This window comes from Lithobates pipiens, unplaced genomic scaffold, assembly GCF_037356315.1.
Source record: "Lithobates pipiens isolate NorthernLeopardFrog02 unplaced genomic scaffold, aLitPip1_a1.2 Scaffold_16, whole genome shotgun sequence".
In the NCBI taxonomy this organism is placed as follows: Eukaryota; Metazoa; Chordata; class Amphibia; order Anura; family Ranidae; genus Lithobates; species Lithobates pipiens.
This window is the reverse complement of record NW_027507748.1, coordinates 215,264,448-215,336,536: the sequence shown is the minus strand read 5'-3', so window position 1 is coordinate 215,336,536 and position 72,089 is coordinate 215,264,448. Positions and strand designations below refer to the sequence as shown.

Sequence of the window (72,089 nt, the reverse complement as noted above, 5' to 3'; positions counted from 1 at the left end):
CGGTTGTTGCTGCCTCCTCTTCCTGATCCAATACCAAGAGTGGCTGCGCATCAGAAATGTCTTGATATGGATCTGAAAATAATTCCTGTGACTCAAGCGGAAGGTATGTGGTGGTGGTGGTGTTGGTGGTAGTGTCTTTGGGGGTGCACATAGCAGAGAGTGAAGAAGAGGGTGCAGATCGAGAGGATGAGGAGGGTGCAGAAGAGTAAGGCTGAGCAAGCCACTCAACCAAGTCTGGTGCGTCCTTTAAAGTATTTGAACGCACCTTCTGCAACTTCCCACTTTGGCTCAAGCCTGTTGCTCCTGCCCTACCCCTACCACCCCTGCGGAAGGGCCTGCCTCTTCCTCTGCCTGTCATTTTTTTAAATGACCCTGTGACAAAACTCTCAGTCCCTATACCGATGAAGGACTGCTGCAGTATAGGGCAGCGGTCAGCAGTAGTGCACCTCAACCCTATGTATTGTGGACCGATACCAGTCCTTTTAGAATGGCAGACTGTACCTCCCTCAACCCTATGTACTGTAGTACCCTATACCTTACCAGTCCTTATAAGGACCTTTGTGGACCAAGTAGGTTGTGTGTGAGTGATTAGCAGACTGTACGTCAGTCCCTATACCGATGAAGGACTGCTGCAGTATAGGGCAGCGGTCAGCAGTAGTGCACCTCAACCCTATGTTCTGTGGACCTATACCAGTCCTTATAGAATGGCAGACTGTACCTCACTCAACCCTATGTACTGTAGCACCCTAGACAGACCAAGTTACCAGTCCTTATAAGGAGCTTTGTGGAACAAGTGGGTTGTGAATGATTAGCAGACTGCAGCAGAAGGGCAGCAGTCAAGTATAATATTCTTTCTATATTTGGAAGAAAGAATATTATACGTGTACATGCCTATTACCATACCACTGATACCAGTCCTGAAAAGAACCTTTGTGGAACTAATAGTAACAGCTACTGATTAAACTGACCCTCACTGCCTCACGCACTGCTTCCTGCCTGTCCCTATATAAACTGACAAAACAGAGGCTACTGGAACAATAATTGAAATAGCACTTTTGTGGACCTGATAGTAACAGCTAATGACTAAACTGGCTGTCCTTGCAGCACACACCGTCCTGTCCCTTTCTCTAAACTGACAAAAGACACTCAGGCTGCTGCAACAATCACTAGCACAGCAAACCTATATACACCTAACACCTATACCAGTCCTGAAAATAACTTTTGTGTACCAAATAGCTAGCGATTTGGGTCACTGCAATCTCTCCCTGCTCCACACAGCAACCTCTCCCTATAGTGACAGAAGAAAGAATGTAAAATGGCCGCCGGATCGGGTGTATTTATAAGTTAGGGGGAATGTCAAAGTGTCCATGTGCTGTAATGTCTCAATTGGCTGTCCTGTACCCCATGATGGATGTGTCATCATAAGTCAAAGTTCTTTTACACAGTAAACACGGAAGTCCGCCGGGCAAACGGCGCCAATAGTCCGCCGAACGGGCGGACCGCGAACAGCCGAAATTCGCCGCAAAACGACCGCCGGGCGAACCGTTCGGCCATCACTATTTCTCAAGTGTCAACCACGCTTCTCTGCTGGGTCCTTAACTTGACACCACTGGCCTGCTCAGTCCCTGGCTTGGCACACAAGGCTGCCCTGCAAGCGTCAACTCCACTGTCTGGGTCCCTGGCTTGACATCTGCTGAAGTTTCCCAATTCCCAACTTGCTTCAGCTACGCAATGTGGTCCCTGGTAATAAGGAGGTTGGTCCCTTAGTGGCGACAGCTTCCCCTCTCCCTCCGACCACGACAGGTTCTCCAGCCGGCAGAACCGTCACTTCTGGTTGGACTACAGGCCGCAGTCCCAACCCTACGATGCTCTACTCCTTCTGGATAGGCCCTCAGACAGCCTAGAAGCAAGATGTGCCCGGGATAGGCCCAAACTCCAGCCTAGCAGCCCGGGCAGTACAACATACGTCCACCCAGACAGCCATCCAGGTGGCACAGAACAATGATCACCTGACTACACCAAAATATATAGGTTCCCAGCAGGCAAAGAGATTTAAGAAAACCCCTGCCCACTGACTGAGGTACCCCATATACTCCTTATCTGTCCTTGCTTTGCCCTTGTTTTATCTAATGTCACCAGGTATCCGGCAACCTAGTGGCAGAAGAGAGAAGTGCAGCAATTCCAGACTTAGGGTGAACTCAATTGATCCATAACAATGAGCCAAGGTAACTACACCTGGCAGGTAAATTTAGGAGCAATCCTGTCTAAACATCAGGGTACTACATCGAGTAAAAATGTTTTTATTCTTTTATTTACGTACAGTATATTGTGGTACTTTAGTGAAGCACTGCCAAATATCAATGCAGATGCATGCACAGAACAGTTGGCTGTTCACATTGCTGCTTGAATTCCTATATCTCTGTGTTATTTAAATGTTTCATCATATAATTGTGTGCTTCCAAATATATGTAGGCTATAATCTGCAATATACTTTTGTGTTTTTCAACAGCTATATATTGATTTGCGTCCCTACAGAAGACCTTCCTAAACTTTGTCCCATGCCCTCATCGCTGGAACAAAACGGATTCTTATAATGTAAGGCTGAAAACCAGCAGTTTTCCATTCATTTCTCTAGGCAGTGCACAAAGGATAGGGTACTGTTTGCAGAATAAACCCTTATGGTATATTGTGCAAACTGATCCCCTTGTTTCTACAAATGAACTAGTGTCGTATGTTTCAGGTTAATGGCAAAGCATTCTGGATGAAAGCAGAGTGCATAACAGAGACACAAGGGCACCTTTTTAGTAGCTATGGCAACCTGGCAAACAGGATTTGTCTGTCCGTAGGTGACAAACTACAGTTATAACCTAAAAGAGAACCTGTTGTTTTTTGTGACTTGTTCATGTGCGTATTTTAAAAAGCAGATAATCTATCCATGCTTCCTGTGTTTAAAAAAAAGCATTATATATGTCCTTGTGCTATATACAAATGTCATCTTCTCATGCTTCTATCTCTCCAGTGTTACCATTTCTGTGCAGGGAAGGGGAGCTGAAGCAAAAAGTTGGGAGACAGAGAAATCACCTGATCCATTTCCTGCCAGATCAAAAGGCAATTTCATACTTCTGGATGTCGGGAAAAAGTTAAATTGAACAATTAGAAAATATATCCCAACTACTGTTGTAGCCTGACCGCTCTCCAAAAGCTGTGGATATGTAGTCACTACAATCAGATACAATGCCCTATTTTCTAGTTAGATCTTGTTTAGAAATACTGAAGGATCCACATTTCATAATCCTTAAAAACTTTGAATAGTCAGAAACAAGTTTTTTAATTATTTTTAATCAACTCACCCACTCCAAAAAAAAAAAAGATTTATTACCTAGGGATCTGCTACCTTCTACTGCATGACTTTGTAAATGCCTGTAAATATATTCTGTATACACTTCCTGTCCCTGGGCTGTTGGCTTTAAAACCCTGGAAAGAGGAAGTGGAGAGAGAGAAACTCTAATGCCTGGTACACACTACTAGTTATTTTTCGTTCAACCCAGCAGGTTGAATAAAAAAAACCTGACAGCTCTGGTAGGAGCCTCTGTACTAGCAATCCGATGTTAGTACAGCAATCTTCCCTGCTGAGCTGTTGTGTTCTGACTGAGGGACGTCCCCCTGCCAGAACATTCTGATCAACGCTCTCAGTCATTGGCTAAGAGTGCTGATCGGCAGACCTTCGGCTGCTGGTTTTCCAGCATGCTCGCCGGACAGAAGCCAAATGGCCAGCTTCTGTCAGACAGAGTGCCATACACACCGACGGGGTCCTGACATTCCACCCATGTGTACAGGGTTTAAGCCACATGTCCTATCCATGCTGCTAAAGGCCAAGGCAAATTATGTAAGCATTCATATGGTAAATAATAGTTTAGCCAAAGCTGTTGAGTGTATATCTGAATGATTGTGATAGACAGAGTATCTCTGCTAACCTTGTTATTATTTCACCTACACAGTGCCAGGCATAGCTAAGGGAGTGATCCTGTTCAGTAGAAGGCAGTATGTCCTTGAAAGTTTGCCGTCTCTAGCTGCAGAATTAATCTACCTGTATCAAGACACTCTTGAAGAAGTAAGTGCATTGGGTTACATACAGGTACTGTCTGAGCACTCTGCTCACACTGCTATACCTCCTTCTGCAGTGGACTCTATAAGGACTAGTCAGTTAGCAAGAGTCTTACTACCTCATCATTCTCAAACACAGCTCCTCAAAATTATGTTATCTGACAGATTCCCTCTCTGCATGCCTTATGCCGTGTACACACGGCTGGACTTTTCGACGGACTAGGTCCGACGGTCTTCCCGACGGACTTTCGGCAGAGTTCCGACTGACTTTTCTGAATGAACGGACTTGGCCACCCACAATCACACCAAAGTCAGACGAATTCAAACATGATGACGTACGACCGGACTAGAATAAGGAAGTTCATAGCCAGTAGCCAATAGCTGCCCTAGCGTTGGTTTTCATCCGTCGGACTAGCATACACACGAGCGGATTTCTCTATAGGAACTGGGTTCGGCGGAGTTCTGGCAAAAAAAATTGAAACATGTTCTATTTCTAAAGTCCGTCAGATTTTTGGACAGCAAATGTCCGATGGAGCCCACACGCGATCGAATTGTCTGACAGATTCGCTCTCTCAGACCTTTGCTGTCGAAATGTCCGGGCGTGTGTATGTGGCATTAGTATACCGAAATAATGGATTTGTGGAGCCTGAGTCATATCCTGTCTATGAAAGCTTGCAAGTAATTGTGGCTTTTCCAGATTGAAAAAAAGGATATTCTTCCTATGGAGATCATGTTGTTTGTTTGTTCTGACACAGGTGATTCACACATAGCTCCAGTAATACTGGACACTAATTATATAGCAGTATATAGTGCCTTCCAGAAGTTGAAGGAGGTTGGGCTGTTTCTTCTGAGCAAGTCAATATCCAATCTGAACTTCAAGAGGTCTGCGATGTCGTCTTTGTTAGCTATCAGCATAGAGTAGTGCATCACATTGGTGAGTGGCCAGTAGAAATTCCACCAGGGGGAGAGAGAGTGCTGGTAGTAGCTTCCAATATTGCCCTTGAGCTGCTTGAGCATGGAAGTTATCTGCTTAATGAAATTCCTGAATAGATGATGAACAAAGAAGGGTGGATAGTTATTCCAGAGAGAAAGAACTGAAGAGCCAGAGTGGAATTAACTACAGTTGTTATTGTGAACAATTGTTTCCCCTATCCTGTCATAGTTTGTCATCACCAAGTTGTACAGCTTTTACCCTCAATATTGATTGAGTAACCTGCAGTTGCCAGAGTTCTGGAACAAGAAATTGACCTAGCAATTGTCAAATTTGCCAGAGGTGTTATCTACAGATGATATGGATGTAGGCTGTGCTACTCTCTTCAAAGAGAGACCCCAGAGGATATGGATGAGTTACTACAGACATTACATCAGATGAAAGAGCAGGGGATCTTTGTGTATAGTAAGAGTCTCAATGCCTCCTCCATTGTGGTAGCAAGAAAAAAATTCAGATGTATCTGCCTGTGCGTAGATTACAGAACTTTGAATTGGAGGACAATACCTGATCAGTATACACTGCCCAGAATTGAAGAAGCTCTGGAGGCTTTATAAAAGAAACTGCTGGTTCACCATGCTAGACCTACAGTCCAGATACTAGCAAGTTCCAATGGCCCCCAAAGACCAAGAGAAAACAGCCTTTATGTATCCTTTGGGCTTCTATCCATTTACTTGCATGCCATAAGGCATAAGAGGTCACCTGCAACATTACAAAATTATAAATTAATGGACAGAGTTTTGGGTGATCTAGTACACAGAGACTGCTTTGTATATCTTGATGTTATTATAGTCTTTGGGGCTACACTAGAAGAGCATGAAGAACGACTCATGAGAGTATTACTTTGCTTAAAAGAGGAGGGACTGAAGGTGTCAGCAGAGGAAGTTCTGCAGGTAATAAGTGACATATATGGTTCATTATTGTCTCTGGTGAAGGAGAGGCCACTGATTCAGCCAAAGGTGAAGCAATGGAGAACTGGCCTCAGCCTCAGAATATTACACAGTTATGTTTTTTGATGAATTTTGTGGATACTACTGCAAATTTATAGAAGGATGATCAAAAGTGGCCAAAGTTCTTCCTGACCTCTTGAAGACTAATGTGTGCAGTCAAAGGAATCAAAAGAGGTCTTCCAAAAATTGTTTTGGGGACCACTGGACTTCTGCATGTGAAGAGGCCTTCACTCAGTTGAAGAATAAACTGACAGAAGCACCCATTTTAGCATATGCTGATGCCCATAAACTGTATGTGCTCCATGTGGATGCTAGCTTTGAAGGATTGGGTGGAGTGTTGCATTAAGAGTATCCGGATAGGCTACGACCAATAGACTTTGTCAAAGCCACACTCCTAGTGATTACTGAGTTTGCAAGTTGGAGTTCCTGGCACTTAAATGTGTCAATGTTGATAAGTTACATTATTATCTGTCTGGAGTGAAGTTTGAAGTAAAAAAATATATTAATCATTGATGTATATCCTAACCACAGCCAGACTGGATGTTACAGGACATCACTGAGTAACTGCCTTATCCAGTTATCAATTCACTCTGAAGTGTAAACCTGGCCCAAAGAACATTGGAGCTGATGCTCTAGCTAAATGTCCAGGATTTGCTTCTGTTACTAAAAGAAGGAATGGGAAGATCACCCTGGTCCCAGCATTGAGGTTCTCTGAACATAATTGGGATGCCACTATTGGAACTCTGATTCCTATGTAGCAGATGAAAGAGGAGCAGGTCTGGAAAGAAAAGTTTGTTGAGAGTTGCCTCATAGCTGCTTGTGGTAAGGATATATTGAGAAGTTCATATTTAGTATAGTTAACCTTGAAGTTGCTGACTTTATCGAATCTCTGAAATTTCTATGAGGATAGAAGGAAGGGACATATATGGTTGCCTTACAAATAAGAGCAGATCCTCTGCGATTAAGGCAAATTTTGCACGAAGAGTACCCACAAAAACACCCGTAATGTTTGGGTTCTGTCTCAAAGCTACTGTCAGGTGTTCCATCTTGAGAACGTACAGGAGGGGAGACAGTTGGCATCCCTGGTGAGTACCATTATCGATAGGAAAACCAGGAGACAGGGAACTATTCACCCTAATCCTTGCTGAGAGTGAAGAGTAGAGGGACATGATCTGCGATATCATGTGGGGGCTTAGATGGATCTGCTGAAGAGATAAATCGGAGGAACGTCCAATTAACTCAGTCAGCGCCTTTCTGGCGTCTACCGCTAAGATGCATAGAGCAATATGTTGAGTGTGGTCATAGTTCATCATCAGGAAGTTTTTCAACGCGTTGTCCCTGGTATCTCATTCGCTTACAAAACCTGGTCTAGGTGTAACAGTTGGGGTAGTAATGATTATAGTCTATTTGCTAATTTCTTGGCAAAAAATTTAAGATCAACCCCAATTAAAGATATGGGTCTGTAGTTTGAGCAGAGGGAATGGTCCTTGTCTGATTTAGATATAATTGAGATGTGTCCCTCGAGAGTTGTGGAGGGAATGTAGAGCCATCTGCCAGTGAGTTCAATGCTCTGGTCAGAAATAGAGTAAGGGAAGGAACAAAGAGTTTATAAAATTTGGGTGTGAAGCCATCGGGGCCTGGACTTTTTCCCAGCTGGAGTGAATTCCTCCTTAGTGAGGATGGTTTTCAGGGCATTAACAGTGTCTTTCTCCAATGTAAGTATTGGTGTTTCTGTGATCTAGGATGCCATCTCAGCAGTAGATTTTACAGTGGTTGAGAAGGTATATCATAAAGGGTGCAATAGAAATTGCAGAATGCATTCGTTATGAAGGAGGGTGTAGATATTGTTTCTCCATTCAGTCCCCGGATATCTGACAAAAGTAGAAGTCTGTTTTGGGTGGAGGGATGTCAGGACTGGCTTAGCCCTTCCTTCTCTGGGCTGGCTGCTCAGCTGTCGGCTAATTGCCAGCTCTTATCTCTCTCCACAGTTACCAGCTGTTCCTGATCATGCTCGTCTGACCTGCCTACTTAAAGCTGTCCAGCTTACTTCACCTCTGCCTTCGCCTTGGTCACATCACAAGAAACCATCTCCTGCGGTACTGTTTAAAGACTGGCTTGCTGACATACCTTCTGGCTCCTTATCCTGCTTGCTGTTGCTCTACTTGGATCCCTGACTTCTGGCCTGGCTGATTACCCAATCTGGTTATTGAACTCTGCCCTGGCTGACTACTTTATCCAGTTACTGGACTCTGGCTATGCTTTGACTATGCTTTTTCTATTTACCTTTTTATTTTTATTTAATAAACAAGTGTGATTTAATTGTACTTCTGTCTCGGATTCATGGTTTCTGACAACGGAGCAAGCTAGTGACCTACCATACTTATCACTGAATTTGTATTGGCACAGGTCAAGTTTATCCACAAATGTACGGACAGAAGGGTCGTATAGTTCACAGAGTGACGGAGACACACCTGAGCGGATACTACCTCTGAAAGTGTCTCGTCTATAGGAGAATGTGCTCGCTTTCAAGGGTTCGAAGCCTGTAAACCACGGATGCAATGTATGACCATTCTTTTTTTTTAAGCGAGTGCCCTGTTGGATAAATTTCCCCCTTAGGGATGCCTTCAGAGCTTCCCATTGAGTTGGTAGCAGAGTGGAATCTGATGCGTGGGCAGCTAGAAAGTTGGAAGCGGTCTCCGAAATACATGTGGAACATTCTGAGTTTGCCAGAAGAGTGTTATTCAAACGCCACATTCTTTCAATGGAGCTGAGAGAATCGTGAAGGTCAAATATACAGGGGAATGGTCTGGCCAAACCATGGCATCTATGTCACATTCAGGTGACCGATATATAAACAGCTATATTCAGCGAAAAAAAACATTAATTTGACTATAAGATTGGTGAACCAGGAAAAAAATAGGTATAGTTTCTGGTTTTAGGGTGCAGTACCCTCCAAACATTGATCAAATGGTAATCGTATAAGGCTCGCTTCAGTACCTTCAGTTTAGAAAAGGACACAGAGGATCTAGATCAGCCTTTCTCAACCTTTTCAACACAGAGGAACCCTTGAAATAGTTCTCTGGTCTCAGGGAACCCCTGCTTAAAATTAGAAATCTACAACTCATGATACATTAGTGTAATGGTCAGTGGGAAATATGGTCCTTACACTTGTGGTCATTGGGAATAATTACCTCCTTACAGATAGTTAAAAAGATCAATGGTGTCAGTGGGAACTTATCTGAAAGGCAGAATTTCCCAGTGATGAAGGGACCCTTAGCAACCACTGGAGGAACCCTAGGGTTCCACGGAACCCTGGTTGAGAATCACTGATCTAGATGTAGAGGAATCTAGTAGTAGTTCCAGTGGGGTATTGAAAGTTAATTCCTTTTTCTAAGAAACTGCTTGGGTTTAGGTAAAGAATTAAGGAAATGCAACCGTTGACAGGTGCATCAGAGGTTTAATTTTGGAACTACATACAAAGCTGTGAAGTAAAAGAGGTTATTCCATTTAGCTCCATTTATTAGTTGTAACAATCTCTTGAGGCCTCCCTCCCACCAGGGTCTGAAAATGTGATCAGTCTGTCCCAGATGGAACTCAAGGGGGTCCTATGATAGGAGTCATAAGGGACGGAAAACTTTGAACACCTAAGAGGGAGAGGCCCCTATCCATTTCTACAAAAGTTGGGCTGATTAGTGAGTGCCTGAGTATAGAGGTAGGAATTAATTGACTATCCCATGGTAAACCCTCCAGTGGTAACAGCGTATGGCTTTGCTTTATTGATACCCATAGCTTGATGGCATTATGCCTGAACCAATCAATAACACATCATGTGTACAGCAGTATAATTGTAAGCTGGGTTGGGGAGTCCTATGCCCCCCCTCTGACCTTTGTTAGGATCAGAATGTCCTTGCTGAAACTTGGGGCTTTGCCTTGCCAAATTAAATGGATAAATTCTGATCTAACCAATCGTTCAGAAGAAAGAACTGGGTAAATGAACGGGCAAAGTCTAGAGCAGGTAGAGAAGTCGGGGCATTGCATTAATTTTCAGGACATTGCAATTCCCGAACCAGGAAAAAGCCACTGTATTCCACTGAGCCAGATCCTTCTTTATTGAGAACAGGAAGGGAAGAAAGTTCATTTTAAAGACCATATTTGGGTCTAATGGAATATATGTGCCTAAGTGTCTGATAGATTGGGAAGCCTAAATGAGAATCTGGGACAAAGCCTTCATAGTGTGTGAATTCAGAGAGATATAAAATGCCTTTGACTTTGATAAAAAAAAAACTTGAATTTAGGCAAAGACACAGGGTTTGTGACATAAAAAAGGAGGTCATCTGCAAACGCTGTTTATGATATTATGCTGGTAACCATGGGCATCCGCAGCAGGGGGCAAGGGGGGTCAAGTGCCCCCCCCTGGAATCCCCAAGGTGTTGCAGCCGCCGCCATGCTGCATTTTTTTTACTGAGTCCGCCGGCGGCTGCATCCTCCGCTCTCTCCTCTGGATCACAGAGCGGGCTGCCTCTGTGTTCGGCGGCAGCTCTGTAACATGACCCCCCCCCAGACCTGCTTGTGTGATAGTAGAGAGAATCAACGTTCCGCCTATCACACGAGTCGGTCGGGGGGGCGGGGCCATGTTACAGAACGGCCGCCGTACACAGCCAGCGCTTTTATCCATAGGAGGAGATGCTGCAGGTACAGCCTGCCCTGTGTGCCACAGTGCCTGGATAGGAGGATTGGGGGGGCTGCAGGGGGCCCCCCTGCCAATTCTCCTATCCAACTTATTTTACTGTCCCCAGTTCACCTTGTGCTCCCTGCTCCCCCCCCCCCAGTGCTCTCCTCCACCACACTCTCCTGCCTCCCCCCCTCAGTGCTCTCCTCCACCACCACACTCTCCTGCCCCCCCCCCCAGTGCTCTCTCCTCCACCACCACACTCTCCTGCCCCCCCCCCCCAGTGCTCTCCTCCACCACCACACTCTCCTGCCCCCTCCAGTGCTCTCCTCCACCACCACACTCTCCTGCCCCCCCAGTGCTCTCCTCCACCACCACACTCTCCTGCCCCCCCAGTGCTCATTTCCACCACCACACTCTCCTGCCCCCCCCCCAGTGCTCTCCTCCACCACCACACTCTCCTGCCCTCCCCTCAGTGCTTTCCTCTACCACCACACTCTCCTGCCCCCCCAGTGCTCTCCTCCACCACCACACTCTCCTGCCCCCCCCAGTGCTCTCCTCCACCACCACACTCTCCTGCCCCCCCAGTGCTCTCCTCCACCACAACACTCTCCTGCCCCCCCAGTGCTCTCCTCCACCACCACACTCTCCTGCCCCCCCGTGCTCTCCTCCACCACCACACTCTCCTGCCCCCCCCCCCGTGCTCTCCTCCACCACAACACTCTCCTGCCCCCCCCAGTGCTCATCTCCACCACCACACTCTCCTGCCCCCCCCCCCCAGTGCTCTCTTCCACCACCACACTCTCCTCCCCCCCACAGTGCTCTCCACTCCCCCCAGTGCTCTCCCCCTTGCCCCCCCAGTGCTCTCCTCCACCACACTCTCCTGCCCCCCCCACACTTTTCTCCTCCCCTGTTCTTGCTGCTCTCCAGCTCTCCCCATCCTTCTCTAGCCACAATCCCAGTGCTCTCCCCTCCTGTCCCCCCTCAGTGCTCCCCCGCCCTGTCCCCCCCCAATGCTCACCCCCCTGTCCCCCCCAGTGCTCCCCCCCCCCGTTCCCCCCAGTGCTCTCCACTCCGCCCAGTGCTCCCCCCATCCCCCCCCACAGTGCTGTCCTCTCCCCTCCGTGCTCTCCCCCTGTTCTCCTCCCCAGTGCTCTCCCCCCTGTTCTTTCCCCCCCAGGGCTCTCCACTTCCTCCAGTGCTCTCCCCCCCTCCAGTGCTCTCCCCCCTGTTCCCCCCCAGTGCCCTCCACTTCCCCCACTGCTCTCCCCCCCCAGTGCTCTCCTCTACCCTCCAGTGCTCTCCCCCTGTTCTTCCCCCCCCCCCAGTGCTCTCCACCCAGTGCTCTCCACTCCCCCCAGTGCTCTCCCCCCTGTTCTTCAGCTCTCCCCATCACTCTCCAGCCCCCACCCCAGTGCTCTCCAGCCCCCCATTCTCCCCACCCCTGTTCTTTCTGCCCCCTGGTGTTCTCCAGCCCCCCCCCCAGTACTCTCTACCCTTCGTGCTCTCCACCCCTGTTCTTTTTGGCTCCCTCCAGCACTCTCCACTCCCCACCCCTGTACTCTCCACTCCCCCTGCATTTTGCCCCCACCCATGTGCTCTCCAACCCTACCAGTGCTCTCCACCCCACATAGTGCTCTCCAGTCCCCCGTGCTTTCCACCCCTGTTCTTTCCGGCCCCCACTGGTGCTCTCAAGCTCCCCCCCATTGCTGTCCACTCCCCCCTGCTCTTTGTACCCCCCCAGTCCTCTCCAGCCCCCGTGCTCTCCACCCCTGTTTTTCTGCCCCCCCAGTGCTCTTCACCACCCTACACTCTTAGCCCCCCCAGTGCTCTCAGCCTACCGTGCTCTCTACCCCTGTTCTTATTGGTCACCCCAGTGCTCTCAAGTTCCCCCCCAGCGCTCTCCGCTCCCCACCCCTGTGATCTCCAATCCCCCTCGCTCTTTGCCCCCACCCATGTGTTCTCCAACCCCGCCAGTACTCTTTGCTCCCCCTTCTCTCCAACTCCCACCCAGTGCTCTTCACTTCCCCAAAACCAGAGGACAGGCTGACTGGGGCTGGAAAATGAGGACAGCTGAAGGTCCAGGTGGCCAGGGACCACGCCATCTCACAGCAGACAGATCCTCTGGAAGGAGCACCATCCCCATCCAAAACTAGAACAGACCCTGCCTGCTGCTGGCCATCATGGATATCCTGCTGGCATGCAAGGTACCGTACCAAGCATCAACAACCCACCTTCCCACAGACAGGGACTGCAGACTGGGACATGGGGCACAGGAGGGGCTGCAATGATGGACACAGTGAGGCTGCATTCACGGCACAGTAAAGCTGCATTTGATGGACACAGTGAGGCTGCATTTGATGGACACAGTAAAGCTGCATTTGATGGACACAGTGAGGCTGCATTTGATGGACACAGTAAGGCTGCATTTGATGGACACAGTGAGGCTGCATTTGATGGACACAGTGAGGCTGCATTTGATGGACACAGTGAGGCTGCATTTGATGGGCACAGTGAGGCTGCATTTGATGGGCACAGTGAGGTTCATTTGATGGGCACAGTGAGGCTGCATTTGATGGGCGCTGGTGAGGCTGCATTTGAGGGGCACTGGTGAGGCTGCATTGAGCTCTTGCATCAAGTTTGCAGTCTCTGACCATCTCCTGTAGAGAGTCTGGAGAGGAGTCAAGAGTGGGAGCACCGCCAGGATGGGGGTCATGGGAGAAGTCAGACTTGTGTGGACTGTGGACAGGAGACTATAGGATAAAACCAGAGCCACCAAGCTGGTGCCGACTGACTGAGCCCTGCACAGTGCACCTGAGAGGAGGTCAGTGAAAGCGCCGCCAGGCCAGTCGGGGGGGGGGGGGTCACTGATGTAAGGGGGGGAGTGAATATGATAATGTAAGGGGCACTGATATAAGGGGTTTCCTCCTTATATTAGTAACCCACCCCCCTTACCTTCGAGTATTCTTTCTGCAGAAGGTGGTCCCCCCCATGTTCTGAGTTCCTGGGGTCCCCCTTGATGATTGATCACTTACCATTATTAACTGGTAAAATGTATGGTTTTCCCTTTCATGAACAAGAAAATAATGACGTTATGCTGTTGGGCTGGTATAATAATACTGTGAGGCTGGTATGAAATTTTTTCCAGGGCTGGTTTTTGAAAGCATGGGCGTCCGCAAGGTTACTCAGGTGGCTGCGTACCATGCCCATATAGCCTAGAGAATGTACATCTTTTTACATTGCAATACATCTGTTGTTGCCATATTTTTATCTTTATAAAAACAGCCTATACAGTGACAGTATGGGATCAAAATATGGCCACAACAGATGTATTGCAATGTAAAAAGATGTACATTCTCTAGGCTATATGGGCATGGTACGCAGCCACCAGAGTAACTTCCAATACAAAGTGAAGATGAATTATCTGTTATATAACACATATGTATTACCAGTGGAAAGATTTTCATGAGATTGCCGAAAAGGGGCGGAGCATGAGCGGCCTTAAAATGATGCCCCCCCTTGGAAAAAGTTCTGCGAACGCCCATGCTGGTAACGCCATTTTGAATATGGAATGGCTATGATTCCACACTATTGCTGTGTACCATTGCCGGAAGCATAGAATATAAGACCATAAACCAAAAAAGAGTTTGGGATCTCTACATGGATCACAGTCAAAAGCATGAAAGTCATGAAAGCAACCCTATCAAAGGCTTTCTCTGTATCCACAGACAGCAGAAGTAGGAAAAGAGGGGCATTTTTGGCCTTAGAGATAATGGTCATTTTCCAGAGGGTATAATCCCTTGCTTCCCTGGAGGGAATAAAATCCACTTGGTCTGATGAGATGGTCAGTTATAAGATTGGGCTCAGTCTATTGACCAAAATTTTAGTTAACAACTTTAAAACGCAACTCAACAGCAAAAGAGGTATATAACTGGCACAAGGAAAGGGGAACTTATCTGGCTTTGGCATTACAAAAATTTGTGCCCTAGACAGGTCAAGTGATAAAGCATGGCCTTCCAAGATAGTGTTGTAGGCTTATAAAAAGCATGGAGTCAGTTGGGGAAGAAAGTTTAACAGTACATAACAGGAAGGCCATCCAGTCCTGGGGCTTTGCCATTTGGGGAGGATGAGGTGGCCGTCAAGAGTTCATATGGTTTAATAGGTTCAGCCAAGGAACTAGGTTCCTCAGTTGTAAGGGTAGGTAAATTAGGTAAAGTCTCATTGAGGTGGCAGAATCTCAATTTAGGCAGCAACAAGGATGGTTGTATGTCTACAGAATTTGGGGCATGGTCCAAGAGAGCAATGTGACCAATCTCTGTGTTAATCACCATGGGCAAAGAAACGTGCCTCAGCAGAAAAAAAGTCAGTTCTAGTATTGGCATCGTGTACAGAAGAATAGAACAAGTAATCCCTGCCCTGGCCTGGGGTTGTAATATCTGCCATACGTCCATGAAATGGCGGGTCTAGCATAAAGTTAAAATCCCCACCCAAGATGAAGGTTCCTTTCTGCAAACTTCTAACGTCTAGATAGGAGGCAGTCAAGAAAGAAGATCTGATCAGATTTCAGGAAATATACATTTGCCAGGGTAAAAGTGTTTTGTATAATTCAACACTTGAGAAAAAAGAATCTGCCATTTGTGTCACAATCCATGGCAAGGAACTGCTAGGGAACAGATTAGGAAAATAATATGCTCATACCTTTTGATTTAGAGAGGTGAATTGCACTAAGGTATACCGTGAGGAAACAGTTATTATACAATTTGGGAATTTTATCAGATCTTAAATGTGTTTCTTATAAAAATACGATGTGAACTTTTTGTCTGTGGAGATCATTTAAACACATTGTACAGTTTTCGGAGATGTTTAAACCCTTCATATTCCAGGAGACCACTCTAAATGACATATTAGTTGAGAGAGGCCTGTGGGTCTGTAGAAAGGCAAGCGAGGAGGAAGGGGAGAGGAAAGGAAGGAGAAAGAAGAGGGAAGAATAAAAAAAGGGGGGTTGGGAAGACTGGGAGGGGGGAAAAAAGGGGGAGCGGTAAGGGGTTTTTGAAGGAGAAGTCGGGAGAGGGCTCTTGAGAGGCTAGTAAGGAAAGAGGGAAGGAAAAGAATGAAGAAAACTCTTACCACTAGAGTGACAGAAAAAAGTATTCAATCTCATGCTGGTTTTGTACATAGCAAAAAATTGATCAGTCTAAAATTTCAATGGTAAGTTTATTTTAACAATGAGAGACAGCTGTACAGTGGCTCGCTGTGGGAGCATGCCCATGGGTTGGGCGGAGTCGATCTCCGCCGGTGACCCGCGATTGCTTTGTACACAGGCAGACAGGGGAACTGCCTATCTAAACAAGGCATTTCCCGGTTCTGCCTAGTTACATGTCGGAGATCTATTGTTTCCAGTGATTGGGAACAGTGATCTCTGTCATGTCACTGGTAGCCCATCCCCTTAGAGTTAGAACACAACCAGGGAACACACTTAACTCCTTGATCGCCCCGTAGTGTTAACCCCTTCCCTGCCAGTGTCATTTCTACATTGATCAGTGCATTTTTTTTAGCACTGATCAATGTAATAATGCCACTGGTCCCCAAAAAGTGTAATTTGGGGTTATATTTGTCTGCCGCAATGTCGCAGTCCTGCTAAAAATCACAGATCGCCACCATTAGTAGTAAAAACAATAAAAAAAGTCCCTAAATCTGTCCCCTATTTCACAAACGCAATAACTTTTCAATCAATCAATATATGCCTATTGTGAATTTTTTGACCAAAAATATGTAGAAGAATATATATTAGCCTAAACTGATGAATACATTTTTTTTAAAATATTTTTTGGGATATGTTTTATAGCAAAAATGAAAAAAACGTTTGTTTTTTTTCAAAATGATCGCTCTTTGTTTATAGCGCAAAAATAAAAACCACAGAGGTGATCAAATACTACCAAAAGAAAGCTCTATTTGTGGGAAAAAAAGGACATTAATCTTGTTTGGGTACAACGTCGCATGACCACGCCATTGTCAGTTAAAGCGATGCAGTGCTATATTGCAAAGAATTGCCTGTCATTAAGGGGGAAAATTCTTCCGGGGATAAAGTGGTTAATGAGTGAAAGTATTTGACTCCTTTGAAAAACATGACATAGTACTTGGTGGCCGAACCCTTATTGGCAATCACAGAGGTCACAAGTTTCATGTAGTTGGCCACCAGGTTTAACACATCTCAGGAGGGATTTTGTCCTACTCCTCTTTGTAGATCCTTTCCAAGTCATCAAGGTTTCAAGGCTGACATTTATTAACTCGAACCTTCAGCTCCCTCCACATATTTTCTATGGGATTAAGGTCTGGAGACTGACTAGGCAACTACAGGACCTTAATGTGCTTCTTCTTGAGCCACACCTTTGTTGCCTTGGATGTGTGTTTTGGGTCATTGTCATTCTGGAATACTCATCTACGACTCATTTTCAATGCCCTTGTTGAGGGGATTAGGTTCTCATCCAAGATTTGACGGAACATGGCCCCCTCCATCATCCCTTTGATGACATTGTCCTGTCCCCTTAGCAGAAAAACACCCCCAAAGCATAATGTTTCCACCTCAATGTTTGAGATCTGTTTCTGGTTGTGTCTGGGTGGACATGTGTTGTACTGCCCGGGCTGCTAGATTGCAGTTTTGGCATATTCCAGGTACATTTGGCTGCTAGGCTGTCTGAGGACCTATCCAGAAGCAAGAGAGAAGCACAGGGTTGGTATTGCGGCTTGCAATCCAACCAGAATTGACGGTTCTGCCGGCCGGAGAACCTGTCATGGTTGGCGATAGAGGGGAAGCTGTCGCCACTAAGTGAACAACTACCTTATTACCAGAGACCACAGTGAATAGCTGAATCAAGTACCAGAGTAGAATTCTCACCAACTGGGGAAGGTGAAGAATTGGGGGAAATTCAGCAGTTATCAAGCCAGGGACCCAGCCAGGGGACGCTTGCAGGGCAGCCTTGTGTGTCAAGCCAGAGACAGAGCAAGCCAGTTGGGTGAAGTTGAGAAGTATCTGGAGTGCCAAGCTAGGGACCCAGCAGAGAAGCGGGGGTGATGCTTGAGGAAGATACTACAGTGAAGATTGGAGGAGCTCAAGGAATTCAGTGACAGGGAATCATCTGGTCTACTGAGAGAGACTGGGAGCTCAGTGGGTTGAAGAACTACAAGAAGTGATTGTAGTGGAAGTGACGGAACTGGTACACTTTCTGTTAGAAACTGTTAAAGACTGTTGCCATAGGAGACAACATTCTTACACATGCACATGTGGCATCTTACTGGGTGCCTTTCCCTGCATGGCTGTTCTCCTGTAGAAGTCTTGGAGTCTGCCAGTTAACATTGCAACTGCCTAAGGGTTTCCTGGCCCTAACCCTCTCTCCCAAAGTTCTGTTCAAGAGAAATAAAATATCTTTCAATTCAAGAAGTGTCTGGTGCACAATGAATTTAACTTGCACCCACCATGCCTCACAACCCACCGTATACAGAAGGATGTCAGGTATCCCTGGCCCTGGAGGTTCCCATTAGACTAAAGGAGGCCTTGGACCTTGCTACATTTGCAAAGAAAGTAGATCTGGAGTCATGCAATGCAGACTTGCTGCAATTGTGCAACAAACTTGTTAAGCTTGGCAAGTCAAGTTACCAAGTCATTTTCAAACTTGCAGTACAATTGCTTGCTATCTGTGTATGTTTAATCCACAGAGTATAAGTGATTATTTTGTCAACTATGTGTAACAGTTTGTGTTTGTGTGTGGTGGGGGGACATCCAACTCAGTTTTGGGGGGCTGTCAGTTGCTGACCTAAGGTGAAAACAATGTACTGTAAAGCCAGCCCTGCATATAATTCCAGTCTATTTGTTTAGGCAGCTAACATTTCTGTATGGTTATTTGAAATACAAAGAAGAAAAGCAGTGATCCCTAGCAGGCAAATTAATTTCTCCACTAGTGGTTAAAATCTTTAGACTTGCCAGCCTGCTATGACCTAATGTTATAAAATGTCAAAAAAAGCAGTTTATACACTAAGACAACGATCTGAAATGTCCACTTCCCTTAGATATCGCTTATCCAACGCCTACTCTACAGAGCTGCAACCTCAAGACCAAAAAGTGTTTTTTCAACTTTTATAACTTTAGGTAAAAAGTGAGAGCAGTGGTGGAGAAGATCTTTTGTGAGCATGCATAATAATCGCTGGATTTAATTAAAAATGTTCATATGATAACATCATGTGCCTTGTTACCCTGACCAACTACAATGCTATACAATGCTATAAAACACTTGCAGGAAATGGGTACAATTTTAGATTGCCCAGCAAGTGCAATGAAGTGGGCACTACAGAAGGTACAATCTGACGAGAAGAACCACTGTGTGCAGCGTGGGGGGCAGGTATCGGACCCACTCCCTTAAAGTGGTTGTAAACCTCAGACATGTAACACGAACAAAGCATATCCCTCTATAGTGTGTACTTGTCTCAATTAAGTGCACTAAGTGGCATTTCTGTCTGCTGTTCCATTCCTCTGTTGAGGATGAGTCACTTCTGACAACTTTTCCTGACACCAAGAGAAAAAAAGGTGACACGGGAGGGAGTTCCAGCTGATTGACAGCCTCGGATCTGTTGCTGTGTGAAGAGAAGTGTGTCACTTCCCTCCAATTAGCTCTCAGTCGTCTTCTCACTGAGCCTGCAGAGTGTAACTTGAGCTCTCTGCCCTCTTTTTCTGACAGCTCAGACAAGCCTTATACATTCTTTACTTTTGAAGGGCTGTAGAGAAGGGAGGACTGCAGATAAAAAAGGTACTTTGTAGGAAGCTTTGTTTCACCACCTGAGGATAGTCACTTCACTGGGTATATGGAAGGGTTTACAACCACTTTAATGGGGCGCATGAATGCTATTTTGTCATATAGCAGTCATCCTGATTGATTAAGTTCTCCAATTTGGTGAAGGGACCAGAAGAAGCCCTTTTACACACGGTCAGACATCCTGCCAACCAAATCCGTCGGATTTTGTCAGACGGATTGTGTCCGAAACTGTTGCATACACACAGTCGGACCCAGTTGTCGGATTTTGCGGTTGCCAAGAACGCGGTGACGTAAGCCGTGTACTGCGGGACTAGAAAAGGGAAGTTCAGCACTACATCCGGCACCCTTTGGGTTCCTTCTGCTGATCTCGTGTCTATCGCGTGTTAGTAGAAGTTTGGTGAGAGACGATTCGCGCTTTTCAGATTTGTGATTCAGATCGCTACTGCTCTTTGGTTTGTGCTTGTCTTTGCGTATCTGATAATCAGTGCGTGCAGTCAGTAAGTATTTGTTGATCATTGTGGACTATATCTTGGTATAGTACGCTTTGAAAGGCATTTTTTATTGTCTGCTTGCTTCTGCTATTCAGGTCCGTTCTTTCAGGCCTTGCTGTTTATCGGTGCTTTCTGGTGTCCGTTCTGACGAGCCGACCGTTTTCAAACCATGTTTCCTCTACGTACTCATCGTAGAGTTTGTGCTGTGCAGGGGCTTCATGTTGGGGTTATTACTTTGACACAAGCCCGGTCCATGAACAGGGAGGGGAGGCGTTTGTGGACCAAGAATTGGTTGTGCCAGCGTGACCAGTTCTCGCACATGCCTTTGCTCTGTGAGATCCGGGAGAATAATCCTGATGATTTCAGGAATTATCTCCGGATGACGGACCCCATTTTTCACCGTCTGCTGGCTTTGCTGACCCCTTATATCACCAGGCAGGATATCTGCATGCGGCAAGCCATCACTCCGGAGAAGAGGCTCATCGACACGTTGCGCTACTTGGCGACTGGGAGAAGCCTTCAGGACCTCAAGTTCTCTACAGGCATCTCCCCCCAGGCTCTGGGGATCATTATTCCAGAGACCTGTTCTGCCATTATTCAGGTCCTGCAGAAGGACTATATGAAGGTAAGTTTTATCCTTAAACATCACATTCTATGTATTTCATGATTGCTAATGTCTTGCATTTCTTTCCTCATTCCCTAATTACCATCATTGCAATATGCTCTAATTCATATGCTCTGCCCCTTTGTCCTCAGGCTTATTTGCCTCACTAACTTCCCCACCATGCTCTTCTTGGCCCATAAAACTATAGTCTAGTCACTTACCAATGTCTTTTGTCTGCTCCATAGTATTGCTTTCCCCTAAACACCCCCTAAAATGTCTACAAATGTGATGTGTGTGCTTCAATTCATGCAGAGTGACATTTTTTTTTTTGGGGTTGTGCCAAACTCATTAGGAACCCCCCTCCCCCCAACTGCTAGCTCAGCTGATAGCAATCCTCTATCTGATGACTTTACCAAACCCAATACACACTATACCTACCTTTTTGATGCTCACATTTATGGATGAATTCACCTAAGCATGTAGTGCAAGGGCCTGCCTCAATACTTTCCAATGCTATTATTTGATTTTTTAACCTATTAATTATCTGGATATGTAATAGCAAAATGTCGAAAAGTGCTTCCATTTTGTTTTCTTTTTGGTATTCTGACACTTCTTACCTGTCTGGTGGGCTGCAATAGTGTAACTAAGGAGGGGCTTCCCAAAGTAGCACACATTATTTAGCCATTCAGCTCTCAATCAAGTTGAGAGGGTTACCTGTCCTAAACATCCCCCCTCATTTTTTAGCAAGGGCCTATCAGATGGGGGATATGGGGGGTGGGGGAGGGATGGGGGGGTGATGACTCTCATAAGGGGACATTAGACTTTAGGCTTTAAATACTGTTTGACTAATTTTGACCAAAAATGTTGGTGTCTAATCTGCTTGCAATGTTGATTTGTCAAATTACTAATTTTTGTTCTTGTTTCACGCCACAGTGTCCTTCAACGCCACAGGAATGGCAGACTGTGGCCTCCCACTTTGCCAGTCGTTGGGATTTTCCCAATTGTGGAGGAGCAATAGAAGCACGTCCGCATCGTCCCACCACCCAACTCGGGGTCGTACTATTATAATTATAAGGGGTTTCATAGTATCATGATGTTGGTGGTGGTGTCTGCGACATATGACTTTTTGTATGTGGACGTGGGGCAAAATTGCCGGATGTCGGATGGTGGAGTGTTCTCACGGACGGAGTTCTACTGGCGTCTCCAGAGTGGCAGTCTGGGCTTGCCACCCCCAGAGGAGAATCAGGAAGGACTCCCATTCGTCTTTGTCGCGGATGAGGCGTTTGCCCTGGCGAACCATCTGATGTGGCCTTTCCCGATGAGGACCCTCACCCCAGACCAGAAGATTTTTAATTTCCGCCTGTCCAGAGCCCGAAGAGTGGTGGAGAACACTTTTGGCATACTGGCCAGCCAGTTCCGCCTTTTTCTTACGCCTATTCACATGGCGGAATACAAACTGAATCACATAGTGCTGGCGTGCTGTGTTCTGCACAATTTTATGAAAAAAGTTTCTGTGAACTATGCAGCCTCAGTTGGCCAACAAGAAGCAGACTTGCTGGAAAATTAAGATAACCTCACGGGCCTTCAACATGCTCATCCTGGCTTGCCCCCCCAAAGCGCCCATGAGGGTAGAACACAATACATGGACTACTTTGTGGGTAGGGGGGCCATTGATATGCCAGACAATGTCTGAGCGGCATTTTAAGAATACATTTTTATCTGAAACTTCTTCATTTACTGCTTTGCTTGGTTTTAGGTGTCTCCTAGGTATATTTAGGTTTTTTTTCAAGTTGTGCCTTTTTCACCAACAGTGCAAACCCAAGTTCAAAGCGAGATGAGGGGACAGTCTCTTCTTCAGATAATGTTATTATGTTGTGGGTCTGCTACACACACACCTTGTTTTTGTAACTAATGTATGTAGTGCATTACTGACCAAAATCCTGCTCATTTTCTGCACCATGGCAGGAAAATGGCATGATTGTCCAAATTTACACCTCACTGTGGGTGTTTTTTACTAAAGGCACATCCACTATGCACTACAAGTGCACTGCAAAAGTACATATGAAACTGCACTTGGAGTGCAAAGTGGAGTTGCCTTTAGTAAATCACACTCCTTCTCAGCACAAACTTAAATTTGACTACAAATACATTTTTGGTGCAATGAAAAAGGAAGCCACACATTGCTGATAATTAAACTTTTTAATCCAAGCACATTCACATGTGCGTTTCAAAAAGGTTTTTACAACAAACCAAGAAATTGTGTGTTTCAAAAACAGAGTTTAATCAAAATTTGGTTTACTTGGTGTTTTTGGGTAAACAGGCATGTATCAAACCGTAAAATACAGAACACAGGAACTTACAAAGTTCAAGTTTGAAACGAGAAGACAATATCAGACATGAGTATGTACAAACTGGGCTGATATTGCCTTCATCACATCGGGTGTCACCCCTGAAAAAAACTAATTTGGAAGATGCACACAGTGTGTCAACATGTGCTATCTCCCATCATGGGGGATCAATGTACATGCTTTGGGGCTGCAACCCCTTCATCTCAGACACTTTACACAAAACACGTACTTTGATCCCCCATGAAGGGAGATAGCGCATGTTTACACACTCTGTGCATCTTCCAAATTTGTAATTTCGAGAAATACAACATTTTGTTTTTAAAATAGCAAAAATAAAACCCTATCTAGTTTTTGGTGTTTCACACTCTCCCCAAAACATCAATGATGTTCTTCATTTTATTTTTAACATCATTGATGTTTTGCAGGATATTTTCCAAATCCCGATTGCACCCCATTATCTCCCCAATCTGGATCTGGGCACTTTCACTGGTAAAACGGGAATCTTCTTCCACATCACCTACAAAACAAAGCAAAAAAAAACACACCATGTAATAAAAATATGGTGACATACATTGATGAGCTTACCGGAAGCTATGTTCTCCGACACTCACCTGTTGTGGTGACAATTTGCCCAACCTCCACGATCTCTCCTTCCTCCTCCTCCTCCTGCTCCTCTGTTTCTGCTTTTGGAAGTTGTCCTTCTTTGGGAGGGGTGTGGTCCCTGGTGTCCTCATACTTGCCGAGTCTTCTCTCACCTATGAGAATGGAAAAAAATAAAGAATTAGCACACAGAGGGCAGAATTAACAATATGAAACATTGTTTGGAAGTGTTGTCCAATTGTTTATTTTGGCCGAGCTTCAAGGTCATAACATTATTGGGGACACTGTGTTCAGCTGGAATACTTACCGGAAGAACGATGTTTTCTACGAACGAATGAAACCATGGGGAATAGTCTGGAAAGAACGTCAGGGGCGGGCGGAGTTTCACGCATGCGCACTGTATATAAAACGCAACACGCGTGTGTCGTCCGTACGATCGGTGAACAGAGGGAGAAGCTGACGCGACGGACGTGCAAACGAAGGTAAAATTTTGAACTTGGTACATCACTAGGCTACACTGCTTCTAGATTGAGGCCTGCATTAGTGGAGTTTAGACTGACATTAGGGTTTGTCTTGTGTTGTGTCTTGCAGACATTATGGACGGCTTCAATGACCATAGCTTCCTCCCTCTGTTCATCGATAAATACAGAGACATGCCCATCCTGTGGCAAGCAACACACCCACTATATAGTAAGAAACAAAAGAGGCAGGCAGCAATGTTGCAACTGGTTGAGTTTGTGAAGTCGGTGGTCCCCAGGGCAGACGTCAAATATTTAAAAAAGAAAATTGGTAACCTCAGGAGTACATATATGAGGGAGAGGAGCAAGGTGCTGAAGTCCCTGCAATCTGGAGCTTCAGCAGAGGACGTTTATGTCCCCAGCCTGTGGTATTATGACAGGATGTATTTTCTGTCAGACCAGGCTGATGTCAGAGAATCCCTCTCTACTCTTCTTTCCATGCATCCTTCTATGCTCCATTCCACACCTGATGAGTCTTCCGACGCCCAACCTGGGCCTTCCACTCAGGAAGAAATGGAGCAGGCCAGCTTGAGCCAGGTATAGTATTGTTGTACATCTTTGTGGAGTCAAAATGAATGATGTTAACTTGATTTTTGCTCACTAATTGCTGAGTTTAGAAAGTGTTTCACATATCAATAGACAGCAGTGGCCAAAACCTTTGGGACAAGAAAGAAAAATGCTGGGCTCAGAATGATAGTCTTTTCTATTGGTTAACAATTTGCAACAGTGTTGATGTGAAAATTGTGTGTGTTTGATGAACCAAAAACTAAAACGATGTCCCTTTTTCATACACAGGAAGAACTCAGCCAGGACCAGGAGGGTGTGGAATGCAGCAGCCAGGAGATGGCTGTGGAAAGTGGCAGCCAGGAGGAGGCGGGCGTAAGCGGCAGCCAGGCGGTGGGCAGCCAAAGGAGCCTCACTGAATGCCAGGTCCCTCCCCTCCGCCTTCCACGCAGAAGGGCGAGAAAGGGGGGGAATGTTGAGGAGTCGGCCCTGAGGCTGATTGGTGAGGCTTCTGCGGCACTCCAAGCAAAACCCACCTACCAAGAGGCCTTTGCCGCCAAGGTTGCGTGCAAGCTTGATAAAATGGAGCAGGGGCAACAGATCTTGTGTGAGGAGGTTATTCCCCACACCCTCAACAGGGTCTTTTGGGCCAAATGACACCAGAAACACACTTGTGTGGTTTGGCCCATGCCCCTGCTCCTCCTCCTCCTTCTGCCACACCTCCAGCACCACAGCCACAGCCTGGAAGGAAGCGTGGAAGGAAGACCAGAGAGTGATGACCTGGGTTCAGTCTGGTCTGACAGAAGATGCAGCCTGTTGTAGTACCACAGCCTGGGAACATAGATGTCATCTGCTGCTGTTCCAGATTTCATGGACTTCAGGACCAGACTTCTCTTTCCAGACATGTACTCCTCAGGCCACCAAGTTTTGCGTTTAAATAGTTGATGGGGGCCAAAGGCTTCGCTAATCTCCCCAGTTTCAACATTGCTGCTTCCCTCTATTTGTCTTTATTTGTTACTGACACCGAAATAAAGGTATTTTTTGGTTTGAAGAAATACTTGTGTATGTGTTTTCCTTCCAAAAGGCCAGTTTAGGCCAGTTTATTTGTGAGCAGGCAGGTACATTTCAAAATAACAAAGTGAAATAAATAACAAGGGTTAACCACACTAAACAACCTCCTGTAGATTAAAAAACAAAATGAGCAGACTTTCCTCCTCGTGTGTGGGCGTTCATTTCAAAAGTACGGCGGATAGTCGGGCGGATTTAGTACGCTGTTTTAGTCCGCTGAAAAAGTGCCGTGTGTGGGCAAGTAGTCCGCTACATGTGTACGCGGCATTAGAAATCCTGAAGGCAGTGATTGGTTTTCGGGGTGCCGTATGCAGCTAGACTCCCAAAAAGTCCCACATATGTGGTATCCTCGTACTCAGGAGAAGCAGCAGAATATATTTTGGGGTGCAATTCCACATATAACTATGGTATGTGTGAGCATTATATCATTTAGTGACAACTTTTTGTAAACTTTTTTTTTTTGTGTGTCATTATTCAATCACTTGGGACAAAAAAAAAAAATATTCAATGGGCTCAACATGCCCCTCAACAATTTCCTTGGGGTGTCTACTTTCCAAAATGGGGTCATTTGGGGGGGGGGTTTGTACTGCCCTGCCATTTTAGCACCTCAAGAAATGAGATAGGCAGTCATAAATTAAAAGCTGTGTAAATTCCAGAAAATGTACTCTAGTTTGTAGACGCTATAACTTTTGCGCAAACCAATAAATATACGCTTATTGACATTTTGTTTACTAAAGACATGTGGCTGAATACATTTTGGCCTAAATGTATGACTAAAATTTAGTTTATTCGATTTTTCTTATAACAAAAAGTAGAAAATATCTTTTATTTTTTTTTTTATTTCAGTCTTTTTCCTTTTATATTGTAAAAAATGAATATCGCAGAGACAATCAAATACCATCAAAAAAAAGCTCTATTTGTGGGAAGAAAAGGATGCAAATTTTGTTTGGGTACAACACTGCATGATCGCGCAATTACCAGTTAAAGCAGTGCAGTGCGAAATTATAAAAAGACCTCTGGTCCTTAGGCTGACAATTGGTCCGGGGCTTAAGTAGTTAAACAATGTTGGCTCAAAAGCTAAAGCATGAGGAAACAGAGAAGCTGTTAACTTATGAGAGGTAGTGAGTGGTGGCAAAGAGAAGTGAGAAATGTGGCTTCGCAAAAAGAGGATGCCCTGTTCTGTGCATTCAGCTGAAGTCGCAAATCGCTGGTATGGAAACATGCCAGAGTTAAATTATGCCAAAGTTGTGCACAGGCTGCACAGGGTGGGTGAACACATGCTGAGTGTGGCATGAAAGTAAGGTGATCAGATGTCTCCAGTTTCTGTCCCTGATTTGGTTAAATATCTTGTCTCTGTCTCAGATATGGTGTTCCCAGAACAGAGGCACTGGGCCAAAAACCTGTCTAGCAACTTGTTTAATTTTTTGCCTGAGTAGGAGGAAGGAGGGTACATGCATTACACCCAGCATTGCTGACTAATGATACCTGTGTTACCCCTATTTAGGGATGAGCCGAACACCCCCCCCCCCAGTTTGGTTTTCAGCAGAACACGCGAACAGGCAAAAAATGAGTTTGAACACGCTAACACCATTAAAGTTTATGGGACACAGATGGGACACGAAAGTGAAAAATCAAAAGTGCTAATTTTAAGGACTTGTATGCAAGTTATTGCCTAAAAAGTGTTTGGGGACCTGGGTCCTGCCCGAGGGGACATGTATCAATGCTAAAAAAGTTTTAAAAACTGAAGTTTTTTCAGAAGCAGTGACTTTAATAATGCTTAAAGTGAAACAATAAAAATGAAATATTCCTTTAAATATCGTGTCCTTAGTATGCCTGTAAAGTAGCGCATATTTCCCATGTTTATAACAGTGCCACAGCAAAATGGCATTTCTAAAGGAAAAAATGTCATTTATAACTGCTTGCGGCCATAATGTATTGTCGGATCCCGGCAATATAGATAAAAATACCAAAGATACCAAAACAAATGGTGTGGATGTCACCCCCAAAAGGTCTGGTATGGATATTATGGGGAACGCCGCACCCACATTTTTTTTTAAATGGCGTGGGGGTCTCCCTTGCCCCCAGGCACTATATACTCTGAACAGCAGTATATATTATATGACCTGCCCTATATACTCTGCAGAAAATTGGGCCTTAGGTGTTGGTGGTACCAGAACACTGTAAGCCCTCACAGTTACTCTTGTTGGGCTCAGAAACTAGCCCTGTTGTGAAATATTATATCAAGAATTGTAATTACATGCCCATGTTAAACAGGGGCAAAAAAATTGGGCCTTGGTTGGTGGTGCCCTAAACCAAAAATATTGTTGGAAGCTAGCATCATCAAGATTGAGGAGGAATAGGATAGTCAGCATAGGCAGTCTTCAAGGGATCCCAGATCCATATCAAATTCAATCAGTTACATCAGCATCAGGTTCTTGATAGCTGCTGATCCAAGACTGATTCATTTTTATGAATGTGAGCCTATGAACGGAGTCTGTGAACAGGCGCACTCTTTGATTCATTACAAACCCTCCAGCAGCACTGAATGTGCATTCAGAAAGCGCCACCACCAAGGAACTTTTTAGAAGTCAGCGCGGGAGTCAGCAGCGCTCTGCACCTGTGGAGCTCTGCGGTGTGATGTAATAGGGTGGCTGCGCTTAAGCTGCTGTCAAAAACCATGAAACAGACTGAGACAGAAGTACAATCAAATCACACTTGTTTATTAATAAAAATAAAAAGGTAAATATTAAAGCGTAGTCAAGCATAGCCAGATTCCTGTAGCCAGATCGGGTAGGCAGCCAGTTCAAAGTTCATTAACCAGATCGGGTAATCAGCCAGGCCGGAAATCAGGGATCCAAGGAGAGCAACAGCAAGCAGGATAAGAAGCCAGGTGGGATGTCAGCAAGCCAGACTTGAAACAAACAGCAGGAGATGGTTCCCTGTGATGTGACCAACGTGAAGGCAAATGAAAAAGTGAGCAGGAAGGCTTTAAGTAGGCAGGTTAGACAAGCATCATCATCGGGAACAGCTGGTAACTGTGGAAAGAGAAGAGAGTTGGCAATTACCCGACAGCTGAGCGGCCAGCCCAGAGGAGGAAGAGCTAAGCCAGCCCTGACAGTACCCCTCCCCATGACCCCTCTCCCTCGGAGGGCCACCGGGCTTGAGGGGAAACCGTCTATGGAACTCGCGGAGGAGAACAGGGGCATGTACGTCAGAGGATGAAACCCAGGAGCATTCCTCCGGACTGTACCCCATCCAATGCACCAGGTACTGTATGCGCCCACGGAACCTACTTGAGTCAACAATGGATTGTACCTCATACTCCTCATGGTTCTCAACCAGAATAGGGTGAGGACGTGGCACTGAGGTGGTAAATCGGTTACAGACTAACGGTTTCAATAAGGAGACATGAAACACATTAGAGATATGCATACTAGGAGGAAGGTCCAACGCGTAAGCTACTGGGTTAATCCTGCGAAGGATACGGAACGGTCCAATAAACGGAGGTGCAAACTTCAGGGAGGGAACACGAGGCCGGAGGTTGCGAGATGACAGCCAGACCCTGTCCCCTAGGAAGGTGCAGGCAGGCGTTTGCGGTCAGCATGGCATCTGTACCTATTATTAGCATGACGCAAAGTCTCCTGGACTTGTACCCAAGTGGAACGAAGACCACGGAGATGCTCTTCTAACACAGGAATACTCTGCGGAACAAACGAGTCAGGCAACATGGAAGGTTGGAAACCATAATTCGCCATAAATTGAGACAATCGGGAGGCAGAATTCAAAGCACTGTTGTGAGCAAATTCTGCCCTAGGTAATAGGTCAGACCAGTTGTTATGATGGTCAGAAATATAGCAACGTAGAAATTGCTCCAAGGACTGATTGGCTCGTTCTGCGGCTCCATTAGACTGTGGGTGATATGCAGAAGAGAACGCAAGCTGGATTCCCAACTGTGCACAAAAGGCTCGCCAGAACCGAAAGACAAACTGACTGCCCCTATCCGTGACAATCACCTTGGGTAGCCCATGTAAGAGAAAGATCTCCCGAGCAAAAATGGAAGCCAGTTCCTTAGAGGTGGGCAACTTCTTAAGTGGAATACAATGACACATCTTTGAGAACCGGTCAACCACCATAAGGATAACAGTATTGCCTTGGGAATTGGGCAATTCCACAATGAAATCCATAGACAGGTGAGTCCAGGGCCTCTCTCCATTGGGTATGGGTTGTAGGGGGCACACTTGAAGGTGTCGTGGAGTCTTACTCTGAGCACACACGGGACAGGCAGCTGCGAAGGCAGTAACATCAGCCCATAGACTAGGCCACCAGATATGTTGGGAGATGGCCCAAATGAGTTGATTCTTCCCAGGGTGGCCAGCTGCCTTGGAAGAATGATAAGTCTGGAGCACTGCAGTACGGAGGCTCTCTGGGACAAAACAGCGGTCACAAGGTTTATCAGGAGGAGCATGGACCTCAGCATCAAGAATTTTGTCACCCAAAGGAGAATTAAAACTGGTGCGAACCGTAGCCAAGATACGATCAGGAGGAATCATAGGAACCGGAACCGACTCCGACTTGGAAGAGGAGGAAAATTGTCGTGACAAGGCATCAGCCCTTACATTCTTAGTACCGGGTAAGAATGAGACAAGGAAATTAAAGCTCGACAAGAAAAGAGCCCATCGCGCCCTTCTGGGAGAGAGTCGCTTAGCCTCAGACAAGAATGTAAGATTCTTACGGTCAGTAAGAATAAGAACAGGCACAGTGGTACCTTCAAGGAGATGTCTCCATTCTTTCAGGGCTAAAATGATCACCAACGGCTCTCTGTCACCAATCTCATAATTGCCCTCAGCAGGTGACAATTTCTTGGAAAAGTAGCCCCACGGATGCATAGCGCTCTCAGAGTTAGGACGTTGAGACAGAAGGGCGCCAACTCCCATCTCAGAAGCATCAACTTCTAGGATAAAAGGCAACGTAGGATCAGGATGTGCCAACACAGGAGCAGAAACAAAGGCAGCCTTGAGAGTCTCAAAGGTCTTAATGGACTTCGGAGACCAACTCTGTGGGTTACCGTCCTTTCTAGTCATATTAGTCAGAGGCTTGACCAGAGATGAGAAGTTATGAATAAACTTACGATAGTAGTTGGGAAAGCCCAGGAAACGCTGCAGAGGACATAAACCCACGGGTCGAGGCCACTGTAGGACTGCCGACAGTTTCTCTGGGTCCATCGAAAAACCAGCAGTGGAAATGACATAACCCAGGAATGTAACCTGTTCACGATGGAACTCGCACTTCTCCAGTTTACAATAGAGATTGTTCTCTCTTAGTTTCTGAAGTACACGACAGACATCTATGTGGTGGCTCTCCAGGGACTTGAAAAATATGAGGATATCATCGAGATAAACCACCACACACAATTGCAACAAATCTTGGAGGACATCGTTAATAAATTCCTGGAAAACTGCTGGGGCGTTACAAAAGCCAAAAGGCATTACCAGGTATTCATAATGGCCTGTTCTGGTATTAAACACAGTTTTCCACTCATCGCCCTCCTTAATGCGCACAAGATTGTATGCCCCTCTGAGGTCAAGCTTTTTGAAAACCATTGCTCCCTTGAGGCGGTCAAATAACTCCGTAATCAATGGAATCGGGTAGGCATTCTTAATAGTGACACGATTGAGACCCCTGTAATCTATCTATAAGGTCTCAGTTCACTTCTCTTCTTTTTCACAAAGAAGAAACCGGCACCAGCAGGAGACGAGGACTTGCGGATGAAACATTGAGAAAGTGCGTCAGCAACATACTCCTCCGTGGCCTTATCCTCCAAGACTGACAAAGGGTAAACCCGGCCACGAGGAGGTATGGCACCAGGTTGAAGGTCAATTGCGCAATCATAAGGCCAGTGTGGAGACAAACTACCAGCTTGACCTTTATCAAAGACATCACCAAAATCACGGTACTCCTCCGGCAAGGAGGGGAGAGAAGCGGTGCACAGGACCTTGGATACCTTCAGGAAGCATGTCTCACTGCATTGTGGTGACCAGGAGAGAACCTCAGCACGGAGCCAATCAAAAGAGGGGTTGTGCCTCTGTAACCAAGGATAACCAATAACCAGCAGAAATCTGGGTGAGGAAATAACTTGGAATTGGATTATCTCATGGTGAAGAGCCCCTACAGCCATGGACAACGGAACCGTCTCAGGAGTCACATGAGCAGGCTGTAAAGATCTCCCATCAAGAGCCGGAGCGTGCGGGAACATCAAGAACCCTTTTAAAGGAGGCCGCAAACTGAGGTTAGCTCAAGACAACAGGTTTTTGCGTCTCCCATAGAGGGTTAGCCCAGGCCAAGGCTCTCTCAGAAAGCAAAGATATCACAAAACCTACTTTGCTTCTGTCAGTGGGAAACGCCTGGGGCAGCATTTCGAAGTATATCTCAACCTGATTGAGAAACCCTCTGCAGTGAACTGGATCGCCTCCAAATCAGTGGGGAAGTGAAGCAGAACCAGACATATCTCTTATAGAAGTAATACTCGAGGCGGGTGCCTGCACAGAGAGGCTGGCGCAGCAGCATGGACGGCCTGCGACTCAGGTTGTCCCGGAGCAGCCACCGTGGGGGATTCCAGGTGAGCCATGCGATTCAGGAACGTTTGTAATGCCAAGGCAAACTGATCCATGCGGTGATCTTGCTCATCCAATCTGGAAAAAATCTTACCAACAAGTGGATTGACTGTATCATCTGAATTAATGGCCTTCGCGTACTGTCAGAAACCATGAAACAGACTGAGACAGAAGTACAATCAAATCACACTTGTTTATTATTAAAAATAAAAAGGTAAATATAAAAAAGCGTAGTCAAGCATAGCCAGAGTCCTGTAGCCAGATCGGGTAGTCAGTCAGTCCAAAGTTCATTAACCAGATCGGGTAATCAGCCAGGCCGGAAGTCAGGGATCCAAGGAGAGCAACCGCAAGCAGGATAAGAAGCCAGGTGGGATGTCAGCAAGCCAGACTTGAAACAAACAGCAGGAGATGGTTCCCTGTGATGTGACCAATGCGAAGGCAAATGAAAAAGTGAGCAGGAAGGCTTTAAATAGGCAGGTCAGACAAGCATCATCGGGAACAGCTGGTAACTGTGGAAAGAGAAGAGAGCTGGCAATTAGCCGACAGCTGAGTGGCCAGCCCAGAGGAGGAAGAGCTAAGCCAGCCCTGACAGCTGCCCACTAGAGGACATCCTGCCTTGTTGGAGTTGTGCCTCCTCCTCTTTCTCTCTTCTCTCAGGCACCCAAGTACAGCCAGTGACCTCATCATCCCCTTCCTCCTTGTCACGGGAGCAAACTTGGCAGTATGCTGTAGCTGGGGGAACATGACTGCCAGTTTCTTGTCCTTCTGTGGCACCCCCTCTCTCTAGGCTCACGTTACTCCCTTCCTCAACCTGGCAACCAACATCGGAGCCTTCAAATCGATGCTGATCCTCCAGTAGCATGTACCAGACACTGTGAGTGAATAATTTTGGGGACTCCTCCGTGCATGATGGTGGGCTACGGAAGGAGTGACTGTGGACAAGGAGCCAGTGGAATAGGTTGCTTTAGCAGCTGCGTTGGAAGGCAAAATACTCTGAGCCTGGGTGACAGAAGATGAGGAGGATGAGGACGGCTTTTTTTATCCACTCCACCAACTCTTCTGCATGTTGTGGCTTAATTACACGGCCAGCAGCAGAAAAAAAAAGTAAAAGCATGCCCCATGGCCACCTGTAGAGGATGCATCATGTCCATGACCACCACTGTTGATTGTAGACACAGAGCCTGCTTGCCCTTTTTTAGTGGCCTGTGAGCCTCTCCTTGGAGGCCTTCCAGACATGATGTATTTTTTCGTTTTGCAACACCACACTACACTGTATTAGATACTGTTTACACCACCTGCACTGTATTAGAAACTGTACAACGGCCTCACTGTATTTTATACTGTGTACACCACCAGAAGTGTAGTAGAAACTGTACACACAGTATTAGATACTGTGTAAACTGCCTGCACTGTATTAGAAACTGTACCACAGCTGCACTGTATTGTGTACCGTGTACACCACCAGAAGTGTAGTAGAAACTGTACACACTGTATTAGATACTTTGTACACCACCAGAAAAGTAGTAGAAACTGTAATACGGCTGTACTGTATTGTGTACACAACCAGAAATGTATTTGAAATTGTACACACTGTATTAGATACTGTGTACACTGCCTGCACTGGAATAGAAACTGTACTACAGCTGAACTGTATTGTGTACTGTGTACACCAACAGAAGTGTAGTAGAAACTGTACATATAATATTAGATACTGTGTACACCACCAGAAAAGTAGTAGAAACAGTACTATGGCTTAACTGTATTGTATACTGTGTATACCACCAGAAGTGTATTAGAAACTGTACACACTGTATTAGATACTGTGTACACCGCCTGCACTGTATCAGAAACTACTATGGCTGCACTGTGTTGTGTACTGGGTACACCACCAGAAGTGTAGTAGAAACTGTACACACTGTATTATATACTGTGTACACCACCAGAAAAGTAGTAGAAACTGTACATACTGTATTAGATACTGTGTACACCACCTGCACTAGATTAGATACTGTGTACACTGCCTGAAGTGTATTAGAAACAGCACACCACCAAATGCACTGTAGATATACTGGATGCAGAATATATATACATACATACATATATGTATATATATATATATATATATATATATATATATATATATATATATATATATTTATTTATTTATTAATACACCGCCTGAAGTATATTAGAAACAGTACACCACAGAATGCACTGTATATATAGGCTATACTGGATGCAGAGTGTATATATATATATATATATATTAATACATCGCCTGAAGTGTATTAAAAACAGTACACCACAGAATGCATTGTAGAGGCTACAGCGTGTGTGTGTGTGTGTGTGTATATATATGTATATATATATATATATATATATATATATATATATATATATATATATATATATATATATATATATATATATATATATATAAATATATATATATATATATAAATATATATATAAATAGACACACAAGACTGTATATGTGTGTGTATATATATATATATATATATATATATATATATATATAAATTCACTGCCTGCACTGACTGAATATCAAGTAAACAGTGAATATATAGTCTATGCTAAATGCAGAGTATATATATATATATTATATATATATATATATATATATATATATATATATATATATATATATATATATCAAATACACTGCCACTAACTGAATAACCTGCCTGCTTAATCTAACTCAAGTCCACGCCAACAACACTACACACGCCCACTGTGTAAGCAGCCTTATATAGTGCAGGGCGTGGACTTAGTCCCCCTGAGCCCTGATTGGCCAAAGGCCCCCTGTCTTTGACCAATTATGGCTCTCTCAGCAGAGCGTGCTGTGATTGGCCAAAGCATGCAGGTCAGGTGCATTCTCAGTAAGTACCTCTCATTAGTGACCACCTGTGTCATGGTGGAGACCTCATGTTCTCCGATATAGAGGAGTATAGCTCCCGTGGTTCAGAGAAGCAGGATCTCTCAATCTATGGATAGTGTAGGATCCACTAATCATGGGGTACTTTGTTGCAGTAAGTGGGCTTAAGCACCATATAGCAATATGGTGTGACCAAATCCCCATATTTTTTGATAATGTTTTTTGAAAATGTCCAGGTGTTTTTAAAAAGCCTTGCTGGAGGTAAATGTTAGTTTTGCATGTGTGCGCTGTAATATTTTTGTTCTGTTGTATGGTCTTATAGCAGCACCATCTTTATGCATTTTTTTAGAGTGTGTCCCCCAAATGTCTTGTTTGTCTATTGTATGGATTCTGACCAAATCCTTTTGGGTGGAGAACCCCACTCCCTCAGTAAGTACCTCTCCTTAGTGACCACCTGTGTCATGGTGGAGACCTCATGTTCTCTCATATAGAGGAGTATAGCTCCCATGGTTCAGAGAAGCAGGATCTCCCAATTTATGGATAGTGTAGGACCCACTAAGTGGGCTTAAGCACCATATAGCAATATGGTGTGACCAAATCCCCATATTTTTTGATAATGTTTTTTGAATATGTCTAGGTGTTTTTAAAAAGCCTTGCTGGAGGTAAATGTTAGTTTTTCATGTGTGCACTGTAATATTTTTGTTCTGTTGTATGGTCTTATGGCAGCACCATCTTTATGCATTTATACGTGGACTTAGTTCTCCTGAGCCATGATTGGCCAAAGGCCCCATCTTTGGCCAATTATGGCTCTCTCAGCAGAGCATGCTGTGATTGGCCAAAGCATGCAGGTCAGGTGCATTCTTTGGCCAATCATCATACAGCAATGCACTGTGATCTCGCAGATTTCAGGGATTTCAGGGATCATAAATAAGGTGGGGCTCCTAAGTCAGTAAACAAGTAACCTGGAGTTCAGAGAATAGGAGTAGGGATGAGCTAGATTTTCAGGTCGAAAATAAGTTCGACTCGACCATCTGGTGTTTGCCCATTCGTTGAACGGCGAACATTATGGGGCGTTTGCGGAAAATTCGAGCCCCGCGGAATGCCCCATAATGTTCGACGAATGGGCAAACATCGATGTTCGAGTCAAACTTATTTTCAACCCGAAAATAGAGCTCATCCCTACTCCTATTCTCTGAACTCCAGGTTAATTTTTACTGACTCAAGAGCCCCAACTTATTTACGATCCCTGAAATCTGTATCACTTACTACTGACACCTATGTTACTACTGATCTCTGAATTCTGCTTGGCTTATTATTATCCTCTGATCTCTTCATTACTTACTACTGAACTCTGCATTACTTAATTCTTGACCATTGAACTCTGTGAATTAAAGTGTTTGTTAAAGCATAAGATTATTTACTGCCCCCCCCCCCCCCCCCCCAAGTACATACCTGAGCCCGATCTCGAACCAGTGCTGTGCATGAGAGCCAAGGCTCTCTCGGTCCTCATGAGTTCATATACAGTGGTAGGAGCCATTGGCTCCCACTGCTGTCATTCAGAGCCAGTGACAAGGGATCGGGGGTTCAGGTCGAGTCCCACTCTGTGTGTCTTATAGACACACAGAGTGGGACTCAAGAGCAAGCATGCACAAGTGCCCATATATCAAGCCACTTGCCTGGGACCTGAGAAGAGGAGGATAGAGGCTGCCCCTTGCAAAGCCATTGCACAGAGCAGGTAAGTATGACATGTTTGTTATTTTTATTTTTAAATCTAACCTTTACGCCCCTTTCACAAAGGCGGACCGATTGGGTCTGCCTTTCAGTTTTTTAGACAGACCATCCTTTGCTCTCTATGGAGTGGTGGATGCAAACAGACATGTGTCAGTTTACACCCGCCAACATCCAATATGATCCTATCCAATAAAACAAATAGATGGGGGATCCTTTCCCCATCTGTCAGGCGGATCAGATGACAGTCGGATGAAAACAGACTGGAGGTCCATTTTTTTTTGTATTCATTTATTTTTTATTTATTTTTTCCCTTACACAAAAGTGACAAACAAATAACAAACAAATATAAGAAATCAAAGCATAAACGAATCCTTCAATATCACCACATTTACATACATATCCATCGCTACTATATGATGGTACTGGAAGGTGGCCAGGGGGTTACTAGATGAGGAGAGAGACAAAAGAGGATGGGAGTCCTTAATTTTCCCCAAGTGTTATATCCCTTCTTTAAGTGCTTTTATTATACCCTTGTGATTTTCGGTGCTTTAGTGTTAGTGAACTTAACACTAACACTTTTTTTTATTTTTCATTTAAGTTCCAAAAAAATAAAGACTGGAGGTCCATTTACATGCAACCCCCTCTAGTGGAGCAGACACAGACCTGTCATCCACCTGCTTGGCAGAGATCAACGGACACATCCCCCGGTGAGCAGGCAGATCTGCTGGTGGAAACCACTCGTGTGAAAGAGCCCTAACAATCACTTTAATTAATCTTGACCCCTGCATTCTGCATGTTACACAGTCCTGGCCCCTATAGTCTACATGTTATACATATCTGATCCCTGCACTCTGTGTATTATGCACTCTTGAAGTGGAGCAGAGTAGGTTTTATTTAACCATATCCCTTTAAGCTCTCCCACTATCAGCACAATTTGCCTGAATTCACCATTTGATGCAGTGTGACTTGCAGTAGTGGTGCATTCATAAGGGTGCACGGGCGCTAAGCCCTCTCTCCTGCCACCCCCTCTAGCACCAATGGATAGATTCATGCATTGCATGAATCTATCTATGGCCGCCACTGCGCCACTGCTACCCCCTATAAAGGCGCCTGGCCCCTTTTCGGGCGCAGGGTGCCTGAATTACAGTTTTGAGGGGGGGGGGGGGGGGGTTTGAAGCACCTGATTGGAGCCATAGAGGTGTCAAAAAAAGATGACCTGCGAACGCCATACTGGGTGTTCGCAGGTCACTCAGCTGTGTTAGAAAAGCGAATGAGTATTCGCTTTCCTAACACTACACCTCCTCTCTTACCCATCACCTGATTGGCTGAAAGGATAGGAGCTGTGATTGGACGCCAGGCATCCAATCATAGCAGGGGACGGGAAGAGAGGATGGGAGAAGACATCGAGAAGATGTCCCACCGAGACAGGTAAGTGGATACGGCGGGGGGGCACACTGGCAGCATTTGATATGGCACAGTGGCGGTGCTTGATGGGACACAGTGGGAGCAAATGATGGGCACAGTGGCGGCAATTGATGGGACACAGTGGGAGGAATTGATGGGCACAGTGGCGGCAATTGATGGGCACAATGGCTGTGTTTGCTGGCACATTGGCGGCAATAGATGAGCACAGTGGCTGCGTCTGATGGCACAGGTTATTCAGTGTAGTGCCTGCAGTCTACAGTACATTGGGTGCTCTATACGCCTGTTGAGAGTTATAATCTCGGAACATGTGAATGGCACTACAAATATTAATGCTAAAAATCCATACCCTCAATACTAGAAAACCGTATGGACGTATGGAACGATAGGGTGGACATAAATCTTTTTTTAACATAATCGGGAGAGATATGGGGTCCCGGGGCACCTTCCGGTGTGGCCACTGCCCACGTTGTCCATGGATCAAGGAAGGTACAACTTTCATTCTTCCCAATGGGGACCTTCTCTTCCCCCCAACATGCCAATTGTGGCACAAGGGTAGTTGTTTACCTAATGGTCTGTGCCTGCAATGCATTTTATGTAGGCAAGACCATTAGAGAATTAAGGCAAAGAATGGGAGACCACTTATATCATTCATCTAATGGCAAACTTACTACAGTGGGTCACCATATAGGCCTACATCATAGTTTCCAATCTGAAGTTCTCAAATTTTTGGTTGTTGAAGTTGTTCCAAAAGACCCTTGTGCGGGGGGAATGGGACTGAGCGATCCTGAGGCGTAAAACTATCTGGATCGAGTGGCTTAATACTCTCAGGCCGCGTACACACGGGCGGACTGTTCGTCCAACTTTGTCCGCTGAACAGTGTTTCAGCGGACAGTCCGCTCGTGTGTGGGCTTCAGCGGACAGTTTCAGCGGACAGTCTGACGAACAAAGTTTTTCGGAATTTCCGTAAGACTGTCCGCTGAAACTTGGTTTGAGCGAACAGTCCGCTCGTGTGTAGGCTTGTTCGGCAAACTAAGTCTCGCGCATGCTCAGAAAGAATTTACACGGCGAAGGTTGCATTGCAGTGTATCGGACGCCGAATTTCTCGTCCCGTCGTACGTGCCGTTCACGTCATCGCGCAAGTTTTCAGCGGACTGTTCGTTCGTCGTGTGTGGTCAAGTCCGCTCATGCAAATTTTGAACGGACTGTTTGTCAAACTGTTTGACGAACCTAGTTGGGCGGACAGTCCGCCCGTGTGTACGCGGCCTCACACCACACCAGGCCTCAGTGAAGCCCTTTCATAGAAACTCTACCTGTGAATGGCTTATTTCTTGATCCCGCCTTTATTTTTGATCTCTGTTTACTGTTGCTTGGGCCCTTGCTTTTCGTTTTTTGTGCTTTTCGTTTTTTGATTTTTCTGTCTTCTGTTTTTTGTTTTTATTTTTTTCCTCATTGTTTACTTTATTTTATTTTATTTCCAATTTCCCCTGTTTCTCCCCCCCTCCCCCCTTCACCTCACTCACCTATACCTATGATAGCCATGACGAGTGTTGAGTGTCAGTTGGTTTTAAGCACTTATTCCAAAATATAATTTTTATTCAATTTTAGGATCTGTTTGAAATCATGTGTGATCCTTTGTGGTGAAATTATGACTGCAACAAATAGTTTTTATCATCAATAACATGTTGTAATTGCTTGGCATATATGTGTGCCTTAGGCACGGACTGGGATACAACTCTTGCTGTAGTCTCTTCCTTGGCACACACATTGCCTCCCTGACTGCTTTGTTTAACCGATGCTCCATGTATAAACTCTGTTGTCAGGCCTGTTTCGCCATGGGATCTACAGCGGCCTGAGGAGTTATAGTCCCCCTAGCGGCAGACATGCGTCTCTCCATTTGGAGGTGGGATTCCAACCTTTGGATTGGCCTCCTCTTCTTCCCTTGGTGAGGGTCACTCGCATGCACACTGTGCGCTCGCGCAGTGGCCATCCTTTCATGAGGGTCACGCGCATACCTTGCACGCACAGTGGGCGTCAGCCGGCGTGGTGACGTGGGCTGGGTTGGAAACTCTTTAAAAGGATGTTTATGGCGGCCCTCATTTAGATGGCTGCCACCCAGGGACAGGCTCCAACACAGACATTCGAAGTTAAGACCGACTTGTTTGGTTGCTGCCAGTGGGGCCTATGCTTCCATAACGGAGAGGTGCCTGACACTTGCTGCTGCTTTTTGTTATGCTATGTGGCCATTGCTGCTGATGTGGACTGGCAGTACATTTTTTTGCATATATTCATTCCACCTTTGTTCAGCCTAACGGCTGTAGGGGACCTACTTGTTGGCCATGTCTGACCACTGGATATCATTTTGTACAAACAAGCTTACCTGCCTTCCTTTGGGTTGAGCCCTGTTTCTGATCCACGTGTGTTTTTACTATCTACATGCTATCGGGTGGGTTAGTCCTTAACTGGATCAATGTTTCCCCCCTCCCCTCTACTCCCTTCTCTCTTCTTCCCCCTCCCCTACCCCCTTTTCTCCCCCTTTTACCCCCTTCCCCCCACCCCTTCTTCTTTTCCTATTGTCCCTTTTATAGACTATATAGACCCACACTACCATATTTTTTATATATATTTTTTTATTTCAGTTATTGCACCTTTTAGTGCTTCCCGTGTTCGTCGTGGGGGGATTACCCATTTATGGTGCCTCAAACTGTGCCATCTGGTACCCTTCCTTGGATTCCCATTGGTAAGCCATGCCTGACTATAACACTCCAATATTATCTGATTTATTGTAGCTATGCAAATTGTATATCCTGTTTTGTATTGTGTGTATCATCTGTGACTACAGAATTATAAGATTGTATTTCTCTATAGATGTTTATGGTCAACCTCTCCTGAAGAAGTGACTTCTGTCGCAAAATAAGTAGAGGATTACATTTGGACCTACATCTTTTCTCCCCATATACTTGTGAGGTTTACCTGTTCTCTTTTTGAATCAACTGTAACTGTATGCAATGACCACTTTACTTATTGTTGTATTCAATGTCCTTTACTTATGTTCTCTTTTTCAATAAATTAATAGTTTTATATTTTCCTTGTCTATATCCCTGGGTACCGAATTTTTGTTGTCATGGGACATTTTTTGGAGTAGCCCCTGACACACCCACTCACCATTCCAAGTTCAAGGATGATGGTGCCCGCCCTTATTTTTTAATTTTTATTATATTATACTAGATTGAGGCATTACAATATATCCTATATGGCAAATGGTAAAAATATGAATGCAATCTACTCACTAGGGGGAGAACCTCTAGGGGGAATCTAGGATGGAAAAGGACCTGGGGGTCCTAGTAGATGACAGGTTCGGCAATGACATGCAATGCCAAGCTGCTGCAAGCAAGGCAAACTGAATATTGGCATGCATTAAAAAGAGGATTCACTCCTGATATAAAATGATAATTCTCCCATTCTACAAGACTCTGGTCTTGGCGCACCTGGAATATGCTGTCCAGTTCTGGGCACCAGTCCTCAGGAATGATGTGCTGGAACTGGAGAGAGTCCAGAGAAGAGCAACAAAACGAATAAAGGGACTTGAGGACCTTAGTTATTATGAGGAAAGGTTACGAGTACTGAACTTATTCTCTCTGGAGAAGAGACGCTTGAGAGGGAATATGATTTCAAAGTACAAATACCGTACTGGTGACTCCACAATAGGGCTAAAACTTTTACGCAAAAGGGAATTTAATAAGACACGCGGCCATTCACTAAAATTAGAAGAAAAGCGTTTTAACCTTAAGCTGTACTGTAAGAGCGGTTAGGATGTGGAATTCTCTTCCACAGGCAGTGGTTTTAGTGGGGAGCATTGATAATTTCCAAAAACTATTAGATAGGCACCTGAACGACCACAACATACAGGGATATACAATGTAATACTGACATAAAATCACACACATAGGTTGGACTTGATGGACTTGTGTCTTTTTTCAACCTCGCCTACTATGTAACACAGCAGTTTATGGTTTCCTTTGGGAAAGTCTTTGACAGGGTGATATACAGACAGGAGATTGTGGGAGAAAGGGGCAGAATACTGTCAACAAAGTACCCAAACAAGGACCTTTAAGTCAGTATCAACTCCATAAAAGCTATTTATTAAAAAAGTAAAAAATAAATTCATGTTAAAGCCCGTATGAGATTTTAGTAGCTGAGTTTACATCTACTTTAACAAACTGTGCTTGAGTTCTGTGAATTGCAGTGCTGGAGGACTGACGAGAAATGAGGGCTTAGACACAAGGAAGCTCTCTTGTTACATTATACATAAGTATACTGTCCTAGAGACACTTCAGAATAAATTGACCAGCAGCAAGATGTTAGTTTAATGTATCCAGGTATAATAGAACAAACTGTGCAGAAGGCAGGTTTGTTTTCTACAATAAAAATTACAGTGTAGTATATCAGATACAGGTGTGAAAAAATATTAAGCAGAAACAGAACATGAGCTGCTTAAACCGACCATAATGTGTGAACACAAGTCTGTTTTTTTTTTTTTTTTGGGCCAACAATTTATTTATTTTTGATGCCAAGAAAAGATGCTAGTCTTCGTGTACCTGTGGACTACAACCTGAAAGCTGCTCTGCAGGGATTTCCATCACGTGGTGTACTAATGAATATCAGCCAGATCCTTAGATTATGAGCCTCAGGTCTTGAACAAATTGGAACTCTTGCACCATTTGAGAAGGTGCAGCGTGATGCAGTGGCTGAAAACACAAGAGTCTAGGTGCAATTTAAAGAAATATATTATTTTTCTGTAAAAAAAAAAATATATATATATATTATAATGGAAGTCAAAAACAAACAAGCCCAGCAGGAAAACAACACGACCAGAAGTGCTAACAGCAAAGCAGCAGTAGAATGGTGGACCAAAGGTGTCTGGCTGGTCTGCACCAAAACGGGGAGGCTTCCAGAAAGGATGACGTTCCCTATGCTTTCCCTACTCCTCTGGAACCTTTCCCTGACAGACGGATGGCCTGTCTCTCCTCTAGCCACATCAAACCCGGGACTGAGGGTCCTAAATAGACTCTGCGTAGCCCAAGATGGCTGCTAGAGTCACATGGGGTGCCAGTATCCAATGGGATAGTTGCCTCCCTGTGACCAGAGAAATCACAGAGGAACTAGGTTCTTCTCGAATTCGGATGGGTGCCAACTGCAGTAGAGAAAGTAAACTGCATCTGCCTACAACCACATTTTCAAAACAAGCCCAGGCAGACACAAGAGGGGTGCACTAAGACATTAAAAACACAAACAAAAGTTGAGACACAAAGCGCAGAGAGATCTTCTCTTCAAAAAAATTAATGAATAAATAAATAAAATAGAGTTTCAGCCCTTTTTTAATTTCAGAGGTCAAAGGGAAGGATATGAAGAAAGGTTTTTAGGTGTAGAAGTGTTGACAAGAGCAAGAGTAAAAGGGACACTCCAATCAGTAAATAACAGGCAAGCGTAACTTCACCACCAGTGGCATTCTTTGCCTTAAGGAAAGCTGGCTTACTGGTATATGATTGCCCAGATGACTTAATAAATGAAACTATATACTCTGGCTGCATCAAGTAATTTGTTTCTCCCATTTCTGTTCAATAATAGTGAGCAGACACCATATAGCAATGGGAGAAACAAGATCAAAGCAATTCTACACACGTCAGGACTGTCGGCTGTCAGAAGGCATAATTCATGGACATAGACAACTCAAAGAAGGTAGCAGAAAGATGATGTAGCCGGTAACGAAGCATGGGTATGAAAAGGGAGCAGACAGAACTATCTGTTAAAGCAACATTAAAGCTTTGTTTTGTTTTTTAATTAAAATAACAAACATGCTATACTTACCTGCACTGTGCAATGGTTTTGCACAGAGAAGCCCCAATCCTCTTCTTCTGGTGACCCCCACCAGTGCTCCAGGCTCCTCTGCCCAGGGAGGAGGGAGACTGTGGCAAGAGCCGCTGCTCTCATGCACATCGCTGTACCGGATCAAGTACCGGTACGGGGGGGAGGGGGGCTGGGGATTTTGCAGCAGAGAAGGTATAGAATGCATTAAGGTGAAAAACCTTAAGGCTTTAGAACCACTTTAATCTGTTAAACATAGCAAAGGTCAGTAACAGGAAAAGTACTTCATCAGCAGGTAAACACCATCACAAACACAGAGTACAGACTGGTGCACTTTAAATAAAGTGCCTCCTACCCCATGGACCAAACGCAGAGCTGGGGGGGCATGTGTCCAGAATCATTACCCTGCAGCTGAAAAGAAGGATAGGGGAAAGTCGGCAACCAGTAAGTGCTGGAAGGATACCTAACAATCCAAGAGTTGGTCAGATTCTATACCCCGCAGCTGAAAAGGAAAATTAATGCAGTTGGTAGGCTACCTAACATTAACTACACTAGCTTGAGGAGGGGCTATCAGACCCTTAGTTGCTGGTTTCTTGGGATGAGATTAATTGAACTTTCTTGTCAGGCATTTTGATGAGCCAAAGAGGCTGAGGCCCAGGAAAGTTTTTCAGGCCCATAGCCCTTACTATGTATGAGGTACTAAAATAAGTTTCAGACCCTTCTGGAGTCTTTGTACCTCATACTCATTGCCTGTCCACAAGTACAAGAGATCTGGGGACCTCAGCTAAGAGACATCAAACGTATTGGGATATTTCAAGTAAGGAGGTATTTTGAAGGAATAGGATTGATCTTTTGATAATGAACCTGGGTGTGAATTTTTGTGATGCCAATTTGAGAGAGTTGTTCTTAGTTGAGAACCACACCGAGTCAGTGATCTTGAACACTGGAAATGAGCAATTATGTTTGAGGATGTCAGATTACTGTCAACCTTTTTCCAAACCTGGGGAAAGCTTCAAACCACAGTGTTGGCACCAAGGACACTGGAAGACAGAATGGAAAATTAGCAGAATTTCAAATGAGGAGGAATGAGGGTGACTATTATGAGCGAATTTGACCCATGGCAAAAGGTCACCAATTAGGCGTTCACAGAGGCAGTTGGTGATGGGATATTCACAGAGACTGCCCTCCACACGGTGATATATAGGAGACTGCACTGTAAAGGGGCACTACAATGATTACAGTGCCCATTTACAGTGCAGTCCCCTTTATATCACAGTGTCCCTTTTACATTAGTGTTCCTAGAAATCACAGCCCCCCATCACAATGCAGCATGCAGTCATGCCCCCCCCTTTCTCTTTAATCAGTGTCCCCTTTTACTCTCTGCTCACTGTGCAGATCTCCAGCTCCTCTCTCCCCCCCGGTAGGGCAACATTGCGTTCCAAGTGTCTCTACCGTAAATGTTGACTGATACATATAGTGGCAGGAGTGGGTTAATGAGTCCTTAAAGCGGAGTTCCACCCAGAAATGGAACCTCCGCTTAAAGTGATGGTGACCCCCTGACATGCCACATTTGGCATGTAATTTTTTTGGCGGGAGAGAGGATACGCAGTTTTTATGGGCACCCAGCTCCCACTTCTTGACCGGGCTCCATGGTGCCAGAAGGAATTTCACCTCTCCCCCCTCCCTCCCTGCAATCTTCTGGGACATGTCACAAGTCCCAGAAGATTGCCCAATCACTCGAAGCACGCAGCACGGCTCGCGCAGTGTGTGCCCGGCTGGCGTATGCATAGTGCACGGCCGGCTGTGAAGCCACAGCTGGGCGCTCACAGTTAGAATGTCAGTGCCTCAGAGAGGAGGGGGAGAGGAGCAGGGCTTCGTGAGCCCGCATCGCTGGACCATTGGACAGGTGAGTGTCTGATTATTAAAAGTCAGCAGCTACACTTTTTGTAGCTGCTGACTTTTAAATTGGTGGAACTCCGCTTTAAGGCCCCTTTCACACTGAGGCGCTTCTGAACTGCCAGTAAAACACTGAGCGCTTTTGAAGAACTTTTCAGGCACTATGGAAGAGCTTTCCATTCATTTCAATGGAGAGGGGTGTTTTTTCACCGCTCCCTGCCAGCGCACTGCCCCAGTGTGAAAGCATTCATTGATTTTAATGGAAATAGGTTTGTGTAAGCTTTACAGGTGCTTTTTTTTGCGCGAAAGCACCTGAAAAGCACCTCAGCGTGAAAGGGTTCTAAGGCACAACTCAGGGAAACTTAAAAATGATCACTTTCAGTCGGGCTGAGCCAACAGTTCAAGGGTTAATTGATAATTAACTAGTATATTTACTAACCTAACCCTCTGCACTGCTAGACCAATCACTGCAGCATCTTCTCCCATACACTTCAGCAAACTAAGGTCCATAGCATTGCATTAACGTGATGATGCCAAGGGATAGTCTACCTCTGGAGTGTGTGGTCCATCTGCTAGGGGACGAAGGGTCAGGTATGTTAAAGTGTTCCTCCTTTCCCCTAGGTTAAATGATCAGTTATCCCTTGCAATGGGGATCATTTTCAAATGGGCTTTAATGTTGTCTGAAAGACAAAGGGCTTCATTCACAAAGCGGTATCTTACCGCATCTGAGTATGTGGGAAGATACTGCACAGTGTTTTTCAAATTTATTTTTTTAATTCACTAAAAAACGCTACTAAAATACCGCATGCGCTATTTTATGAAGTCATGCAGTATTTTAGAAGTGAAATCCTGCAGCACTTTAATCCTTAAAGCGGAGGTCCACCCTAAAGTGGACCTTCCGCTCATCGGAACCCTCCGGCGCCACAATTGGCACCTTTCAGGGGGGAGGGGGGTGCAGATACCTGTACAGTACAGGTATCTGCACCCACTTCCGGGATAGCTCTCTGCGGAAAGGGGCGTAGATTACACCCCTTTCCGCAAGTGCCCCGCTGCCTGCTGGTAAACACACAGATCCCAGAGGCAGCGGGGACCGTCCTTATTGCACAGCGCGACTCGCGCATGCGCAGTAGGGAACCGGGAAATGAAGCCGAAAGGCTCCATTTCCTGATTCCCATACCCAAGATGGCGGCGGCAGCACTCGAGAGACGATCTATTGATCGGTTTTGGGTGCCGACATCGCGGGTGCGCTGGACAGGTAAGTGTCACTATTTTAAAAGTCAGCAGCTGCAGTATTTGTAGCTGCTGGCTTTAAAAAAAAAAAAAAAACGCGGAGTCCCGGTGGACTCCCGCTTTAACAGTGTAAATCGCTGGTTGTTAAGGAGTGGGCGTCCTTGACATGCTGGTGGGCTAATTGGCTTCTGTCCAAATTGTCCTAGTATATATATGAGTGTGTGTTAGATTGTAAGCCTCTTGAGGGCAGGGACTGATGCGAATGTATAATATGAATGTAAAGCGCTGTGTAAATTGATGGTGCTCTATAAGTACCCATAATAAGTAAATAAATAAAATAATTAGTGGACCCCAGATAAAAGCCAATAGGTGTACTGTACATTGATGGGAGAAGCAAGCTGAAAGCCACTCTAGAGAATTTAGGACTGGCAGCATGCATAACCCAAGGTAAATGGAAGGCAGCAGAGTTATCCAATCAGGTAGCAAAGATCAGGGCAGGCAGCAGACAAAAAAATCAATTATACAGTACAAAGCAAATACCAGGGCAGGCAGCAGACAAAACTAAATAAATTATACAGTACAAAGTAAGATCAGGACAGGCAGCAGACAGGGGAAGTATCCATTAAATCTAGCACAGATCAGGACAGACAGACAGAAAGGGTGTCTGTTAAATGTAGCAAGAGGTCAGTAACTTGAACAAATGGGGGGGGGGGAAAATTACAGTCACAATTGATCAGCAGGTAAATATGATCACAAACACACACTAATGCACTTTAAATAAGACATCTCCTGCGCCATGGACTCATGCCAGAGCTAAGGGCGTGTAGTCAGAGAACTATGCACCCAGCTGCCCCTCCCTACCAGTTACTGATAACCACTTGCCTGGTGCTTTATTACTAGAGGGTACAGATTTTTTATTTTTATTTTACTGCATCATGTGACGTATGGAATTTATTCTTAAAATTATTTTTTTGTGAAATTATTTCTAGGTCCACGGTAAGTGCTTTGAAATGCACAAGAGTGCCATAAGATGGAATATGAAACCCAAATATATTTACTATACCTGCAATAAAAGTGACAGAAATTCCCAATGATTGGATCTCATGTATGAAGTCTTTTAAATAACAGCTTCTAATTTCCTCCTAGCAACTAATCAACTCCTCTCTTTCCTGTTTCTATGGTGGGTTTGAACATGTAAGAGAGACACTGATTTGTTGCTAGGAGGGAAAGACTGACTGTTCTCTAGTCAGACACGTCATACATGAAGCCTGTTTTTATTAAATAAAAGTGCTCAAACAGCCACAAGAACCTTTCAACAACTAACAAAAATGCTTTTAATCACTTAAGCCCCGGACCATTTGGATGCCCAAAGACCAGAGCACATTTTGCGATTCGGCACTGCGTCGCTTTAACTGACAACTGCGCGGCCGTGCGACGTGGTTCCCAAACAAAATTGACGTCCTTTTTGTTCCACAAATAGAGCTTTCTTTTGGTGGTATGTGATCACCTCTGCGGTTTTTATTTTTTGCGCTATAAACAAAAAAAGCGCAATTTTTTTTAAAAAAAACATTATTTTTTACTTTTTGCTATAATAAATATCCCCAAAAAATAGATAAAAAAAATTTTTTTTTTCTCAGTTTAGGCCGATGCGTAATCTTCTACACATTTTTGGTAAAAAAAATCACAATAAGCGTATATTGATTGGTTTGTGCAAAAGTTATAGCGTTTACACAATAGGGGCTAGTTTTATGGCATTTTTATTAATATATTTTTTTTAATAGTAATGGCAGCGATCAGTTATTTTTATTGGGACTGCAACATTAAGGCAGACAGATCGGACACTTTTGGCGCGATTTTGGGACCATTCACATTTATACATTGATCAGTGCAATTAAAAATGCATTGATTACTGTGTAAATGTGACTGGCAGTGAAGGATTTAACCACTGGGTGGTGCTGTAGGGGTTAAGTGTGTCCTAGGGAGTGATTATAACTGTGGGGGGGAGGGGCTGTGTGTGACACAACACTGATCACCGCTCCCGCTTATAGGAAGCGGTGATCAGTGACAGTGTCACTAGGCAGAACGGAGAAATGCTTGTTTACATTAGCATTTCCCTGTTCTTCCTCTCCGTGAGACGATCGTGGGTATCCCCGCAGACATCGAGTCCACGGGACCTGCGATCGTGCTCACGATGGTCCCGGCGAGCGTGCGCGCACCCGCAAGCCGCCTCTTAAAGGGCAATGTACAGGTACGTGATTCTGCCTGTACGTGCCCTTCTGCCGCAGTATATCTCCGTGAGGCGGTCAGGAAGCGGTTAAATGGTATTTGGTATCGTTTGTTAAGCCAGATAATTCCAAGTTCAGCCAGTGTATAGATGTATGCAGTAGGCACATACAATTTTGTTTTTGAACAAGAGCTCTTGTTGTCCAACAAATGAGATTCTAGGTTTAATTTTCAACTCTGCAGTGCAGAAAAGACAGTTGGAAGTGGTTGGGTTACTATACGCAACAAGAATTTCTCTGATTGGCACCTTTCTTACATCAATATCATACTGTTCCCATTCTGCTCTCTCTCTGTCCCTGAATTTCACATTGCACTCTCTCTGTCAATGAATAGCTGACATCTGATCTTTATTTCTCCCCCTTTCTCTAATAGCACTGTCTGTGTAGTGATTTTTTTTCTTTTAGGCTGCTTTCACACTGGGGCGGTATTCAGGCGTTACAGCGCTAAAAATAGCGCCTGTGTAACGCCTGAAAAAAACCGGCCCCTTTAACTCCAGTGTGAAAGCCGGAGGGCTTTCACACTGGAGCGATGCGCTGGCAGGACGGTGAAAAAAGTCCTGCTAGCCGCATCTTTGCAGCGGTGAAGGAGCGGTGTATTCACCGCTCCTATACCGCTCCTACCCATTGAAATCAATGGGACACCGCGGCAATACCGCCGGCAAAGCGCCGCTGCAGCGGCGCTTTGCGGGCGGGTTTAACCCCTTTTCGGCCGCTAGCGGGGGTTAAAACCACCCCGCTAGCGCCCGCACACCGCCGCTAAAACGACGGTAAAGCGCCGCTAAAAATAGCGGCACTTTACCACCGACGCCGCTCCCGCTGCAGTGTGAAAGCAGCCTTATAGGAGCAAGGTGTCATGTGATTAGGGTTGGCACCTGTCCAGGATTCACCCGGACAGTTTGAGTTTTGAATCATGTGTCCGGGTTTCAGGTGGACTGAAACCGGACACATTATTCAGACTGGGCTGTGGCTCCCCAAGTAACCAAGATAGACACACACAAATCTGTTGCCATGAGGGAGCTGCGGGTGGCTGTCTGGGGGCAGGTTTGGCATCACTGTGATGCAGGGTAATGATGTCAGTAGGGCTGCAACTAACGATTATTTTCATAATCGATTAGTTGGCCGATTATTGTTTCGATTAATCGGTTAATAACCGTAAAAAAAAAAAAATGGGTCAAATTGATGACTTTTTTTTTTTTTTCAACCACAGTGACGGGAAAATTTGGAAATAATAGAAAACTTCTTAGTCAAAGGAATTTTCAGACAGCATATGTGGTTTTCGTTCAGAAATTACATTCATTTTAAAAACAGAATGTTAAAAACAAGTGAAAATTTCAAACAAAATTCTTTCATTCAGCGAATGTACAAAGATTTTTAGTCGGAATATTCTCATCTGAATACTGATCTGTGTGGCCAGCATAAGGCTCGGTGCACACCTATGCAGTTTGCTTTTGGTCTGTTTCTGCAGTGCGTTTTGATTTTTGCGCACATGATTTTACTGCAATTTGCATTTTTTTTTTGGGCAGATTAAAAAACACAAATTGCTGCAAAGATGCGTTACATGCTTTTCTGCAGCTTCTCCACTGAAGTATATTGAACCAATAAAGCACCATTTTGCGTTAAAAGTCCCCGACCCTTTCAGATGTGAAGGTGTCCCATAGGAAACCATGTAAATGAACTGTAGTGCATTTCTGCAAAAAGCACCAAAAAACATATAGATGTGAACCAGGTCTAAGACGTTTAGTAACATAATGAGGTAAAAAAACGAAAATAAGCCCTTTATAGTAGAAAAAAAATAATAAAATCAGATAATCACTACTGTAAGGCCGCGTTCACACAGGCGGATTGTCTGCCCAACTTAGTCCGCTGAACCGTGTTTCAGCGGACAATCCGCTCGTGTGTGGGCTTCAGCGGACTTTTTCAGCGGACAGTCTGACGGACTTAGTCTTTCGGAATTTCCGTAATTTTGTCCGTCCAAACTTGGTTTCAGCGGACAGTCCGCTCGTGTGTAGGCAAGTTGGACGGACTAAGTATGGCGCATGCTCAGAAAGGATTTACACGGCGGAAGGTTGCATTGCAGTGTATTGGACGTCGTATTTCTAGTCCTGTCGTACGTGCTGTATACGTCATCGCGCAAGTTTTCAGCGGACTGTCTGCTCATCGTGTGTGGTCAAGTCCGTTCATTCAAAAGTTGAACGGACTGTCTGTCGGATTGTCTGACGAACTTAGTTGGGCAGACAATCCGCCCGTGTGTACGCGGCCTAAGGGGTTCATTTTTTTACTGTAGAATGGTAAAAGTAATATTTACAGTAGCGATTATTTGCTCTTTTTGTACTATAAAGGGCTCATTTTAGTTTTTTTTAACCCCATTATGTTACTGGCCGATTAATCGATTATGAAAATAGTAATCGATTAATTTCATAATCGATTAGTTGTTTCAGCCCTAGATGTCAGCAATAGCAATTTGGCCACAGCCACTGTTTGCTATGGCATGCTATGCGCACCATATTACTACTCTCCTTGGGGCACCCAAAGGTGTCCCAGGCTGCTAAAGTGTTCAGGTTTGGCTTGAAGAAAGGGTGGCAACCCTACATGTGATACACAAATCCCATACAACTGTTCCATTGATTAGCAGGGGAAGGGTGGGCAGAGAGAGGGGATTTTTTTTCCTAAGCTGCATGAAATCCTTAGGCCTCATGCACACTGAGCATAAAAAAAGCTGCTTATACAGGTGTTTGGTGTTTTTTACCTTCAGCCCATAGAAGCAACTCTGTATTAACCTATGTGTCCATGCACATTTTGGTGTTTACAGGCATATTTGAAGACAAGCGTTTACAGGCTAAAAAGTCACACGTGCATTTTTGAAAAAGGATTTTTTGGGCAGAAAAAACGCTTGATGCACATAAACACAGGCGCATTTGGAGTTTTCAAGTGTACATTTGATTATAGTGAAAAATGATCAGAGGGGAATGCTTTGGATAAAAAAACACTTACAAACACAAACATTCATAAACGCATGTGGAATATGACCAATTATGAGTGTTTTTTATGCCTTTTTTTCTGGCATTTTTCAGGTGCTTAGTGTGAATGACCCCCAAAGGCTATTTTTTATACTGAAAGCCCCGAGTTCAGTGTGCGGTTACATATGTGTGCTTGTTGTGCATTTGCTGTATTTTGTAGCATTTTTTTTCTATTTTACTTGCATTCACATATATTTGCTGTGTGTTCATATATGAAAAAAAATTATTTTCTTTCTAGTTTTTTTTATTGGATCTTAAAGTAGGCCTCAGTTCACACTATGAATAGGGTTGCCACCTCATCCCTTTAAACCCGAACACATATGAATTACACAGGTTCTTAGGCTAGTTTAATGCAGATAAGGCATCAAGTGAGTTTAATTACAACCTTAATCAGCCACAGAACCCGTGTGATTAATATGTGTTCGGATTTAAGGCTGGGTTTACACTATCTTCGCATTCAAGTCACAGTCCCCGTTTACTGTTTCAAGTCCGATTTCAACCTTTTGGGCTGAGTTCGGACCTGAAATGGACCAAAAGACACCCAGAGCTCCTGTGTAAATTCGCATCGGAGATATGAGAACCAGCTCCATAGAGAGTCAGTCAAAATCTCCTGATATTGCAAATTGGATGCGGCATCCATTTTGCAATAGTGTGAACCCAGCCTGAAATGATAAGGTGGTAACCCTAACTATAAACCACATGTGAATCGCATAGGAACCACATTGAATTCCTGTGCAATTCACATGCAGTGCGATTTGGGCCCATTCCTTTTGAATAGGCTCAAATCACACTGCACCGCAACAAAGACGCGATTGCACCTTTTTTTGGCTCCGTGCCGAATTGCATGGTTGTTTTGTATCATACGATCCAGTGCAGGCAAACACACTGCATTTGTGACCTCTGTTTGGGGGTGTAATTAATTTTGTATTGACACCCGCAGCAGATCGCAAGGGCAGTGCGATTGGAATAAGGTGCGAGAAGTGCACATGAATTGTGGCATTTCCAGCAGCACATAAGTGTGAACCTAGGTAACAGTAAGCAACAATCCCACATAGGGGCTACAGAGTGGGAAACAATTGTCAACAGATATGATCAAGAAATTACCAAAGCATTTAGGCTAGGTTCACACTGCTGCGGAGCAATTTTGATATGATTGCGTTGTGATTTTTCTTTGCAAATTCTTCATGTGTTCTTGCAAATCTACTGCGATTCTATGGCAAACATTGCGAATTGGTTGTCAAATTGGGAGGGGAATGCAATTCTATGTCTGTCCAGTAGAGTCCAGTGTTTATGCTGATGTAAAAAAGAGCTGTATCACTTCCTGTTCTCTTCCTGGTTTTAGTGTAGTGTGTGGAGAAGAGTAGAGAAGAGAGTGTGTTTGTGTGTCAGCATGTATCAGCAGTCATTGCCTTTGGTTATGGCAGCAATTGTAACTGCTACTGCTGCAGTCATGATAAAAAAGAAAAAAGCCAGGTTTAGGAGGAGGATGATGCTGACAAGTAGAAGATACTGGGTCCACCCTGTAATTGCAAATAGGGAGAGGCCAGTTCAGGCTCATCTATAATGATCTATGTGCACATAATGAGATTTTTTTTAAACTATATTCATGTCAGTGGACAGGTGAGTAAATCACTCCCCCCACTATCCCTAACCCAAACCCAAACCCAAACCTCAACCCTAATACTAAGCAGATCCTTAACCTTTGCCTTTTTACCCTAACCCAACCCTAACCGGAATCCTAACCCTAACCTCTACCCTAATCCTAACCCGAACCGGAATCCTAACCCTAACCTCTACCCTAACCCTAATCCCAACCCTAACCGGAATCCTAACCCTTACCTCTACCCTAACCCTAATCCCAACCTTAATCCTAACCCTAATCGGAATCCTAACCCTAACCCCAACCCTAACCAGAATCCAAAACCTAACCGGAATCCTAACCCTAACCTCTACTCTAACCCTAAACCTAACTGGAATCCTAACCCTAACCTCTACCCTAACCCTAACCCTAATCCCAACCCTAACCCTAACCAGAATCCTAACCCTAATCCCAACCCTAACCGGAATCCTAACCTCTACCCTAACCCTAATCCCAACCCTAACTGGAATCCTAACCCTAACCGGAATCCTAATCCTAACCCCTACCCTAACCGGAATCCTAACCCTAACCAGAATCCTAACCCTAACCTCTACCCTAACCCTAATCCTAACCCTAACCTCTACCCTAACCCTAATCCCAACCCTAACTGGAATCCTAACCCTAACCTTAACCTCTAGTTTAACCCTAACCTCTACCATAACACTAACCGGAATCCTAACCCTAACCTCTACCCTAACCCTAATCCCAACCTTAACCCTATCTGAACCCTAGTCCCAACCCTAACACTAATTGTAACCAAGCTAACCCTAACCCTAATCTGATCCCTTACCCTAACCTTAACCCTAACTCTAATTTTAACCAAGCTACCTCTAACCCTAACCTGAACCTTAACCCTAACCCTAATTGTAACCAAGCTAACCCTAATCCTAATCTTAATCTGAACCCTAACACTAATTGTAACCAAGGTAACCCTAATCTGAACCCTAATCTGAATCTTAACCCTAACACTAACTGTAACCAAGCTAACCCTAACCCTAATTGGAACCCTAATCTGAACTCTAACCCTAATCTGAACCCTAATCCAAACCCTAACCCTAACACTAATTGTAACCAAGATAACTCTAACCCTAATCTGAACCCTAATCCGAACCCTAACACTAATTGTAACCCTAACCCTAACACAAATTTTAACCAAGCTAACCCTAACTCTAATCTGAACCCTTACCCTAACACTAACCTGAATCCTAATCCAAACCCTAACCCTAACTGTAACCAAGCTAACCCTAATCCTAATCCAAACCCTAACCCTAACACTAATTGTAACCAAGCTAACCCTAACCCTAATTGTAACCAAGCTAACCCTAACCCTAATCTGAACCCTAATCTGAAGCCTAATCCAAACCCTAACACTATTTGTAACCAAGCTAAGCCCAGAGTACATGGGGGCAGTTGTACTTACGCAGGTCTTTCTGGACATTAGGTGTCAGGCTGTCCCACTCCGGAAACAGGATCTTGACAATCTCCTGCCATCCTGTGTTCTTCTTCCCAGTATCTTTATGACATGGGTCCCTGCTGTCCCAGTGGTACTGCCTTTGTTGGACCAGCCTTATAAGATCCTCATTTACAATGCCAGTCTTTTTGCACCTCCTGGGCATTTTGGTATGAAATATGACTGACCATCACAGCACATTGAGAAAAACAGGAAGTGAGTTAGTGAGGGGAAGGGTGGGGCTGTGAGGGGAAATGAATGGGAGGAGTTGGAGGGGAAGCAAAAAAAAAGGAATATCGCAATGATGTGAATGTCCTATTGCGTTTTCATTGCAAATTCAATTGAAATCTATGGGGCTAAATTCGCATCGCACACTCGCACAGGACCTTTTTCCCGCAGGTTATATTCACAACGCATTGACGTGAACGGCACTAATGTTAATCTATATAATTTAAATGACTTGCAAATTTGAGAAATCGCAATGGCTCAAATTCGCGATAAAATTCGCAGCAGTGTGAACCTAGCCTTAAAGTGGTGTTGCCACCAAAAAATAAAAAATTGTTTAAAATTCTTAAAAATAAATAAATAAATAAAATAATTAGAAAAAAATATTTTTTTTTTACTTACCCCTAAATGCCTGTTGCTAGGGGGTGCCTTCTTCAATGCCCAGGCTGGTGACATCACTTCCCCTTGCGCCGCACACTCACCTGGGACCTGTCACGTGTCCCAGATGTCTGTGCGGCGTATCACGACACCCTGCGCCGCTCGCACATGCGCAGTGGGTGCCCGGCTGTGAAGCCACAGCCGAGTGCCCACAGTAAGAATGACAGCGCCGCGAGCGGAGTGGGGAATGAGGGGGGGCTTTGTTCCCCTGCATCTCTGGACCCTGGGACAGGTAAGTGTCCAATTATTAAAAGTCAGCAGCTGCAATATTTGTAGCTGCTGACTTTTAATTTTTATTTTTTTAGGGGGCACCCCACTTTAAAGAGATGTATGAGTTTTTTTTTTGTATCATACTTACCTAGGTGGATGTGGCATCTGTCCCATGTTGCATCTGCCCCCCGGCACCTCTAACACTGAGAAACGGTCGATCGAACACCGCCAATCACTCAATTGTCACAGCTCCGTGAGCAGAGAGCTGCTGACTGTTAGTTATGCTGGCCATACACTTAATGAAAAACCGGCTGAAATTCAGTCATTCGTTTTTCGGCCAGTTAATGGGCACAAAATCGGTAATCGTTGGGGCGTTTTTGAGCTGAAAAAATGAAGGAGAAGTTTGAAAATTTTCTGCCGAATGAACGATAAATTGAAAGGTTAATGTGTTTCCCGTCCAAACTGTTTGCACTAGGTATATGTAAAAAAAACTAACAAAAAATGTATACATTTATGTCCACTGAACGATTTATCAGTCATTACATGATGGCACTATCGTTTGCTCTCAATGTTTGTTTTACGGGGGGTTCGGCCGATTTTGCATATAGTGTATGGCCAGCATTAGTCAGAAACTCTCTGCTCTGCCCCCTCCCCCCACACTCACTGGAGCGCTGAGCTGTGGAGGGAATGGGAGCGACCAGCTCAGCCTCTCAGGATCTTGATCCCAACTCTATGGCCATGATAACCCCCGAGGACCGACTCTGTGACGTCAGCAATCCAAAATGAACTGCACCCCTGTGATCCATAGACGAGGTACAGCCAAACAAGCTTTGGCTATACTCCTTTAACCACTTCCCGACCAGCGCACAACGATGTACGTCGACAGAATGGTACGGGCAGGCATATTGGCGTACATGTACGTCCAATATTCGTTGCCGCCGTGCCATCGGGAGCGCGCCGCCGGCGGCGCGCTCCCGCGCTGGTCGGGACCCCCGTGAGTCCGGTCGCGGGACCCGCGGACTCGATCGCCGCAGGCATCCCCGCGATCGTCTCACGGAGCGGCCGAATGGAGGAAATGCTGTATAAACAACATTTTCCCATTCTGCCTAGCAACTAGTGACGCTGATCTCTGCTCCATGTGATTGGAGCAGAGATCAGTGTACACTAAATGAAAGCCCAACCCCCCCACAGTTAGTAACACACCCCTAGGAACACTTAACCCCTACACTGCCACCCACTGGTTAACCCTTTCACTGCCAGTGTCATTTACACAGGAATCACTGCATTTATATAGCAGTAATTACTGTATAAATGACAATGGTCCCAAAAATGTGTCAAAAATGTCCGATGGGTCCCCGACAATGTCGCAGTCACAATAAAAACCGCAGATCGCCGCCATTACTAGTAAAAAAAAATAATAAAAAATTATTAATAAAAATGCTATAAAACTATCCCTATTTTGTAAACGCTATAACTTTTGCGCAAACCAATCAATCGCTTATTGCGATTTTTTTACCAAAAATATGTAGAAGAATACGTATCGGCCTAAATTGAGGGAAAAAATGTTTTTTTATATATTTTTGGGGGATATTTATTGTAACAAAAAGTAAAAAATAATGCGTTTTTTTCAAAATTGCCGCTCTATTTTTGTTTATAGCGCAAAAAATAAAAACCGCAGGGGTGATCAAATACCACCAAAAGAAAGCTCTATTTGTGGGAAAAAAAGGACGTCAATTTTGTTTGGGAGCCACGTCGCACGACCGCGCAATTGTCAGTTAAAGCGACGCAGTGCCGAATCGCAAAAAGTGGTCTGGTCTTTGACCAGCAAATTGGTCCGGTCTGAAAGTGGTTAATCTCCTTTTAAAGCACCTGAAAGACCTGCAATGGTGTAAATTAGGCTCATTGAAATACATTAAAGTGATTCTAATGCTGTGTACACACAACCGGATTTTTCAACAGCAAAGTTCCGAAGGAACAAATCCGTCAGACAATTCGATCGTGTGTGGGCTTTTCTGTCGCAAAATCTGACGGACTTCAGAAATAGAACATGTTTCAAATCTTTCCGCCGGAAACCAGTTCCTACTGAGAAAACCGCTTGTCTGTATGCAGGTCCAACGGACCAACAAAGACGCAAGGGCAGCTATTGGCTACTGGCTATTGAACTTCCTTTTTCTAGTCCCATCGTACGTCATCGCATTAAAGGATCGGACTTTGGTGCAGGGGCGGACTGACCATTCGGGCACTCGGGCACTGCCCGAGGGCCCCATGCCACTAAGGGGCCCCATCAGGGTTGCCAGCCTCAATAAAACCAGGGACAGTATGTAAAAATCTGTGTTTTTTTTTAAATCCAAAGATTATAGCTACCCCGTCTCTCTAGTACCTTTTCAGTGTGTGTATGTGTATTCTGTGTGTGTATATTGTGTGTGTGTGTGTGTGTGTGTGTGTGTTTGTATACTGTATGTGTGTGTGTATACTGTGGCCCCATAATCTATTGCCTGGGGGCCCCATAATCTCCTATTGCCTGGGGGCCCCATGAGTTATCAGTCTGCCCCTGCTTTGGTGTGATCATGTGTAGGCAAGTCCGTTTCAGTGTAACCCTCAAAGTCCGTCAGCGTTCAATCCGACGGAAAGTCCAGTCGTGTGTATGTGGCATAAAGGATCATTTATTTTATTTTTAAATAACAAACATGTCATACTTAACTCCACTGTGCAGGTCATTTTGTCCACACCCGGACATCCTCTTCTGGGGTCCCCCGGCGGCTCCCACGGCTCCTGCCCGCATCAGATAACCCCCTAGGAGAAGCGCTATCCCAAGGGGGTTACCTTGCAGGCGCGCTCCCGATTAGGGTTGCCACCTCATCCCTTTAAAACCGAACACCTATTGATTACACAGGTTCTGTGGCTGATTAAAGCGGTAAGTAAACTCACTTGGTGCCTTATCTGCATTAAATTTGCCTCAGAACCTGTGTAATTCTTATGTGTTTGGGTTTAAAGGGATGAGGTGGCAACCCTACTCCCGATTCCAGCATTTGCGTCCACAGACATGAATGCCAGACTCGGCCCTGCCCCCTGGGTCATTGGATTTGATTGACAGCAGCGGGAGCCAATGGCTGCGTTGCTATCAATCTATCCAATCAAGAGCCAGGGCCCTGTGGAGAGAGGGACAGCGCGTCCCCGCCGAACACGTGAAGGCGCTCAGGTAAGTAAAACGGCAGCCGGTGACTGCCGGGTGTTTTTTTATACCTTAAGGTGAAGAAACGTGAGGGTTTATAACCCCTTTAATTTTTCTTGCATATGCGTTCATATGCATTCAACTGGATGTGGTGTAAACAAATCCTTGGAGTGTGATACATGGTTGAATGAGGGATAAAGATGTAAGCCAAATATGTTGATTTTAATGGAGCTCCCATTTGCGGACAAGACTGATCTAGTCAAGTCCATGATTCTTTTTGCTAATATCTAATAAATATTGCCTGTATTGACAATCACAGCAAAATAAATTTTCTGTCAAAGAATTACAAAAAACAAACAAAAAAAAAACGCCCTTTTCCAATTGTCTGCATCCTATGACAACTTTCCTTGCATATTGGTATATATTCCCAGAGGAAGTCTAAAGGAACTCATTCTATATATTCAGCCTTTGAAGAGAAAGCAGCGTTGTTGGTGCCAGTTCCTGCTGACCTCATTACTGACACCTCGGGCTTCCAGAACAGACATCCCCCACTCCTTACCCTGTTCTCCATCTGTTCTCTTCTCCTTACACCCCTCTGCTACCTCCTTCCCCTCCAGCAGAGTCTGTTTTTCCCCAGTTTTCAATCTGCCTGAGACTACTATTTTGCAGCCTATCCCTTTGTCATTGCCTCGTTCTTCGGCCTTTCAGTGGAAAGCAGTTTTCCGGCTCGGGTCAGTGAAATTCTTGGCAGGCGGCAACCCTAAATTTCAATCTACCCTTGAACCTTAATTTTATTTATTTACTTGTTAAAAAAAAAATGGGGGGGGGGGGGGGGAACAAGAGAAGCACAGAATCAAGAGGGGGTGGTGGCATACGAAGGGAGGGAGACTGGAATGGTGAGGAGATTAAAGACAGGGAAAAACCTTAAATGGACAGCATGAGACAGACAAAAACAGTGAAGGCCTCTTCCTCCTCTCTCCCTCCTCCTGGTATCCATGGTAACTTGTCACCCTCACACCTTCTGTCCCTGACATGTCACACAGCTCCTGGCTCTGTCCCCAGCCCCTGACATTGAGTGACAGTGGAGAGGGAAGTGCCTTTCCAGGCAAAACTCACAGCCATGTCTTATAACCACCTCCTTTAATCCTTTGCTTGCGGAAAAATATCTTTGGATCAGCGCTTTCATGCCTCCCTGTACTCATCCTACATCTACTCTTTTATTTTATCATCAATGCAGAAATCTGCCGCAGCCGCTTAAAATGCACACGTGCTGATTTTGCATGTAGCAAACATCAATGTTTATGTGAAAATACTCACTGGCCACTTTATTAGGTACACCTTGCTAGGACCTGGGGTTGCATACCTCCCAACTGTCCTTGATTTTGAGTCCCTTTCATTGTCCCTTTTTCCTCCTCATTTGTCCCTCATTTTGGTCTGATCTATATATTGTATATAAAATGCACTTTTTATCTTTCAGTGCTAAACCTTTCATCCAATTTCTAAATTGCTGCATTGGTACATTTCTAAAGCCAATATAAAGAAATATTAGTGGTAAAAAAAAGCATTTTTTTGTACAATTCTCCTTTAAGGGGGTGTGGCAAGGGGGCGTGTCCTATTCTTACCGACTTGCAAATAGGTGTCCCTCCTTCCCATCTCAAAAAGTTGGGAGGTATGGGGTTGGACCCCTTTTTGCCTTCAGACCTGCCTTAATTCTTTGTGGCATAGCGTCAAGAAGGTGTTGGAAAAATTCCTCTGAGATTTTGGTCCATATTGACATGCAGATTTGTCGGCTGCACATCCATGATGCGAGTCGCCAGTTCCACCACTTCCCAAAGGTGCTCTATTGAATTGAGATCTGGTGACTTTGGAGGCCATTGGAGTCAGGGCCAGTGCAAGATTTGGAGATGGTGGAGGGTGGAGATTTTTGCAGTGCCTATCCACCTATTTCTTCAACCATGGTCTGCAGGCCCTTACCCATGCCTCTGGACTCGGCCTAATGACAAATAGTGGTGGTACGCCAGCTGTGGTCTACAGGTATAATATGGACAGGCTAGGGTAGTATAAACTGTAGATAGGCTAGGGTATTATATGGACAGGTTAGGGTGGTAAATGGACAGGCTAGAGTAGTATATAAACAAGCTAGGTTATATAGACAGACTAGTGTAGTATATAAACAGGCTAGGGTAGTATATGGATAGGCTAGGATAGTATATAGACAGACTAGGGTAGTATATGGATGGGCTAGGGTAGTAAATAGACAAGCTAGGGTAGTATATGGACAGGCTAGGGTAGTATATGGAAAGGTTAGGGTAGTATATAGAATGGCTAGGGTAGTATACGGATGGGCTAGGGGTAGTATACAGACAGGTTAGAATAGTATACGGAACAGGCTAGGGTAGTATACGGAACAGGCTAGGGTAGTATACGGAACAGGCTAGGGTAGTATATGGACAGGCTAGGGTAGTATATGGACAGGCTAGAGTAGTATATAGACAGGCTAGAGTAGTATATAGACAGTCTAGAGTAGTATATAGACAGGCTAGAGTAGTATATGGACAGGCTAGGGTAGTATATGGACAGGCTAGGGTAGTATATGGACAGGCTAGGGTAGTATATGGGCAGGCTAGGGTAGTATATGGGCGGGCTAATATACAGATGGGCTAGGGTAGCATACAGATGAGCGAGGGTAGTATAAGGACAGGCTAAGGTAGTATACGGACGGGCAAGGGTAGTATATGGACGCGCTAGGGTAGTGTTCGGACGTATACTATAATACGTACACTCTGCATCTGGTGGCTGTGGCAGGCAAGTGACACTCTGCATCTGGTGGCTGTGGCAGGCAAGTGACACTCTGCATCTGGTGGCTGTGGCAGGCAAGTGACACTCTGCATCTGGTGGCTGTGGCATGCTAGTGACACTCTGCATCTGGTGGCTGTGGAAGGCTAGTGGCACGCTGACTCTGTTGGCTGTGGGGGGCTAGTGACACGCTGTATCTGGTGGCTGTGGAAGGGTAGTGACACGCTGCATCTGGTGGCTGTGGCAGACTAATGACACTCTGCATCTGGTGGCTGTGGGCATCTGGTGGCTGTGGCAGACTAGTGACAAACTGCATCTAGTGGCTTTGGAAGGCTAGTGACATGCTGCATCTGTTGGCTGTGGAGGGTTAGTGACACGCTGCATCTGGTGGCTGTGGAAGTCTAGTAATACGCTGCATCTGGTGGCTGTGGCAGGCTAGTGACACTCTGCATCTGGTGGCTGTGGCAGGCTAGTGACTCTCTGCATCTTGTGGCTGTGGAAGGCTAGTGACACGCTGCATCTGTTGGCTTTGGCAAGCTAGTGAGACTCTGCATCTGGTGGCTGTGGCAGGCTAGTGACACTCTGCATCTGGTGGCTGTGGCAGGCTAGTGACATGCTGCATCTTGTGGCTATGGAAGGCTAGTGACACGCTGCATCTATTGGCTTTGGCAAGCTAGTGACACTCTGCATCTGGTGGCTGTGGCAGGCTAGTGACACTCTGTATTCTGTGGCTGTGGAAGGCTAGTGATACGCTGCATCTGGGGGCCTTGGCAGGCTAGTGATACTCTGCATCTGGTGGCTGTGGAAGGGTACAGACACACTACATCTGGTGGCTGTGGAAGGGTACTGACATGCTGCATCTGGTGGCTGTGGAAGGGTAGTGCAAGCGGCATCTGGTGGTTGTGGTAGGTTAGTGAAACTCTGCATCTGGTGGCTGTGGAAGGCTAGTGACACTCTGCATCTTGTGGCTGTGGAAGGCTAGTGACACACTGCATCTGGTGGCCTTGGGAGGCTAGTGACACTCTGCATCTGGTGGCTGTGGAAGGCTAGTGACACTCTGCATCTGGTGGCTGTGGAAGGGTACAGACACAATACATCTGGTGGCTGTGGAAGGGTACTGACATGCTGCATCTGGTGGCTGTGGAAGGGTAGTGCAAGTGGCATCTGGTGGCTGTGGAAGGCTAGTGGCACGCTGACTCTGTTGGCTGTGGGGGGCTAGTGACACGCTGTATCTGGTGGCTGTGGAAGGGTAGTGACACGCTGCATCTGGTGGCTGTGGCAGACTAATGACACTCTGCATCTGGTGGCTGTGGGCATCTGGTGGCTGTGGCAGACTAGTGACAAACTGCATCTAGTGGCTTTGGAAGGCTAGTGACATGCTGCATCTGTTGGCTGTGGCAGGCTAGTGACATGCTGCATCTTGTGGCTATGGAAGGCTAGTGACACGCTGCATCTATTGGCTTTGGCAAGCTAGTGACACTCTGCATCTGGTGGCTGTGGCAGGCTAGTGACACTCTGTATTCTGTGGCTGTGGAAGGCTAGTGATACGCTGCATCTGGGGGCCTTGGCAGGCTAGTGATACTCTGCATCTGGTGGCTGTGGAAGGGTACAGACACACTACATCTGGTGGCTGTGGAAGGGTACTGACATGCTGCATCTGGTGGCTGTGGAAGGGTAGTGCAAGCGGCATCTGGTGGTTGTGGTAGGTTAGTGAAACTCTGCATCTGGTGGCTGTGGAAGGCTAGTGACACTCTGCATCTTGTGGCTGTGGAAGGCTAGTGACACACTGCATCTGGTGGCCTTGGGAGGCTAGTGACACTCTGCATCTGGTGGCTGTGGAAGTCTAGTGACACTCTGCATCTGGTGGCTGTGGAAGGGTACAGACACAATACATCTGGTGGCTGTGGAAGGGTACTGACATGCTGCATCTGGTGGCTGTGGAAGGGTAGTGCAAGTGGCATCTGGTGGTTGTGGCAAGCTAGTGACACTCTGCATCTGGTGGCTGTGGAAGGCTAGTGACACTCTACATCTGGTGGCTGTGGCAGGCTAGTGATACTCTGCATCTGGTGACTGTGGGAGGCTGGTGACACGCTGCATCTGATGACTGTGGGAGGCTGGTGACACGCTGCATCTGGTGGCTGTGGAGGAGTAGTGACACTCTGCATCTGATGGCTGCAGCAGGCTAGTGGCACTCTGCATCTGGTGGCTATGGAAGGCCAGTGACACGCTGAATCTGGTGGCTTTGGCAGGGTAGTGACACTCTGCATCTGTTGGCTCTGAAAGGCTAGTGACATGGTGCATATGGTGGCTGTGGAGGGCTAGTGACACAATGCATCTGGTGGCAGTGGAAGGGTACTGACATGCTGCATCTGGCGGCTGTGGAAGAGTACTGACACACTACATCTGGTGGCTGTAGAGGGTACTGACATGCTGCATCTGGTGGCTGTGGAAGGGTACTGACATGCTGCATCTGGTGACTGTGGGAGGCTGGTGACACGCTGCATCTGGTGGCTGTGGAGGAATAGTGACACTCTGCATCTGATGGCTGCAGCAGGCTAGTGGTACTCTGCATCTGGTGGCTATGGAAGGCCAGTGACACGCTGAATGTGGTGGCTTTGGCAGGCTAGTGAAACTCTGCATCTGGTGGCTGTGGAAGGCTAGTGACACTCTGCATCTTGTGGCTGTGGAAGGCTAGTGACACGCTGCATCTGGTGGCTTTGGCAGGCTAGTGACACTCTGCATCTGGTGGCTGTGGAAGGCTAGTGACACTCTGCATCTTGTGGCTGTGGAAGGCTAGTGAAACTCTGCATCTGGTGGCTGTGGAAGGCTAGTGACACTCTGCATCTGGTGGCTGTGGAAGGCTAGTGACACTCTGCATCTTGTGGCTGTGGAAGGGTACAGACACAATACATCTGGTGGCTGTGGAAGGGTACTGACATGCTGCATCTGGTGGCTGTGGAAGGGTAGTGCAAGCGGCATCTGGTGGTTGTGGCAAGCTAGTGACACTCTGCATCTGGTGGCTGTGGCAGGCTAGTGACACTCTGCATCTGGTGGCTGTGGCAGGCTAGTGACTCTCTGCACCTGGTGTCTGTGGCAGGCTAGTGATACTCTGCATCTGGTGACTGTGGGAGGCTGGTGACACGCTGCATCTGGTGGCTGTGGAGGAGTAGTGACACTCTGCATCTGATGGCTGTGGCAGGCTAGCAACACACTGCATCTTGTGGCTGTGGCAGGCTAGTGACACTATGCATCTGGTGGCTGTGGCAGGCTAACGACACTCTGCATCTGGTAGCTGTGGAAGGCTAGTGACATGCTGCATCTGGTGGCTGTGGAAGGCTGCTGACATGCTGAATCTGGTGACTGTGGAAGGCTAGTGACACGCTGCATTTGGTGGCTGTGGAGGAGTAGAGACACTCGGCATCTGATGGCTGCAGCAGGCTATTGGCACTCTGCATCTGGTGGCTGTGGAAGGCCAGTGACACGCTGAATCTGGTGGCTTTGGCAGGGTAGTGACACTCTGCATCTGGTGGCTCTGAAAGGCTAGTGACATGGTGCATATGGTGGCTGTGGAGGGCTAGTGACACAATGCATCTGGTGGCTGTGGAAGGGTACTGACATGCTGCATCTGGCGGCTGTGGAAGGGTACTAACACACTACATCTGGTGGCTGTAGAGGGTACTGACATGCTGCATCTGGTGGCTGTGGAAGGGTACTGACATGCTGCATCTGGTGGATGTGGCAAGCTAGCGACACTCTGCATCTGGTGGCTGTGAAAGGCTAGTGACATGTTGCATCTGGTGGCTGTGGCAGACTAGTGACACTTTGCATCTGATGGCTGTGGCAGGCTAGTGACACTTTGCATCTGATGGCTGTGGCAGGCTAGTGACACTCTGCATCTGGTGGCTGTGGCAGGCTAGCGTCACTCTGCATCTGGTGGCTGTGGAAGGCTAGTGACACACAGCATCTGGTGGCTGTGACAGGCTGGTGACACTCTGCATCTGGTGGCTGTGGCAGGCTAGCGACACTTTGCATCTGGTGGCTGTGGCAGGCTAGCGCCACTCTGCATCTGGTGGCTGTAGCAGGCTAGCGACACTCTGCATCTGGTGGCTGGAGCAGGCTAGCGACTCCCTGCATATGGTGGCTGTGGCAGGCTAGTGACACTCGGCATCTGGTGGCTGTGGCAGGCTAGCGACACTCTGCATCTTGTGGCGGTGGCAGGCTTGCGACACTTTGCATCTGGTGGCTGGAGCAGGCTAGCGACACTCTGCATCTGGTGACTGTGGCAGACTATTGATACTCTGCATCTGGTGGCTTTGGAAGGCTAGTGACAAGCTGCATCTGGTGGCTGTGGCAGGCTAGCGTCACTCTGCATCTGGTGGCTGTGGCATTCTGGTGACACTCTGCATCTAGTGACTGTGGCAGGCTAAGGACACTCTGCATCTGGTGGCTGTGGCAGGCGAGCGACACTCGGCATCTGGTGGCGGTGGAGGGCTAGTGACACTCTGCATCTGGTGGCGGTGGAAGGCTAGCTATATGTAGGGGCTCCTGCGCTGTATATAGAAAAACAGAAAATTAATCTAACTGGCTGAGTGCTGTGAACACTATGAGTTTCACTCTCATATGAAATAAATTACGTAAAAAAATGTGTGCCGCGCTCCCACAAATAAAGTGAAACAATGGGAAAACAAGAACTATCCCACAAAAATGATGACCTTATTGCAACTGGTGTGACCAGAAAAAAGGGGACTAACCCCAGAATAAGGTGCCCGAGTGCATGTATCTAAAATCAAATCAATATGATATAGATATAAATAAATCACTAAAAAACAATTGATATACAAACAACAAAGTATCACTCGTGATGTGATCTAGAGCCAGTGATCAAACAAATTAAAGTGCTAAAGTGCATGTAAACAGAATTAATCCAAAAAAAAGATCAAATAATTCAATGGTGGATATTGCAGTGAAAATATCTTAAACGATGCAGCAATAAAGTGAAATGGTGCATTCACAGTGCAAAAAAACTCTCTCTCCACTTCAGTGATGTCCGCGTGTTGACTAGGCACACCAGGCAATTACCTCCCTGCTGTAAGGTATACAGCATATATGTAGCCCTTTAAGGAAAACACTGGCAATCGGGAAGAGGACTTCAAACTCCTATAGCGTCACCACCGTCCATGTAACTACTCCATAGATGAGGTCAGCACAGGTGCTCAAAGAATAGATATGAAACCAGCCATAGTGTAGTAACTTTTAAAAAATTGGCGATTTATTAAAGATTAAAACTACTCACAAAGCAGCAAAGGTGAGTCACACAGTTAGACAGACTACAAGCGGACCGCTTGGGTGTAGGCGTCACTTCCAGTCTCCTACGCGTTACGTCACTTCCCGTGACTTCAACTGGAAGGCTAGCGACACTCTGCATCTGGTGGCTGTGGAAGGCTAGTGACACGCTGCATCTGATGGCTGTGGAAGGCTAGTGCCACACTGAATCTGGTGGCTTTGGCAGGCTAGTGACACTCTGCATCTGGTGGCTGTGAAAGGCTAGTGGCACACTCCATCTAATGGCTGTGAATGGCTAGTGACATGCTGAATCTGGTGGCTTTGGCAGGCTAGTGACACTTTTAATCTGGTGGCTGTGGAAGGCTAATAACACGCTGTATCTGGTGGCTGTGGAAGGCTAATAGCATGTTGCATCTGGTGGCTGTGGAAGGCTAATAGCATGTTGCATCTGGTGGCTGTGAAAAGCTAGTGACATGCTGAATCTGGTGGCTGTGGAAAGCTAGTGACATGCTGCATCTGGTGGCTGTGGAAGGCTAGTGACATACTGCATCTGGTGGCTGTGGAAGGCTAGTGACACACTACATATGGTGGCTGTGGAAGGCTAGTGACACGCTACATATGGTGGCTGTGGAAGGCTAGTGACACGCTACATATGGTGGCTGTGGAAGGCTAGTGACACGCTACATATGGTGGCTGTGGAAGGCTAGTGACACGCTACATATGGTGGCTGTGGAAGGCTAGTGACACGCTACATATGGTGGCTGTGAAAGGCTAGTGACACACTTCATATGGTGGCTGTGGAAGGCTAGTGACATGCTACATATGGTGGTTGTGGAAGGCTGGTGACACGCTAGTCTCATATCAAAAGTGAAGAGATTACTCACCATATTAAAATTCTCATACGACAGAATTCAATGTCAGAAGTGATGTAATGTGTTGGATTGTTTTTTATGTGTTCTTTCGTTTCTGGGCATGCGTAGTCTTGCTCTTACGATTTTTTTTTCCGGCCGAAAACTGTACTATTAAATGAAAATTGGACGTTGTGTTCACATCCGACAAAAACTTTAGAGCCTGCACATCCAGTTTTTGTCATCTGATAATTTCACAATCGGCTGTCAAATGCACCATACGAATGTTCAGAAAATCGGCAGATTGTTCATCGGCAGACTAAATTTTACTTCTGATTTTCTGATCACGTGAATGGGCCTTTAGGAATTGGAGTACAGAGCTCTTACTACTGATGCAGCTGTTAGATTGTTTCCTCTTCAGCATCTAAATAAAATAAATATTTTTGGGTAAAGTGACCAATCTCATGAACAAAGTATGCAAATGCTAATGACAAGAAAAAAAGGTGGATGGAAGTTAATATTATAGCCTTCAGATAACTTTTATTAGACTGCAGGATAATTTGATCCTGGATGTATTAGCCACATTTCTTCTGCTCTGACATGGTGCTAAGCCTGTTCCTGCCAGTCAACAAGGCTTACCTGCGCAGCACATGCGTGATTGAGAGCTGGCCAAGTGCTTGGAAAATTATTCAGAAAATGTTAAAGGTGCAATATTATTCATTTGCACACTTTGTTAAAAACAATCATATTAATATATGCTAATCACATTTTCCAGCTTTTTATAGATTGTGAACCACATTTATACAGAATAAATGGTATTAAGTTACAGTAAATGTCAAAGAACATACCAACACAGTACAAATCCTCTTGAAATCAAAAATTGAGGGCTGAATATACCTACAGAGAAAAGAGTCAGTGACAACGATGGCCATAAATTGTGCTGGAGGAAACGGTGACAACAGCTGTGACCTCGACTAACAGCTCTACTGCAGCAAACATAATATCGTCAGTTCCAGATGCTTGTTTTCTTCTATCCCAACCATAGCCTTGAGACTGCAGAAAATTTGTATAATGATCTCACATTTCACAATTTGAAAACATAGAAAAGTATGGGGGAATAGTAGTGTGTTTATATACACATATGCAGAAAAGGAATTAGTTCAGTAGGTGTGTTAATATATATTACAAACCTTGTTTCTATGTATAGCTTGTAATCATCAACAAATGTGGCAGCCGTGTTTGGTCAGTCATTACATGTAAGCTGCTACTTTTTGTGCTTTTTTGATCGTGTTACATCACTGCAAGTCTACTAAAGTCTGTCTAATTGGAAATAATAGAATCTGCAGTCTTTAATGATTGGTAGCCAGAGGTCAGGTAATCTAGACGGCCTAGGTGGAGGGCTTGGGTAGAGCAGTTTTTTCTTATTATTTATGGCAAGCAAGAGGTACTTTGTTTTCCTCTAAATAATTTGATTTTGTAAATCTGACATGTGCCCTTCAAATAAATAAAAAGTAATTTTCACGGTGCTTTTGTGGCACTCCTTATGACAGCATACTACAAGTTTACTCCACCTCCTGAACCCATTAGGACAACCTAGCTTGCAAATATAAAGGGAGAATCTCTACCCAATGTTCTTTGTTTTTTTCTGTGCTCCAGGTTCATCTGTCTGGATTACCTCTACCTCATCCCACCGTAGTTCAACCTCTCCAAAGTGGGCAACATCCATGTTGTATGGTAAATCCTACTTTTTGGGTGTACCCTTAGGTGCCAAGGGTCTGGTTATTTGGTTTAATAAACTGCCCTTCTTTTCCATAGCAGATAGCTCATATGTTGTTCCTCTCTCTCTCATCTAACCTTTCCTGGGATTCTCACTACTTTTTTTTTCCTGTGGCTGCTGCTAGACACAGGCATTGTGCTCATTGTGTTGGCATTCTAGGCACACAATGCCCCTTTTTTCTCCTTTCTTCTAGTCCTGCATCTTCCGGGTGCTGTGCGTGCATGCAGTGTGCCTTCTTGTGGTTTGCTGTTCTGCCCTCAAATTTTGGGTAGGCTATTTAAATATCTGTTTGCTAATATCCCCTGCTCCTTTGTTGCCTTTTCCATGTGTCTTTCCCGTGGCTATTCTGCAGCTGAGTGTGGATCTGTATCATCTAATGGCGCGTACACGCGATCAGAGTTTTCGTTTGAAAAATCTTGGATGTTTTTTTCGACAGAATTCCGCTCAAGTTTGGCTTGCGTACACACGGTCACACAAAAGTTCTCCAAACTTTCGACCATCAAGAACACAGTGACGTACAACACTACAACAAGCCAGGAAAATGAAGTTCAATGATTCCGAGGATGCGTCAAATTGTTTCCGAGGATGCATTTTTTTTTTGCGCGTCGGAATTGCATACAGACGAACAGAATTTATTTATTTTTTTCCGACGGAAAAATAGAGAACCTGCTCTCAATCTTTTGCTGATGGGAATCCCGCCAGCAAAAGTCTGATGGAGCATACACACGGTCGGCATTTCTGACCAAAAGCTCACATTGGACTTTTGCCGAATTTCCGATCATGTGTACGTGGCATTAGGCTCCTCTATCATTTTCTGTTATTTTTCTAAATACATTATTGTCACTCCTTGCAACTATGAGCTCTTCCAATTCACCATCTTGGGCAGTAAATTAATGGCAGAGGTAAGCAGTTTTTGTTCAGCATTAGAGTTGGAGTTGCCTTTAGCAAAAGAGAACACTCAATTTGTTTTCTTGTTTTGGAGATAAATGTCCTGGCGGAAAGCTATCACACTTGCCTGTTCCAGGCTCCACTGCTGGGCCTTTCCTTCTGGCTGCAGGCACCAGCTTCCAGCCAATACCAGAAGGGGTTCAGTTTTAAAAGGCTAGCATTTGGATTGTTCAGTTTGAGCAACGCGTTCACACACTAACAACACATAAAATCCAGTGCAAAGACAGTGGAGATATGATGAGTGTTGGTGGCAATGTTCTTATGAATTGAACTGCTTGACTGAGTTGGCCAATATTGAACTTAAGCCATTGCCACATGCTCCAATGCCACATAAGTGCTCATCTGCATGCCTGAGCCACGAGTACACTGTAGTAATGGAATATATTAATGTGGCATAATGTCAACTTGCAAGAAATGTCCAAAAATGCACTTTATTAAATCAGAACAAGTGGATCAAAATAAAACAAGTCCATCAATAGTGACAATATTAATGCAAATGGTAATTCACTTGCTATAGTTTCCATGGTGTGCAGCAAATGAGCAGCATCTCTCTCATGGTGGGACTCTAAATGGAAGGCACTCCTGTGAATAACCTGACCAGCAGGTATGGCAAGGTCCACAATTCAAATTGAGAAAGAGAAGCACGGATTAAGAATGAAATGATATAAGGAGTGCTGGACATGACAGTGTGGATGAGGGACACAG

General features: G+C 45.3%; 1 protein-coding gene across 1 annotated transcript; it reads right to left on the bottom strand.

The window, feature by feature from the left end:
• Nucleotides 1-22,888: 22,888 nt before the first annotated feature.
• LOC143982364 (uncharacterized) lies at nucleotides 22,889-55,892 on the bottom strand. The gene is made up of 3 exons (XM_077481016.1): nucleotides 55,658-55,892; nucleotides 23,570-23,713; nucleotides 22,889-23,475 (listed from the first exon to the last, which is right to left on the bottom strand). Exons 1-3 carry the CDS (start codon nucleotides 55,851-55,853, stop codon nucleotides 23,318-23,320), a joined length of 498 nt encoding a protein of 165 aa, XP_077337142.1. The 5' UTR covers nucleotides 55,854-55,892; the 3' UTR covers nucleotides 22,889-23,317.
• Between the last annotated feature and the right edge of the window lie 16,197 nt (nucleotides 55,893-72,089).

Bases quoted from the DNA above. Each gene is read 5' to 3' on its own strand.
- LOC143982364 (XM_077481016.1), bottom strand. From the start codon at position 55,853: ATGCCCAGGAGGTGCAAAAAGACTGGCATTGTAAATGAGGATCTTATA. The intron at 23,714-55,657 runs GTAAGTACAACT...CCATTCTCATAG, and splicing joins TAATGTCCAGAAAGACCTGC to GTGAGAGAAGACTCGGCAAG. The intron at 23,476-23,569 runs GTGAGTGTCGGA...TTTGTTTTGTAG, and splicing joins GCAAATTGTCACCACAACAG to GTGATGTGGAAGAAGATTCC.